The following is a 72,089-nucleotide window of genomic DNA, read 5'->3' as shown; positions in this document are numbered from 1 at the left end:
GAGTTGAAACAATTTTAAGTAATTTTTATGTTGAATCAGAAAATTTATACCATTAAATTTTATTTCTAACTTAATTATATAATAAAAACTTTCAAACATAAATCACTTACTTCAAAATTAATTTCATGTAAAATTAATGGTAGACCTACATTGGTCCGAGGGTATGCACTTACATCCTCTCATCTTTTAAAATTCACTAAATTTATAAATAAAATTTTATATTTTTATATTTTATTTTATTTATATTTATATAATTGACCCTACTGACTTTTTTTTATTTTTTTATAATTTGCACTAACTGATTTAGAGTCTTTGATCGGCCACTATTTAGGAAACCTTGTCATCCGCGCATCAAACCACCGAACCCACTTTCATCCCCCACCAAAGCTAGCCCACCTCGCAGTATCACACTCTCATCCAGACACCCACAATGCAGTTTTGGTCCCCTTTTTTTCTGCTAATTAAGAAACGGTTCCCTGTTGAAGACTATGTAACAATGCTTAATTAGTTCGCCAAACTCTAACCACGAAACTAGATAAGGGACCGTACCTTACGTGAAAAATTACTTTAGTTAAGCAACTCCGGTTAGAGATACTAATTTTACGTAAACAAACAGTGAAGACAGGTATAGTATATTTTTTTCCTTAATTTCTTAAATGCAAACTGATTAGACTAAATATTGATTGCTGTTTTTCTTTGCTGTCGAATTGTAATTGCATTTTTTACCCTCATTATCACGTAGGAGCTTCCACGACAATATATATGGTTTGGTTTAAATATTAGAGAGATGAAGAAGATTGGTCAGAACACATATAGATCATACATAAGTTTCTCCTAAAATTAATAATAGCTAGGGTGCTCTGCAATTAATTAATGACTTAAATATATGCCACAATGTCAAAGGTGACTTAGGTTGTAATAGGTGGTTTTACCTTACGATACGTTGAATTCCCAAACTTAAATATGCCACAATGTCAAAAAGTGACTAAGGTTGTATAGGTGCTTTTACCTTACGATAAGTTGAATTCCCAAATAGTCCAAGTATATATATCGCACCTTAGCTGGCTTGATCCATTTTCGTTGTTATCTTATATTTTTCTTCGAATCTTGTTGGAATTAAATTTACAAAGAAAGAGTCACTTTGCATCCTAGTGCAAGATGATAACTACTAGTACAAATAAAAAAGTGCATAGAACTGATCAAGAGGCGTGTTCTCATGGACAATAAAAGCTACCTAGCTAGGCGTAATATTGATTCTACTTGTGTTGCGATCGACGATGACTTAAATTCGGGCATTTTGTTACATAAGCTGTATATCCATGGTGCTGAGCTTTCTACATTTGCTGCAACTTAGTTGAATCACCTTTGTCCCAGTTCCTACGTAAATTTCATGGCTCATTAATATTATAGTATAACTCGTTTTTACCAGCCATTAATATAACCTTTACCGGCTATATAGATTCGATCCATGGCTCAACTTTCATTATGTTTATTTGAACCATGATTTGAACTAATATACTGCAATTCCATTGTTTATTTGCTTGATTAAATATTAGAAAATTAGCACAAGCTATTTTTATTCATGATAATATTTTTATTATTTGTATTTAATATGTTAATTGTATTGCTTTTAAATATTCCAATTATTTGTGAGTATTCTTGTTGCACGCCTACTTTTAGATATAGGAGGGTCAACTTGTTTAAAATAAAGTTTGTTTTCCAAATATAAATTGTTTTTTCAGATACTAAATTCCATTGATATAATTTATTATGAATATGATTTACATTGGAAAAACTATATTTAACAATATTTAGTTTGGCATGTAAAAAGTTTATTATATTTAATAATATATTAATTCAAATCAAAATATTTTAAGAAATATAAAAAAGTATACTATCAATTAAATAATAATATGTATAATTGTCTCATGCAAATTAATCGTGGTTTATACCTATCTAATTTCATTAAAAATATATATATTCGTTTACCAAATAAATATGTATAACATCTCATGCAAGTCATGGTTTACCTAACTAGCTAGTTAAATTAAATAGTTACTTGTATGTTATTAAGATATTTTGTATTTCCTTGAATTTCAAAGAGGACTTTATTTTATTGCTCGTGCTTTGCTCTAATTTTGGGTCTTCAGCTTCACAAAAAATATCTGTAGTCATGGATATTTGCTAGTAAAACCCATATAAATATTTATTTTATATAACTAAAAAATATAATAAATGAATACTTTTAATATGTTATAACTAAAATTTATGAAAAGATAAATATTCTTTTACTGAGTATAAAAATAAATATTTTTCAATATATAAATTATATTTTAAATTTTCATGAATAACCATAATTGAAATTTGCAAACACAGACAATGATGCCTAGTATTATAATCAGTGAGCTTATAAGATAATTAACGTATTGTGGGATGGACGAAATACAAGAGGTTGTAAAAAATTTGGGACCACGACATCAAAAAGCAAATTGGGGGCATTCCGAGAATTGAACTCGGGACCTCTCGCACCCTAAGCGAGAATCATACCACTAGACCAAATGCCCACATTAAATTGTCTGCATCCAATCAAATTTATAGACACTTATAATGGAAACTTTATTGAAACAAAGAATAACAAACGTTATTTTTATGGATATGAAAAAAAAAATTAATTTATTATTTTTACCTGATTAATTAATTTAAAATTTTAATAATAATAATATTTAGAAACTAAGCTTCTAAATAATGTGTTAATTGACTGATGATATAAAAAATATATTATTTTGTAATAGGTTAAAATTAAACTCGTATAATAAGTCTTTAAGCAACATCACTAAACATAACTAAGGCAAATCTTAAATAGATAATTAAGCTGAATAAAATAAAATTCATTTTGGATAAGTCATAAGTTTGAGTCCTCGTTTATTTTCTTTAAATAAGTTAAAGACCATATAGTGCATCATATAGTGCATGTAATGATAATATAAAGAATGTTTATATTATCATCTAATTATAAATTGACATATATAATTAGTTTATTAAATTTTATAATAATTATTTTAAAAATTATAACAATCATAAAAAAATTTATTGGTTGATAGTCTAAATTTTTCTACGTTTAACAATGTAGAGAAAATAGAAATTAAAATTTGATAAATGTTCTTCAAATTTTTAAAACTTTTCCTATTTTAAAACAAAACATCATCTCTTTACCTAAAATTTCTTCATAAAAGAAAAAATGACGCACATTTGATAGAATATTACAGTTTTTTTATATTTGATTAGTTGATTGATGTTTTCAAAATAATGATCATGTAACTTAATATTAAAGCATTTTTTTTATCTAAATTTAAAAAATGGGGATAAAAATAAATAAAAACTATCGCCAAACATTTGAAAAAATGACTTGTTTAGATTTTGTGTGTGTGTGTATAAATTAAAAAATACAAATAACTAATTTATATTAAAAATATATTAATTTTGTATATACATTCTTTATTATTCTATGATTTATTTATTTGATGCTCTGAATTTCTTTTACCAAATGCTTTGAAATATCTAAAACATATAAAATATTTAAACAATATTCATATTAAATTTCTTTAAATTTTAATAATTATTAAAAAAATATATGGAAAAACATGTGAAATAAATACATATAAGAATATAAGTAAATATAATAATTAATATTCTTTTAAATTTTTAAAACGACAAAAGAATAAAAAAAATCCTAAATCTATAATTAAAATAATAGCAATACTTGAATGCTTAAAAGTCAATGAAAGAATCTGAGAAGTGAAAAGTAGTGATGCTTCTAGTACCACGTTGGAATTTTAAATGTGGTACTACCTCTTCCATTCGTTCATTTGTTTCTACTTTGATGCTGACTATACATATACATACATACACTAGTAAGAGCAAGTTGCAATTCCCCCCCAAAAAAAGGTTAGAACAAGTTGCTTAGGTTAGTTATTCAAATTAAGCAAGTTGATAATACTACGAGCTTTTATGGAGTTTTATAAAAATTGCTTATATAACTATCACTAAAGTTTGTTTAACCGGCCATAAAGAAAATAATTTTTAAGTTAAAATATAGGTTGTTGAGTGAACAGAGAGATGGAATGATATCCACTAAAAAAAGAGTTAAGAATACAAATTAGATTTGTTTTACAATCAAAATAAAATTAATGGGTGTTCTAAAATCTTAAATGAGAACAAGAAACCCACTATATGAAAATTAAGAGCACAAATTGAGTTCAGACTAGCTAGTCATTAAAATATCAAACACAAGTTCAAGAATAAATAGTTTAATAATAATAATAATAATAATAATAATAATAATAATAATAATAATAATAATAATAAAATCATGATTTCATAATTATATAATATTAAAAACCAAAAACAAAATACCATCTATATGCTACAAACATTCAAAATTTAAGTATAAATCAAATATATTATAATACTTATATTTAGGTTCGAATAATACAAACCAATGTTTAATAATAATAATAGATTCACATTGTACAATAAATAAATAAATAAAATAAAATAACAAGTATCTTGGTTGGTTTTTTATTTTTTGAGAAAATATTTAAATACTATAATATTAAGTATTCTTTTTATTGACCCGTTGTGAACTGATTTTTTCCCTGTAATTGGCCTTTTTTTGCCAATTTTTTTATTGTTTTTCCAATTTTAACCAATTTTTCATGCTCAATTCATCAATTTTTTAGACCTAGTACTTTCAATTGCCAAAACTATCATACAAACTAGTTGTACGAAGAAGGCTATGGTCATTTTCAGTTAACTAGTGTCCCATATATCTCACAATGTCAAGGTTTTCTTTGTCATTATTTTAAAATATAGTAAAACAACGATTAAGAATTCTAAAACAAAATAAACCATTAAAAAATATTGATTTCTAAAAAACCGTTTTTAAAAGTATCTACTTTTTAAGACGATTTTTAGAAAAATTGTTTTAGAATATACATTTTTTAAGACGATTTTCTTAAAACTGTTTTAAAATATTTATTTTCTAAGATGATTTTCTTAAAAAATGTCTTTAAATTCTAACATTTTTAATATTATTTAAATAAAAAGTCTAAGATTCTAAGACGATTTTTAAAAAAATTAAGGATAAATAATCATTTTCGTCATTAAATATGTAGAGCGTCAACAAATTCGTTCCAAAAAATGAAAATTTAAATTTTTAGTCCCCGAAAGTGAAAAAAGTGTAACAAATCTATCCATCTGTTAACCTCCTTCCGTTATCGTTAATGAAAGAGTCTACGTGGCACATTCAGAGATGAATTTATCAGTGTTCTATTTAGGGACGAAAATGACTATTTATCCAAAATATAATTTAATCTTCATCTTTTCTCCTTTTTTTTAATCGTTACAAGTGATTATTGTAATGTTATGCATGCAACGATTAAAAAAGGGAGAAAATGAATATTAAATTATATTTTGGATAAATAGTCATTTTTGTACCTGAATGTGTAAAGTACTTACAAATTCGTCCTTGAATGCATTACGTATGCTCTTTCATTTTCATTAACCATAACAGAAGAAAGTTAACGGATGAATGAATGTGGTGTACTTTTTCACTTTCATTGACAAAAATTTGAATTTTTATCTTTTGGGGTTCAATTTGTTAATACTCAACAAATTTAAGAATAAAAATAATTATTTATCCAAAAATTAATATAAAAACTAACATTTTAAGACGGTTTAAAAATCATCATGAAAATTAAATATTTTTCATGATGATTCTTTATTTTTCATGATGACAAATTCAAAGACGATTTAGAACTATTGTGAAAAATACTTAAAAATCATCTTTGAAAAGTGCTCAATTATATATATTAGTGGCAACAGAAGCAATGAAATCAGTCATATTTTCTCGTTTTGCACATTTAAAAAAAAAACTAAATTGACTTTAAAATCGTCCACAAAACTATTATTCTAAGAAATTCAATCTTGAATTAGATTTATTCTTCTCCTATCTTTTCCCTTTGTTTGAGCTCTTCTTATACATTTTGAGTCCAAAATTAATCATCGTTCAGAATATTTGCATTCGTCCTTCCCTCGACGCACATATATTTTTGCAACGCACTCAAAATTTTAGTGGGCTTTTTATAATGCTCGTGTAAATGCAGCCCGAAAATTTTCTAGCATGCACAAGTATGGCTGGGAGCGCTTAATGCAATATAAATACTGTTGTGATTTAAATAAACTATGCATAATTAATTAATTTTGAATGTTCTTAACTCATAAATTTAAAGTTAATTATGAATCTTATAATTTCAAATATAAATTTATTTTACCTAAATTTAAAATTGCTTAAAGAATGTATAAATATTTATTATAACAAAGGGACAAACCCCTATAATAATATCAATTATATAATGTGTTTTTTCTTTTATAGTAATTTTTAGCTAGGAATCGACTAAACTTTGAAATTGGAATGAGTTCAAGGTGAAGTCCATTCTTTAAGTAAAAAATTTAAGATTTGAAACTTTCCCTTATAAATAAAATTTAAGTACAGAATATATAATTGTGTTAAATACTTAAATTAAAAGAAAGGAGAGTTTTGCTTTCATAGTAATTTTATCCCAATTGAAAGAATTGTCTTTACTCTTTAATGAAAGATGTTATAGCCTCTATCAAAAGTTTTGTCTAAAATTATGTAGGATTTAGTTTTTTAATAGCTTCTACATTTTTAAAAGGAAAAGTTATGTCAAATATATTTTTTAAATTTCTAAGAAATTGAAGAACTTGATTTTTATGAAAGAAATAGGTGAAAAGAACTTAACAAAAATAATTCCTCTTATCTAGCGGTTTCTCTCTTTTACCCCTCTCTCTCTCCCTGCTCTCTTTCCATTTTCCCTTTTTCCTATAATAAAGAAAATAAAAATTGACAAATAACTGTTATATCATTTTTAAAAGTCACTTCGATATTTAACTTATAAAATAACTTTTAAATTAAAGTAGATAAAGCACGCCTACCTCTATTGTGATAAACCATTGTTAGTACACAAATCTTAGTTGCAATATATAACTCCCCACTTTTCTCAAAATGTGAGTGATTGTTTTCAGTCTTTATCAGTAAAATAACAATAGACAAGGGGTTATCACATCTTTTGACGCCCTAGAGGGAACTGCTCAAGTTAGGAAGATGGTTATGATATTGTGATATGGAAGATTATACATTATTTAAACAATTTAAAAATAAGGGTAAAATATGTTTGAGATTTTTGTAAAATTTAAAAAGTATTAATTTTGTTCTTATAAAAAATTTGTTATTAATTTGTTCCTTACAAAAATAAAATATTTATATACTGGTCCTTAGTGGTAATTTTGTCAGACGATAATTTGATATGATTAACAAATTTACACATGAAATTTGATTACAAATGAATTAAATAATGTGTGGCAGTTAAAGTTCCTCAAAATGAATTAAACATTTTTTGACAACTAAAACCTCAAATTTGTAATTTTTCGTCACTTTCTGAGCGATTTTCTCGTATTTTCTGATGAGATTAAGAGAAAGATGAAGCAACAATCGATTCTGGTGTCTTTTAACGGTGCTTGAAAAGATAAAAAGAAAAAGTAATTAAATTCGTTAGACACATTAGAACACTATCTAATGAGTTATTATAGAGGACTAACAAAAACATGTTTTATTTTTATAGATATTAAATTAATACAAAAAATTTATGAAAACAAAATTAATACTTTTCAAATTTTATAGGAACTTTAAACATATTTTATCCTAAAAATAATAACATTGCAATTTAATATATTTGGTGCATCACAAGAAAATGTGTAGTATTTTTTATTTTTTATATCAAAATTAACTTAATTGTCTTTTAAATTGTGTATCAATCACCCATAGGATATAACTTAATTGGTTAAACAAAATGTATAAATTATTATGAATCTCCCATATTACTTTTGATTCTTACAAATAAAAAAATTACATAAGTAAATTGTAACTAATTCAATCAGCCTAATATAAGGATTTTGGAGTCTTTAAACTCTTGAAGTTGAAAAGAACCAGATGAGTAGTAGGTCCGGTTTAGATAACCTTATCACGATTTAGTGGTAATGAAAGCTCTTGAAACATATATAAACCTCAATCCAATTAAATCTTTCATCTATAATTATGCTTGCTTAAAACTAGTATAATATCCAAAAGAGAGATAATGACTCTAGGCACCTCTTCTCTCTCTTTGATATTTCGTCCAAACTCAATTTTGGTAAAAGTAACTGTTTATGGGTGTGATACCCCCCAATTGCAGGTCAGTAATCATGGGGATACCCTTTGTCTGCTATGATGGACCCACCAGCTCTTTGCTTTTTGGAACTAAGCTAAGCAAGGGGCAGCTTTACAATTAGTTATACGGAAAAAAGAACTACTTACATAATTAGCCAACTAATTACATGTTAGTTAAAATTTTACAAATGCAAAATAGAGTTAATTAAGAACTATATTTTTTATCCGTATTAAGAGCTATATAAATCCCTTTTTAGTAAAATATTTAGAGGTGTCGATTTTCTCTAAATGTTTAGATTCGAATTTTATAATAATAATTCCAACAATTTAAACTAGACTCTAACTTTTCAGAGACTATTCATTTGTTTATGTTTCGATATGAACATAAATATAAGAGCAATATTATTTTACCTTATAGTATTTTCTCAATGATCCTTCCAAATATTTTGTAAACAAATTGACAAAAATACCTTATTATTTCAAAAACATGCATGTAAAGTATTTAGTTTTTTTTATTTGATACTTAATTAAGAAAATTATTATAAGAGAATTTAGTATATCTTATACATAAATATGAAAATTCTAAAATGAAATATACCCACAGCAACAATACTGGATAGGAGACATGGACATATGATGAAAGGTTCGATGAATGCGGGCGTTAAATAAGACTAAAAACGAAACAGGGGAAAGTTGCTTATTGCCAGACAAAGACAGGATCAATCCACAGGAACAGGACAAAGACACATTGATTAGGTTGAATTGAATGAAGAATTGTGATGATTCATTTGGTATGTAAATTAATTTTGGGTGAAAAGATTGACCCCTTAATTATTTGATAGGATGGAAAGGCATAAATTTGGATGGCTGAGAAATTCATTAGTCACACAGTTTCTCATTTCTCCTTTTTTCGAAAGATCGTGAAGGAAGGAATGATACTGGTCAGAGTTCACATGTTTTCATCCATTTAAATACTGTTTATCACATATTTTTATTCTTTTATCTACCAAATTAATTAAATAAAAAAGAGAAGTCTGTATTTTTATATTAAACAACTTTATTTTGTCCTCCTTTTATTACATCAATTATGTGAATTTTTTGGTATGAAATTATTTTAATTTAATAAAAAAAATTGAATTTCACTAAAAAGATAAATGTGATTTAGACAAAAATAAGAAACAAGAGTGTTGAGGATGGGGTGGTTTTTTATAATTTAATTTTATTGATACTGATTGATAATACTAATTAGTAATTATCGTACATTGATCCACTCGACTCTTATATCTTTATGTGTCTCTATTGTGTTAGGGTGTGTAACTGTTTTTATAACAAAAAACAAACACAAAGACAAAAGCCTCGCCCTCACTTCACTCTCAATCTCACACTTTCTTTCTTTCTCTGAATCTCTCTGCTGCAATGGATTGATATACCCTTATGCTGTGTGGCTTTAATAAAGTCATTATACTACATGTCAATATCTGTGTCACAATGTTATGTTACCTAGCTTTTTATCCAGAAAAAAAAGAGTTTAGAGAAAATCATCACTACTAAAAAAATATTTTTTTATGACGCACATACGACATTGATCTTCTGAAATCATTGTAATATAATACGCGGTGACACTTTCGTAATTACGAAATTTGAAAATGAAGACAGTCATATGAAAAATCATCTTCGAATGATACATATGATAATTTTCACAATGTTTTTGGAAAAATCGCCATGGTTTTTGTATCATTTAGTCGTGTGAACTCATTTAATTAACAGAGTCAATTTCGTGCCCTCAGTCAGTACACTCACCACCTGCGCGCTGCCCTCACTCAGCTCACCCTCTTCGTCACTCACCCTTCCATGCCGGCCCGCCCTGTCATCGAACATATTTGGCCGCCATTCAATTACTACCGTCATCATCCAAGGTCGGTATCTTATTTCCCCTATTTGACTATTTCAGTTAGAATAATGATGCAAGCTAGGTTAGCGTTAGAATGTCTTATTTCGTTTCATTTTAAATTTCATTTTTGGTGGGGAATGAATAGCGCTCGCAACCATAATGGCGAGTTCTTGTGTGGCTTTCAGAACAATATAATAGTTGAGTGAGAAAATGTGCATTTAAAGTTAAATTTGATGGAACCACTATAATATGATCGATCCAGTGTTGAGGGGTTGTGATAGATGCACAAGGACTTAGATTCGATTGTCGTTGCTTCCATTATGAGATTGAATGGATGATTTGAGTGGATGCAAGTATTGTTCTTCATCCCACTAATAATCTCAAGTAGCAGCACACGAAAGTTGTATACCTCTGTATTGACCGAGACAACACCATTCATTGCATATTTTGGAGACATGTAGCCACTTAAGAAATAAAGAAAGTTTACCTATTAGGATAGAATAGAATCATGAAGTTTACTAGGAAAATTGTATCATAGCAACAAGAATTGTATAATTGGGTAAAACTAGACAATGACTGAATCCTCGAGTGTTTATCATGTTACTTGTAAAAGCCATGAGTTCCTTATTTAGTAGATATGATAGATAGATATAATTACAATATTTTCTTGGTGTTCTATCAGATTTGTTGTGTATACTTACTATGTTCCAACAACTCTATTGGTGTTTTCTTCAGATCATTGCAATCCAAATATTCTAGCGAAGCCAAAGTCAGAGATTCTTGGATTCATTTCTTCATCAAGCAATATATTGCTTGCCTTCAAATCCGTATGTATCACCTTTAGTCTTGAATATCTGTGCAAATACACAAGTCGTTGAGCTGTGCCTTCAATGATTTTAATACGCTTATTCCATTCTAGCTCATTATTTCTACTTGCATCTGTTTATAAGTAAGAAACACATTAGTAATTAGAACATGAAGTCACCATATCTTTATGTAGCATTTGACATTAAAAAAAGAATGGTATGAGACTTGTGTTTTTTATTTTCTTTATTCCACCCTTTTTATTAGAACTAAGTGTACCACATTTTCCCTTTTATCATGTATTGCTCTGTTTATATTATGCATCAAACATGAAATAAATATGAGATGTTCTGTTTTGTGTAGTTCTAACTAGTCTAATGTTCTGTTAGACATATCTTTATGCAGTGCTGTTGGGTCACATACCATAATTAATGGCAAAGAAGTTGTCAATTTTTTATGCAGTGCTGCTGGGACAATTGGTAGGACTCAATCTTAAAGTTTGTTTCTGAGGAAATGCTTGTATGCTTATGATAACTTTCCTTTTCCCAGATGTCCACCTTGACTGTGAAGCAAGAATAGCAAAAATTTTAGGAACCCCTGAATCATTTATGTACTCTGATGGACTTTCCACCATGTTCAGTGTAATTCTTGCTTTCTCTAAAAAAGGAGATGTAATTGTGATGTAAGTATGCCTAAGTTTGTCTTTGAATATTTTCTTTGTAATATTTAGTTTTTCATGTGTTTTTTTTTACCTCATGACATTTATTTATGCTTTTAGTGGGCATTGACATCACAAATAAAAGTATTTGGTACTGCAACCTAAGTGACATTTTGTACTGGAGCCTGCAGTGAAATACAAGATTTATCCCACCTTGGCCATAGTGAAATACTGGATTCATCCCACTTTGGCTAGTGTTATTTTTGTTTTATCATTCTTTGGCTATAGTGATTTTATGTGTGGTTTATATGTCTTCTCAACAGAAAATTAACATAAATATAGTACATTCTTGTAACTTGTAATATCATTTTTTTTGTCAAACTATGATTAACAGTTAATGATAGTATCGTGCAGCATGCAACCTTTTTAGGTTCTTGGGCAACAATTCATTTATTAAAAGTATGGTTTATTAAATTTAGAACACTTTGAAGCTAGTTGTAATTGACTAGATTTTCTGTTCACATTATATTCTTTTATAAAATTTTGAATTTCAGAGTGTATTTTAATGTTTGAGCAGATAATGCTTGTAGATCCAGATAGAGTGAGAGTTGTAATCTAAAAATTAGCATTGACAAAGGCCATATCTAGTTAAAATTTTATTTTTCTATTGTTCAAGAAAGTGTTAATTATGGCAATAATTCTGTTGTTCTCTATTATTATTATTATTATTATAAAAGCACAACATTCTTAATGTCTGTCTGCTCTTGCAGAAGATGGGCCTGCCGGTTTAATTTCGTGTAAAAAAAAAAATAACTTTCTAAGATAATTGTCTACCAAAATGGTATTAGAAATAATAATAAAAAAATTAATCCGTTTCTAAGAAGGTTTTTGACTTTGAGGGTCTCAGAAATGTTTTTTTTTAAATATTAATTCAAAGACGATTTTTTAAAAAAAATTGGGTTAAAAATAACAAGATTTCAAAGACGATATTTTTTAAGACTGTCTTAGATACAAGTGTTTTTTTTAAAAAAACTTATTCTAAAATGAAAAAGTGTTCAATTTTCACAACATAATCTACAAAAATGATTAAAAATTATCTTTGAAAGGCTATTAAAACTGACGCTGTATCTATTTTTTTTAGTAGTGCACGGGGTAAACCAAGGGAATTTTACTGCCCCACGCCACGTGCGATCTCAACACGACCGGAAGAAACATCCTTAATTTTCGTGAAGGAAAGAAATGAAAAAAAAATAAGTCGATCGACTTTGTAATTATAATAGCTGTTATATGTTGATGCAGCACTTCAATGCCTAGTTTGTTCCAAAGAATGATGCAATTCAGCTTTTTGTATGGAAAAAATATGCGAATGAATTAATTGTAATCATGAGCCTTTTTTTTGTCTATATTAAGAAAGAATTCTTGAAAGCATGCATGCATCCTTCGAATAATGACTAATTTACTGTTTGAGAAGATAATGCAGGATATCCTAATTATTCGTGTGGTGGTCATGGCTAAACCACAAAGATAAAGGTGCGGATTAATTTCATTATTCATTAATTCGCGTAGTGGGTAAGCATGTATGGGTGGGGTCACAACCCACTCGTTGAGGATTCACCTAATGAGTATGGTGATGAGATTGTCACTATGAGATATAGACTAATCTCTAAGTGACACTCACAAAATAAGATACAAGCGCAAGGCTGTGTAACACGCTACCATTAATTAGAACCTAATTGAACGTCAATATGGTAGGGGTTGCGTACTAAAGTCGGTTAAAAAATATGTAGTTCAAGACAATTAAGTCATTACATTTTTTTCGGGTGGAAGTTCATAAACACTAGGTATAAGGCTCAAACCCGGAAGGTTCATTATACCAAAATACAATATCACATGTTCTTTCTCTCATGTTTCTATACAAATTATCTTTTAGAAAATATATCTTAAAATTTTAAATTATGTGGGGGGAATGTTGGTAAATATTTGTGTTTGTTCGTTGGTGGTTTGTGTCTATATATACATCTCTTTCCTCCTTTGTAAAAAGATGACAGGGCAACGTCTGATTTCTTTCTCCCAAAAAAATTGTCTCTTTCTTTTTCTATAAAAAAACTTATTTTTGTGAGAGCAAGAGCATTGGTGTTCAAAAGGTTCGGGGATCCTTTCGCTGCACACGATCGAAACCAACGGATTGTCGTATCTTGGGAGAGCATTATTGATTTATGTGGTGTTTTCTCTCTAAGGATAGCATTTACGCGCTTCAACCCAGACTATATCTTTCTTTCTCTAATTTATTTTTTCATTGTTCTTATTGTATGATATAGTGCATTATTAATTTATGTGGTGTCAATTAAAATTATTTTTCTACTGTTATTTTGTTATTTAATTAAAGACTGTGCATCTTCTTCTTATTTATTTTTTTCATTTTTATTTTATTTTTCTAACAGTCTTACAGAGAAAAACTTTATACTTTCTTCTTGTATAGTCTTTTCTATGGTAGCATCTTGTTTTAACAAAATGTGTATAATGGATACATTGAGTTTTTATGCTCCATTAAAAATGTTTTTTTATATTATTTCATTTCTTTAAATTTTAAATTAGTGTGAGAATGTTGAAAAATATTTTCTTATAATTTGAAATTTATTATTAAAATATATTTTCTTTATTAATGATGATTTTAAAGATAAAATGTTTTTAGAATTAGTTCATGTGAAAAACTAAAAACATTTCACTACTTTCATTCCTGCCTTAGGAAGTTATCTTTTACTTGGTCAAATAATCTTGTGAACACAAGTTTTTAAAATCAGAACGTTTGTTGTTTGATTTTTTAATTTCTATTGTTTAACGTTATTATTATTACTGCAAGTATTTTGTTGTTACATGTTGATTGATTGTCTCTTTATATATAACCCATTGATAAAAGATAAGCCTGTGAAAATATAACACAAAAACAATAAAGTAAACACTTTGGTGAAGCTTTATATTCTGCATGTCGCATTCTTAATAGAGTATCTTATAAAAAATAAAAAATAAAATCTTTATGAGCTATGGAGAAAAAGAGAATGAAATCTGAAATATCTTAAAGTGTGGGGGTGTGTAAACCAGTTTGGGCCAATTTATCTTATTTTGATATTATTGATCGGTTTTTGCGGATATGCCGAAATTTTTCTCATTTTTACAATGGATCCACACACAAAAAAAAAATTGTATCAAATAAGATATATACTTCGGCTTTCTTGTATAAAAACTTTGGCTCGTAAGCACAAAAGTACTGCGTGCACTTTTTTGAAAAGATTAAGGTCAGAAAAATTATTGGAAGAATTCTTTACAGAAGAAGAATAGACTTTTTCTTTGATTTTTCCAAGAATTTCTTTTACTTTGCAGAGGTTATATAGAGGTCGGATTTGGTATTAATATCCATATTAATAAGAAAAGGAAAATTGAAAAAAATGTTAATTGTATTTTGTTGGATATTTTTTACATAATACTACTTATAGATTCTTAGTTGTTAATTCAGAAGTGACTGAAATTTCTAATGTTATTATTATGCAATCTAGAGATGTCACTTTCTTTGAAAATCTTTTTCCTTAAAAAATAAATCGTTAAATTTTTATATGGTTTGAAACAAGCTCCAAAGCAATGACACAAAAGTTTGAATAAGTTATTCTTTTGTATGATTTTCAAATTAATGATAGTGATAAATGTGTGTATGTGAAACAATTTGATGATAATGGATGTGTCATTTTATGTTTGTATTTGGATGACATATTGATATTTGTTAGTAATATGCATTTCATAAATGATGTGAAGTCCTTATTGTTTAGAAACTTTGACATAAAAGACCTTGGTCAAGTAGATGTGATTTTGGGAATTAAGCTTATAAAGAAAAATGATGGCATGACTTTTACCCAATCTTATTATGTTGAAAAGTTATTGAAGAAGTTTAATTATTTTGATGTGAAACCTGTTTCTACTCCTTATGACTCATCCATCAAGTTAAAGAAAAATTTGAGTAAAGGAATTTCTTCACATAAATATTCTCAAATTATTGGTTCTTTGTTGCATTTGACAAACTTCTCTAGGCCTGACATTGCATATGCAGTTGGTAGATTAGGAAGGTATACTAATAATCCTGATCATTCTCGTTGGATTGCATTAGAAAGAGTTTTTAGATACTTAAAAGGAACCATTAATTATGACATTCATTATACATGTTTTCCTGCTGTAATTGAGGGGTTTAATGATGCAAATTGGATTTCTAATTCTAAGGAAACAAAATCAACAAGTGGTTATGTTTTTACTTTAACTGGTGGTGCAGTATCATGGAAATCTGCTAAACAAACTATTATTTCACGTTCTACTATGGAAACAGAAATTATTGCTTTAGATACTGCTACTAGTGAGACTGAGTTTCTTAAAAATTTGTTATGTGATTTGTCATTGTTGAATAAGTCTATACCTCTAATTCCAACGCATTGTGATAGTCAAGTTGCTATATCTAAAGTTACTAGCAAAAATTTTAATGAAAAAAGAAGACACTTAAGAGTGAGACATAAGTCTATTAGAAATTTGATTTCTCATGGTGTCGTTTCTCTTGACTTTGTCAGGTCAAAAAATAATATTGCGGATTTGCTTACAAAAGGGTTGAAGCGCCAACAAGTACTTGAGTCGTCGAGGGGAATGAGACTAAAACCCATTATTTAGTTACAACAATGGACACCCGTCTCCGTGTGATTGGTGATCCCATGAATGGAATTCAATGGGTAACAACGAAATTATTTGTTGACTAAAGTACACCAAAATGAAATTTGGCGGAGCTGTTCCGTTTCTCATTCCTATGACCAAGTGTATTATAAATTGTGACAATATTAAGGTTGAAGTATTTATATATGTGTATTTTTGGTAAAAAAAAAACAAAATACCTCTTAATGAATCCGATGACAATTATTGTAGGGGTGGAGGTCACATCCCACTCTTTGAGGATTCACCTAGTGAGTGTAGTGGTGGGGCCACCACTGTGAGATATGGACTAATTAAGTGACACTCACGAAACAAGATATAAGCACAAGGTCGTGTAACACGCTACCACTGATTAGAACCTAATTGAACGCCAATATTGTAGGGGTTATGTACTAAAGTCCGGTTAAAGAATATGTAGTTCAAGACAATCAAGTCACTACATTTTTTTCGGGTGGAAGTTGATAAACACTGGGTATAAGGCTCAAATCTGGAAGGTTCCTTATACCGAAATACAATATCACATGCTCTTACTCTCATGTTTCTATACAAATTATCTTTTAGAAAATATATCTTAAAATTTTAAATTATGTGGGGGAATGTTGGTAAATATTTGTGTTTTAATTTAAAATTTATAAATATATATTAATTATATTAATTCTATTTTATAAAATAAAATATTTATTTTAGATTTTCTTAAGATTTTATTTTAATGAGTCAACTAGTTTGTTATGTTTGTTTTGACAACTCTAGGTTAGTTTCCAACGGTCATATTTTGTTTGCACAAGGTGGTTTGTGCCTATATATATATATATATATATATATATCTTTCCTCCTTTCTGAAAAGATGATAGAGCAACAAAAACTTATTTTTGTGAGAGCAAGAGCATTGGTGTTCAGAAAGTGCAGGGATCCTTTTGGTGCACACGATCGGAACCAACGGGTTGTCGTATCTTGGGAAATGAGCGCAATCAAATTTTTCTACCAGTGCAGTGGGGCGTTTTCTCTAAGAATGACGTTTACGCGCTTCAACCCAGGCTATATCTTTCTTCCCCTAATTTATTTTTTTCTTGTTCTTATTGTATGATATAGTGCATTATTGATTTATGTGATATCATTAAAATTATTTTTCTCCTGTTATTTTATTATTTAATTAAAGACTGTGCATCTTCTTTTTATTTATTTTTTTCATTTTTATTTTATTTTTCTAACCGTTTGTTCCAAAGAATGATGCAATTCAACTTTTGTATGGAAAAAATATGCGAACGAATTAATTGTAATCATGAGCCTTTTTTTGTCTATACTAAGAAAGAATTCTTGAAAGCATGCATGCATCCTTCAAATAATGACTAATTTACTGTTTGAGAAGATAATGCAGGATATCCTATCTATTCGTGTGGTGGTGATGACTAAACCACAAAGACAAAGGTGCGGATTAATTTCATTATTCATTGATTCGCGTAGTGGGTAAGCATGTATCTGTAGATGGGATCAGCGCTAGCTAGCTTCTTGAACAAATGGGTAGTTACAAAGTCATGGTCACATACACAACTTTGTTACGTAAATCATGGAATTTGTTTGGGTAAACTTTTCTATAAGAATTTTTACAGGAGAATTTATATTGATTCACGTTTACTGGTTTTTACACAACAGAATTGGAATTTGTCAAAAGCTACTTACTGATAAGATGAGATAGGATTTGTGGATATGGTATAGATAATATAATTATCCTCCGTATTCATTGAGAACAACGTGCTTAGTTAATTAATTTGGCAGATTAATTGGCATAGTTGGGTTGGTTATGTAATGGCTCAAACTGTGTAAGGGTTGGGCACCCCCTGTACCTTTATCCTCAATCTTTATGCATTTGTTTTGCTTATATAAAAATAAATAGTGTTTGAGAAAATATGGTTGGTTCAACCAAGATTAATGAATGACTTGTATATGTTAAGATAACTTCCCATGAGATATAAATATTTGACAAATATTATCTTTTAGACTAAAAACATACATTAACATATTATAGCCATTTATTTATCTCTTTAAACACAAGAACGGCTACCTTAATTTTTTTCTTTACGCTATATTGGTAGCATGCAAACACTTCACTTCTTCCTTGGAAGCTTGGAAGCTTCAAATCCTCTAACTGTCTTCTATTTTTCCTTTCCATCTCATCCATACAAAACTCCAATGAGTAGTCATACCTTCAACAATAAACAAGTAAAAATATGGATTCTCTCCCCTTAATAAGTGTTTCACTCAAATAATGAAATCACTTGTGTTTCACACCATCAAGATGTTTGATGATGATCTCGCTACTCTTGCATTTTATCACTCAACTTCCTCTTAAAGAACAAGATGGATGATTGATACACCAAAGATAAGAACAAAGACACAAGATCAAATTTCACAAAGAGAGTATAAAATCCTTCCAATTCACAAAAGTCTTTGATTTCCTTTTTATCTTTTGTTTTTCCACAAACTGGATTGTGCTATATGTTGTTGATGCACTCTTGAATCCTCCCAGATTTTTTTTACAATTTTTTTCATTCTTTTTTTAATCAGAATAATGGTTCTAGCAACTTTTCTTCTTTTTTCTCTTTTTTTTATGAATTTCTCTCTCTCTTTATTGGACAAAACTCAAAAATCAAAAAGAAATCTAAAACACAATAAAGATCAAAGGGAGTGAAAAGACACAAAACCGGAAGAAGGAAACACAAAATGAAAACAAAACTAAAAGAAATAGAACAAGATGACACAGGAAATAAAAAATATGAACACAAACTAGAAAAAACAAGAACTGGACAAACAAAACTCAAACCTAAACTTTAAGAAGTCGAAACTCTGATGTCAAATGATATGAAAATGAAAACGAGACAGATCATCTTGAATAACTTAGAAAATGATTTTTGGTTTACTATTAGAGAAAGATATTGATGTCACACTCAAGAAATAAGTGAGAAGGTGAATCATAAGTCATAAATTTAATCACCATAAGTTATTTTGATAAGATTAGATACAATTCTTTGTCTAAGAACTAAGAGAAGTTCTCACAAAAGGGAGAAAACTCATATTTTTGTTCAAACTCAATATTCCTCAAAGGTACAAAGTCTCCCCTATTTATATAGACTAGACTTCCCTCTAAACATCCCACTAGGAATTAATTCTCACTTACATTAAATTTTCATTAGAAATAAAGCTCAACTAACAATGTAATAACTTGAGAAGCCTAGCTAAAAAACATAAAACCTAACCCAAAAGATGTCAAGAGGCATTTGAATTTATTACATGAAAATAAAATACAAAACATTAACGAAAAATAGAAAATATAATGGGCATTAATTGGTTATTTAGCTCAAAAACTATCTGATTCATCCAAATAAACTTCAGTCAATAGTTGCATCTTGAATATAAACTCTTATGCTTTTTATGTTCTTCAAATGGTTGTCTTTAAGTTTGTTGAATTTATCTTCAAGTTATAGAAATGAGACAAATCTTGGTTTGGACACTTGCATCATTAAACTTTTAAAAGTTTTTTTGATTCTTTTTATCTTGCTTAAGTCATTAGGTCTTTTCATTCATTGCAAAAGAAACTTGAAATAATTGGACCTTTGCAAAGGGTACCCCTGTATCTTTATCCTCAATATTAATGTATTTGTTTTGCTTATATAAAAATAAATAGTGTTTGAGAAAATAAGGTTACCTCAACCGAGATTAATGAATGACCTATACCTGTTAAAATAATTTCTCATACATGAGGTATAAATACTTGATAAATATTATCTTTATTATCTTTTAGACTAAGAATATACATCAACATATTATAACCATTTATTTATCTAATAAGGTAAACAATCCAAAATATCTCATAATTATGTCTTTAATTATTGTCATAACGACACAGGTTAAATAGATATATCTTTTTATCTCTTATCTAGAATCTTTCTAACTAAATTAGCATAGTTAGACACTTAGACCAAAAATGACACCTTTAAGGTAAAAAATAGAATGAATATTTTTGAAGAAACTAAAACAAAATTCAGAAATTTTAAGAGGGAAGAAAAAAATATTTTCCCGTGCTTTTTTTCTATTTAAGATAAAATATACACAACCGATTTCATATGAAATATACAAATCAAGAATGCAAAAAATTAGGAGTAAAAAATATGTAAAAATGCACAAGAAAACCTAAAAAGATGGATGTAGTTAAAAACGTACAAAATGAATTTAATCATGAAAGACTCTAACTTTTCTTTTATATTTAAAAATAAAAGAATTTAAAATTACCATCACTTTCGGTAAGAAAAGATTCCTTAAATTGCAATACTCATCATTAATTAACAGTGAGTTTAACTTGAAATATAATCAATTCTTCATTGATCCCCTGTTTTTTTACTGAGAAAATTAACAACCTTAGAAAAGGGCATTAGATATTTAACGAATTCTAAAAAAATTACATAGGACGCGTGTACTTAAAAAAGGACAGAATCTCACCAACAAGACTGTTATTGTCAGTATGCTATTTCAAGATGGAAAAGAAAATCCGGAAAGGAAAGCATGCTTTATATATATATATATATATATATATATATATATATGAAAATTATTCTTATTTGGTGGCAGACATATAGACCATAACTAACTTTAGTCATTGTTTAACATGTGGAGCATAGTTGCGACCTTTTTAGGTTTCTACTTTATACCCAAATTTCTGAAACCATTTATTCGCTAGCAATGTAAATAATGTTCCCTAAAATATTAAGTTAGTTACACACACATATAACTACATTAAATATAGGATCATAAAATAGTTCATTATAATAATGATGTTCTTTTAGTTTAATTTTCTTGTATCGTAAGCGTAGAAAATATTATACCCTTAATCAAACAAAAATATCATAGTTATGATTTTTAAAATAATTATTATATAAATTAAATTTATTATTTATGATAATTTGTAATTCGATGATAATACAAGATATCTTTATACTGCAAGTGTATTTTAATTAAAATTTATATTTTTTTAAAAAATAGTTTATTATTAATTTATGCTAACTAATTAATAGTATATATTTTGATTTAATGTAAACAAATAATAAAATACTTCTTGTCGGTGACATATAATAAAGCATAATACAATTGATCTTTTTGATTTCCCTTCATATTCGCATACCAAAAGAGAAATATCAAGCCAACTAAAATTTTTCAGTCAATATAACCCCACTTTTGATGTGGACTAAACCAACTTTTTTTTATGAAACTTGCATGACTTTAGCACGAGGACAGACAAACCTTTAAGTCACGTCCATATCCAATTGTCTACTATCCTATATATATATATATATATATATATATATATATATATATATATATATATATATATATATGTATGTATATTCTGTGGGCATCTTTTAAAACTAAGTTAATGCACTACCCAAGAAGAAAAATAAAAGTCATTAATAATCCAATGGAAATCAAAAGAGCTTGAAAACTAATTAAGAAGATTATATAGGTTAAATCCTGCCGCTGTCAGTGTAAAAAAAATTACAATGCCAACTAATAACAAAATTATTGCTAATATAAAAACTTAATTAATATAAAAGTTAACAAATTTATCCTCTAAAAAAATTTAGTATATAGATGCTATAAGTATATAAATAACTAGGAAAATTTGTAAAATTAGTCCTTCATTTTATCTCCAATTACGATTTTGGTCCCCTATAATTTAATTCACAAATTTATTCCCCCAATTTTATAAATTCCTGTAAAATTGGTTCTGGAAGTCCGATTTGGACATTGACCATTAACCTCATATGTTAACTATCACGTGTCAATGCCACGTGTGACTGTCATATGTTAATGCCATATGTTAATGTGTGAATTAAATTATAAGGGGACCAAAATCAAAATTAGAGTAAAATTAAAGGACCAAAAATATAATTTTACCTACAAAAAATGAAGACTTTACAGGGAGTCACTCAAACGTTGACACATGGCAGTCGCACGTGACAGTCACACGTGGCAGTCACACGTGGCATTGATATGTGGTAGTCAACGTCTGAGATTAACAGTCAACGTCTGAGATTAACGGTCAACGTCTAAATCAAGCTTTCAGGATCAATTTTGCAAGGATTTATAAAACTGGAGAACTAAATTTGTGAATTAAATTATAGGAGAACCAAATCCAAAATTGAAGATAAACTAGGAGAGTAAAAGTGTAATTTTGCCAAATAACTAATAGGAATCACTTTAATTATCATGTTCTTAGAATATTACTAATACGACTGTGATAATAATAAATTCATAATCCATTTGCTAACAAATACGACAAAGTTAGAACTTCGAAAGCATCCTTTGGTGGACACTAGCAGCTTTTAGTCACTAGGAAGAGTGTATAACTCTGCAATGCAAACACATAGTGAACAGAACCCTAGTATACATGCAATGTATCTTTACTATTAAAGAAAGAGCACTAATTTAGATTTTATTCCCTTGCTTTCATTTTTTCATATAATTAAGTATAACAAAACTATGTTAACATCTTAATGTTTAGTAACTTCACACCGCCAACTTTCTAATTCTACATATTCTTTCGTATTCAAATATCTATGATCAAGTTACATTTTTTTTTAACTTCGTCGATAATGACAAATGATTGCGTTAACATCTTTTTATAAATAGTTATTTAAGAAAAGTAAAAGTAAAAAAAGCGGAATTAACCCGTGCATGCCAATATTTTAATTAATATTACTTTATAAAAGGATATTACTCAAAGCATTATTAGGAATCACTTCTTATAGGAGTGTTTTGATCTCTCTAGCAAAGACGCCGACAAAGTGATACAGTTGAAAGGGGGGAAATGTTAATAGTTTTTCAAAACCTCTTGAAAAGTGTTGTCTTATTTTATGTTTATCTAAAAAATTCTTAACTTATAGTCAGGAAAGAAATTGCTGTAGCAACAACTTTAATCAGTTGGTTGCATCAATATCAATGGGTCCTCACGTGTGTGGGAGGATGCATAATTGTAGACACTTTGATGCTCATTTAGCATAGTAACAACGACACTATAGGTAGGTAAAATAAAACGTACATGAAAGGAACAATGTGGCTATTTATATATTAGGAATTTGGTGACGAGTTTAATGGCTTTACGTCGTCATCCTATCATATTTACTAAGATAAACAACTTAAAAAAATATACTTAGAAGATCAATTACATATCACATTAAACATACCCAAATAAACAACATACTATTGATGTATCTATAATTCTAGTTTAAAAAAATAATAAAAAAGAAAGAAAGTAGTCGTAGTGGTGTTACCAACTAAAGTTTTGACACAAGAGTCAAGTTAGTTAGGTAGCTTTGGTCAGCTTCAACAGTTTTGATCCGTGACCCCGCATGTTTTGTTATAAAAACTATTTTCTAATGAACTTGATATATGGAAGTTTTAGTATTCCTTCTTAAAATACTCTCATCTCCATTCTTGAAATTCCAATATCTGGTATCATAGAGCACAGGTTCAAATCATTGTTTTCCGCTGCAAAAGATTCGTGAGTTCGTGGAGGTAGAATCATTAGTTTCGCAATAGCTTCATCAACATAACAAAATCGTGATCATGACAGGCTCAAATGGAAATCTCATGGGCAATCTTCCAATTCTTGATGGAACGAATTGGGGAGAATAGGGGATTCAGATGCAAGTTGTATTTGGATTTCAAGATGTTCTTGAGGTTGTGGAATGTGAAATTGCAGAACTTGAAAAGCAATCAAGTGATTCGCAGAAAGCCGCATGCAAAGATGCCAAGAAACATGATTGCAAGGCTCTATTTTTTATTCATCAAAGTGTGGACAAGGCGAATTTCCAAAAGATTGCTCATGCAAAGACAGCAAATGAGGCATGGCGCATCTTGGAAAAGGCATATTCAGGAGATGCAAAGTTAAAGAAGGTGAAATTGCAGACTCTAAGGAGACAATATGAGATGATTCAAATGGAGCCAACTGAGAAGGTAGCTAATTATTTCACAAGAATTCTCAGCATTACCAATTTGATGAAGGGTTGTGGAGAGAAGCTTGATGATCAGATGGTTGTGGATAAAATCTTGAGGTCACTTTCACCTTGGTTTGATTACATTGTGTGTGCCATAGAAGAATCCAAGAATCTTGAGGATTTGAAGATAGAGGAGCTGCAAGGTTCATTGGAGGCACATGAGCAAAGGCTGAACGATAGAGACACAGAAAGATCCACGAACCAAGCTTTACAAGCTCATTCCTCAAAAGGCAAAGGAAGAGGGAAGTGGAGCACTGATAAAGGAAAGGGAAGTCGCAAAACTCATAGCAAGAATTTTGAAGAAACTCAATCAAAAACTAGAGAATCTTCAGGACAACACAAGAATGGAATGAAGAGTTGGAAGAATGAGGGAAAGAAATTTGATAAAAGAAAGGTAAAGTTTTTCAATTGTAATAAGTATGGAAACTTTGCCTCAAAATTTACTCACAAACAGAAAGAAGGGAGGAACAAGGCTGGTGATGAGGCAAATTTAGCAGAAGGAGCTGATAATGACTCTGAGCAGGTTTTGCTAATGGTGACTGAGAAATCTGACAAAGGAGGATCAGAAGTTTGGTATTTGGACACGAATTGCTCTAACCACATGACTGGAAACAAGCATTGGCTTGTGAATCTTGATACTTCACAAGGCAGCAAAGTAAGGTTTGCTAATAGTTCTTTAATCAACTGTGAAGGTATAAGAAATGTGGTGATCAAGAGAAAGGATGAGAGCAATGATGTAATTGAGAATGTGATGTACTGTCCAACAATGGATAGTAATCTACTGAGTCTAGGACAGCTGCTTGAGAAGGGATATAAGATGAGGATGGAGGACTTGATGTTGAAAGTATATGATAAAAAACAAAGGTTTATCTTGAAAGCCAAGATGTCTAGTAATAGAAAATTCAAGGTAAATTTCAATGTAGCAGATGTTCACTGCATAACTGCTGAAGGAAATGATGTCAATTGGCTTTGGCACTTCAGGTATGGACATCTAAACTTCCAAGGTTTAAGTAGATTAGTTGCTAAGCACATGGTCAGTGGTATGCCTCAAATCAAAGCACCAGCAGAAGTATGTGAAGGTTGTGTTGCAGGAAAACAACCTAGGAATTCCTTCAATGTGTCTTTGCCTCCTAGAGCTAAAGAACCACTAGAAGTAGTTTGTTCTGATGTGTGTGGTCCAATTGAACCTTGTACATATGGTGGAAATTTATATTTTGTAATCTTTGTAGATGAGTTCACAAGAATGTTATGGGTTTATCCAATCAAAAGGAAGAGTGAGGTGTTTGTTGTTTTTCAGAAATTTAAGGCATATGCAGAAAAGCAAAATGGAGCAACCTTGAAGATCTTGAGGACAGATGGGGGAGGAGAATACATCTCTAAGGAATTTGAAGACTTTTGTGAAAGCAAAGGAATAGTACATTAAGTTCCAACACCCTATACTCCTCAACACAATGGTTTGGCTGAGAGAAGGAACAGAACTTTGCTGAACATGGTGTGGAGCATGCTAAAATTGAAGGGGCTGCCAAAGGAACTTTGGTGGGAAATAGTCACCACAACTGCCTATATACTCAATAGATAACCTACAAAGAAGCTAGAAGAGATCACACCAGAAGAAGCATGGACAGGAAAGAAGCCAAGGGTGAGTCACTTCAGAATTTTTGGCTCACCTTATTGGAAACATGTCCCAGATGAGAAAAGAAAGAAATTGGATGACAAGAGCACTCAGATGATCATGGTTATTTATCATCCCACTAGAGCATATAAACTGTGTGATCCAATTGAGAAGAAAGTCACTTATAGTAGGGATGTGATTTTTGATGAAGAAAGCTTGTATGACTAGAATAAAACTGAGAAGGTTCAATCAAAAGGCATGTCAGTGCTTGATGAACTTGGTGAAACCAGTGGAGAAGAAGCAATTGGCAATAGCATAGGTGGGGCATCTCCTATAGTAGCTCAAAGACCTCAAAGAGTATCAAAGCCTTCTACAAGGTTAAGTGATTTCAAGGTGTACACTGATGATGCAATCACAAGTAAAGGAGAGCTAGTTTATTATACTCTTCTAGTTGATGCAGAACCAGTAGGATATGTGGAAGCACTGAAGGAAGAAGTACGGAAGAAGGCTATGCTGGAAGAACTGGCAGCAATTGAAAGAAACAACACTTGGAAACTGGTCAGACTGCCAAAAGGAAAGAAGCCTATCAGTTTGAAATGGGTGTTCAAGGTTAAAAGGAAACCTGATGGAACTATTGCAAAACATAAAGCAAGACTAGTTGTAAGAGGTTTCATGCAGAGGGAAGGTCTTGATTATACTGAAGTGTTTACTCCAATTGCTAGAATTGAAATAATTAGGATTGTAGTGGTCTTGGCTCATTCAAGAGGTTGGAATATGTGGCAGTTGGATGTAAAATCAGCCTTCCTCAATGGATTACTTAAGGACGAAGTCTATGTAACATAACCACCTGGATTTGAGAACAAGGAAGGTGGAGACTTGGTGTTCAAACTAAATAAGGCTTTGTATGGTCTTAAACAGGCACCAAGAGCTTGGAACAAAAGAATTGATGGGTTCCTACTGAAAATTGGTTTTGAGAAATGTAAGGTGGAGTATGGAGTGTATGTTAAGGATGAGAATGGAGACATAATCATATTGTATCTATACGTGGATGAACTTTTAATCACAGACAGTAATGAAGTTGTGATTCAAACTGTCAAGAAGCAATTGCAACAGGAATTTGATATGATAGACCTGGGAGTCATGTCTTATTTCTTAGGAATTAAGTTCATTCACAAGAATGGAGGACTGGTGATGCATCAAAAGAAGTATGCATTGGAAGTTCTTAAAAGATATAAGATGGAAGAATGCAACCTAGCTAAGAGTCCAATTGATTTTGGATTAAAGCTAGGTGCTGGTCTTGATGAAAAGCCAGTGGATGCCACATTGTTCAAGCAAATGGTGGGAAGCTTGAGATATTTGTGCCATAGTAGGCCAGATATTGCTTATGGTGTAGGTCTGGTAAGCAGATATATGAATGATCCAAGGACTTCTCATATGGCTACACCAAAGAGAATTTTGAGATATGTAAAGGGCACACTTGATTATGGCTTGTTATTCTCCAAAGCAAGTCATAATCAAGGACTAAGGTTAATTGGTTTTTCTGATGCAGACTGGAGTGGTGATTTAGAGGACAACAAAAGCACCACTAGATATGTCTTCAAATTACTTGGATCAACAATATGTTGGAGTTCTAAGAAGCAAAAAGATGTTGGACTTTCAACTTGTGAGTCAGAGTACATGGTTGCTGCCTCAGCAGCTTGTCAATCAGCCTGGTTGGAGTCACTATTTGTAGAATTGAAGATTCAGCTTTATTCAGTTGTTCAACTTAACATGGACAACAAGTCTGTTATATGTCTTGCCAACAACCCAATTGCACATGGAAGAACAAAGCATATTGGGACAAAGTACCACTATCTTAGGGATCAAGTGAGGAAAGAAAGAATAAGTTTGGCTTATTGTAAGTCAGAAGAACAAGAAGTTGACATTCTAACCAAAGCGCTTCGTGGAGAGAAGTTTTACAAGTTCAGAGAAAAACTTGGCATAGTGAATTGCTTAAACTAGAATTAGGGAGGAATGTTGATGTATCCATATAGTTCTAGTTTAGAAAAATAAAAAAAAAAATAGAAAAGAAAGAAAGTAGTTGTAGTGGTGTTACCAACTAAAGTTTTGGCACAAAAGTCAAGTTAGTTAGGTAGCTTTGGTTAGCTTCAACAGTTTTGGTCCGTGACCCCGCATGTTTTGTTATAAAAACTATTTTCTAATGAACTTGATATACAGGAGTTTCACTATTCCTTCTTAAAATATTCTCATCTTCATTCTTAAAATTCTAATACATACATGCTTATGTAATATGGTAGTTGTGTAATTTCAGGGATCGAACACCAAATGACTACTAAATTGAGGATCGTGTTTGAAGGAGTCAGTCCAACGTGAAGTTGACATCTGAAGTCATGGTCGATTTTCCAAACTATGTTGCTCGAGTGTGTAACATCATTCCATATTAGAACCTATAGAGGAAAAGAAAAATAAAAACAAACCAGCCTCTTCTTTACAAAAAAAAAACACTTCCACATTCATGCCTGTATGATTGATGCTTGTAGTGTTATGAAATTCGATTTGGTCATTAACTTATTCGAGATAGTGGATTAGTGGTTCAACCGATGAACCAGTAATTGACCAAGTTTGACCCGTTATATATTAAAATTTTAAAATTATATATGTATCTATTATATATAAGTATATAAGTAACATTATTTTATTAAAAAAATTCATTCATACTCTAAAATCTAAAATAAAAATTGATAATAATGAGACATCAAAACAGCGTCGTAGTAGTATTTTTTTTTTTTTTTTGTAAAATCGATCGGATCATATGAATCCAACTAGGATCCAGTGACCTAACCGGTCAGGTTTGGCCGGGTCATCCTAAATCAAATACACGACTAATCCAATAATAAAACTAGTCCGATTAAGCCAACGAGTCTTGATTGAAGCGATTCAGTCAGCTGGACTGAACCGAGTTTAATAATTGATGCTTAATTTTAGTGGTTTTTATATCTATTTGACGTTTTACCTACAATAATGAAAGCTAATAACTCACTGAGGATTGAATTCAAAACTTACAAATTAGTAAAACCTTTCATTATTATTTTACACTAGTTAAGCAACCGTTAGTCAACCAAATCCTAGTTGACCCTTTAATTGCTTGCTAAAAAATAAAGACATGAACGTGCAGCATTTATCTATCATAATTTAGCATCAGAAAAGTAGCATTTAAAGACCCTGTCCTATTCGATTTATTTCAATCTGAAAGTTTTGCAAATTGTTGTGTCAATTCTATAGCTGTCCAATTGTCAATGCTATAGTTATTCATGAAAAATGAAATTCATTGTTAACTCGACCCCATTGGAATTAGATTTTACTTTTTACCCCCGGAGTACATGCTACACGAACTGATGGGGATGAAGGGTCTATTTTGCATAGGAAAAAAACACATAAAAGAAGGACAAGTAATAAAGTTGCAGGCGCGTGGGATGCAGTTGAAAAGATGATGACTAGAAAAATATGAAAAAAGGAAAGAGTGATGAGACGTGAGATATGTAAAGGAGTGAACTGTTGATTCAGAGAGGGCTCCTCTTTCTAAAGTCTGAGCCACTGATTAGGAATGAATCCTAACAACACGCCCACCATACTTGCTGCCAAATCAAACCCAATCCACAGTATCCTATACACACTCTTCACTCTTCTCCTCTCACTCACTCACTTCAATTAAAAAATATTTATTACTTAAAGATACAAGCAAAGTGAAGAGTGTTTTAGGTTTTTTTTTTTAAGTTGTCATTCAATTACCAAGTCATCATACTTTTACAGTAATTACTAAGATTTAAAAGATACTTTACAACTGTAATTTTGACTATAATTTAAGATTTTTTTACTCGTGATCACAATTGGGTCGCATTGACTGACTTGTTCGTAATTTTCTATAATGTGAAGGATTGTAACAAAATCCCTACTGTAACTTTTATGGGTGTGCTTGTGTAGCCGATGAACTGGACGCAATGCAAAAGCAACACTAGTTGTTTTGGAATGTGAATTTTTTTCCTTCAACGTGAATATAATGTGTTTCCAAACACAGCCTACAATCTTGATAACTTTCCTACAACCTTGACAACTGCAATTTAAAATCATGAAAACCAACTTAAAAATATAGTAAGAATGATTTTTGATTGTTTGTGTATGCTAATTAAACTTATTTTTAATTGTAGTTACTTAACATCATTCTTTAATATTAGTAAACTTTAAAGAAGTTAGTTATTCTATTTAATGAACCTTGTGGCTCTAAGTGGGAAATGGATTCTTTGCTGTCACTTATGTGACTGCATGAGATTTCAGCCTTCCAAAATAAATTATCTATTTTAAATAATTAATTCAAAAAAGTTTATACCCTTGAATGATAACGATGACCGCAAGATCCTACATTTGTTTTATGACCGCAGGAAATCAAGGCCCCTCTAAATGTCGGATATCACAAGCCTACAAATCAAATCAGCTGAAAAAAGGTAATATTTTTTTCTACTTATGGTTGACGAATTAACCTACAAACTTTCACTTGAATTCAACCATGGTATTCATTGTCATAATATTTACGTACCTAATAAAATGTGTGGTGGGTTAAGGTGTCAGGTTGGATTTTATCTAAGGGGAGAAGGGAGAAAAATAATTTAACACAAAATATTTAATCAACAAAAATTATTAACACAAGTGATTAAACACTTAAGTCTCTCAATCAAGACCTGCACTTGGATATTCGATTTGAACATGAAATAACAACTAAAAATATCACTTTAGTCTACAAATGAATTGACCCAAAAGAAGAGAGATTACAATTGAATGAATGAAAGGGCTCCTCGGTTCCTTTTTGGTGGTGTTGGTGGAGGGCCTCACCCACAACAACACAAGTGATGGAAATTATTAATAAAGAAAAAAAAAAGATAAAGTTAAGTGCAAAGCAAAGGAGAAGAGGGTGCGGGAGTGTGGGTTCTGTACTGTCTTGGCTTGTCCCCCCCACCCAACACACACAAACTCTCTCTCTCTCTCTCTCTCTAACACTCACAACTCCAAAAGCCACTACTACCGCATTGGCTTTTGTTGCCTTTTGTTTCTGTGCCTCCTATGCAATTGTCTATGTCTGCTGTTTCTGCTCCCTCTTTCAAGTACCTTCAAATGGGTGTGGAATCTTACTTTGAATTTCTTGTTATTATTTGATTGACACTCTTCTCTTCTTCTTCCCACCATGTCCTCTGTTCCACTCCTCCCCTGTTTTTTTTTTCTTCTTTTCTCCCTTGTGGTGTCCCTCCAAACATGAACTCCTTTTCGTGATTTGACCTCATTTCCATTCTGTTACAGTTCTCACTTTCTGCCTTTCCTTTTTTAAAACCCACTTGATTGCACTCTTGGCCTCCTTTATCCTCTCTTTTCTCTGCTTTTTTTTTTCTTTTATCCTCTTTGGTTTCCCATTTGAGTTCCACTTCAGAAGAAGAACCAACAACAACAACCACACTGGGGTGTGTTCATGGAAATTGATCTGAATGATGCAGTGACGAGTGAGGCTGAAAAGAGTGCGTCTTGCAATGGGGAGTGTGAGAAAGGTGCTGCTTTGTCATCTCCAACATGTTCATCTTCTGGCTCCTCCTCCACACGTGTGTCTTCTTCTTATATTGAGCTTTGGCATGCTTGTGCTGGCCCCCTTACTTCCCTCCCGAAGAAAGGGAATGTGGTGGTGTATTTCCCACAAGGGCACTTAGAACAAGCTGCATCCTTCTCTCCCTTTTCACCAATGGAGATGCCAACCTATGATCTTCAGCCACAGATCTTTTGTAGAGTTGTCAATATTCAGCTACTTGTGAGTGCTCGAATTGAGAGTGAACTTGTATTGTACCTGCTTAATTCGTATAAAGTAGTTGCACGTACCCTTGTATTGGTTCTATTTGTTTATTTGGTTTGGTTTGGTTTAATTGTAATTTCTCTATGAATAGGCCAATAAGGAGAATGATGAGGTTTATACACAGGTTACTTTGCTTCCCCAGGCTGAGGTTGGTTTTCATAATTGTTCTGTTTGGGTGCATCTTTGGTTAATTTTTGGTTGTTCCCTAAAAGGATGAGAATTTCTTATTACTTTGAGGCTTGAGCATTGTATGTAGTAGAAGGGCAGTAGTGGCTTGAAATATTGGGTTGTGTTCAGTTGGCAGGGATGTATATGGAGGGAAAAGAGCTTGAGAAATTGGGAGCAGATGAAGAGGGAAATGAAACAACACCTACAAAGTCAACCCCTCACATGTTTTGCAAAACTCTTACCGCCTCAGATACCAGCACTCATGGGGGGTTCTCTGTCCCTCGCAGAGCTGCTGAAGACTGTTTTCCTCCTTTGGTGTGACACCATGTTCTAGTTTTGAATTTCTAACATGAAATTGTTTAGGAGTTTTGAATTCACTGTCTCCCTAGGGGTGATGAATTGCTTTTGCTTTCACTACAGGATTATAAGAAGCAAAGACCTTCTCAAGAGCTTGTTGCCAAAGACTTGCATGGTGTGGAGTGGAAATTTCGACATATTTACAGAGGTAATTGAAAAAAATAAAATTAATTAAAAAACTGTGAGTGGCTGGCTTCATAATCTTATATTGATATAAATGATATAGAAGTCCCTGTGGTAATTTTGTCAGGTCAGCCAAGGCGGCATCTGCTCACTACTGGCTGGAGTATTTTTGTTAGCCAAAAGAATCTTGTTTCTGGAGATGCAGTTCTCTTTCTTAGGTGTGTATATGTGTGTGTTCAAATAGGATTTTGTTTTAAGAATATAATAAACACTGATAGTGTAAAGAATTATTATACTGTCACAGTGTCACTCAATTACAAACCGTCAGCCATGTGTAGTAAGTTTGTTCGATTTTCAAAATAACTACCTTAAAATTCATACCAAGGAATTATTTCTGATTAATTAACAATGTACAAACTTTTACATTAACAGTGCTTACCTTATCTATTAAACTCTTGCTTTAATTGGTATTGATATGTATGTTCTTTCTATATTGTTTTACCAATCAATGTTATGTTGTTCTTTTATTGGAATGAATAGTGTATATTCTTTGTTGATTATTAATATTAAGGGAAATTCCTGTCATAGTGACTGAAAGTACCAATAAGCATTAGAAATCCGTAAGGGGGGAAGAAAAAAGACTTCTCATAGAAAATATCTTTAAACCTCTGATATTTTTTGTTCAATACTATCTAGAATTTATGTCTTACCAAAATCAGGAAGCTTGGGAAATGAGTGATAATGATATCCTTATAGTGGATCCTTATTACTCATTAATTTCTTTGTAGGGGTGAAAATGGAGAATTGAGATTGGGAATCCGGAGAGCTGCTCGACCAAGAAATGGTCTTCCCGAATCAATTGTTGGTAGCCAGAGTTATTATCCCAATTTCCTTTCTTCTGTGGCTAATGCTATATCAGCGAAAAGCATGTTTCATGTTTTCTACAGTCCAAGGTACTACATTAATGAATCATTTTTTTTTTTCGTTTTGCAAAGTTTTGAAGTTCAGACTCTAATTATTACCTTTCATTATCATTATGCTGTTGGCAATTATAGATGAAACATCAATTTGATGCATGTGATGATAACTTATTTGCCAGTTAGTAATCAACTGTTAGTTACAATGAAAGTGAAGTCATAGTATGTTCTAGTTCACATGTTAAGGTACGGAGAAAAGAGTGAGCACCCCCATAAAAGCATTTCTTCTTACTTAGAAGCGCAAAAAAGATGGCTCACATGTTTATTTAATGTTTCCTAGTTGTCTGTTATTCTTCCAATATGATACTGTAACTATAACGGACAACACCGGGTAAGGGCTTTCCATCCTTGTCAAGGAAGGGATTTAATGGTCAGAAATAGACAAGTAGGCTTTATCAGCCAATATATCCTTATCATTTGATTTTTGGTGTTGTCCAAAATACTTCCCAAACCATACATGGAGTGGATAGTCTGCTGTAGATAGAACTACATCAGCTTCTGTTAAACAACAGCAGAACCATATCCTGTGGGAACTGACACACACAAACCTGCCTTATTTCTTCATCTTGTCAATTGGTTGAAGAAATAAGCCATGTTGCCTGTATAAATCTTGTCAGTCAGTTATGAGAGAATTGGGGCCTTTCAATATTAGGGAGTCTATTGAGAGGAAAAATCCCTTATTCTTAGCATATGAATGTGGATGCAAGGATAGTGAAGAGTGAAAGAATTTAATTTGAACAGAAATGAGAATCTGGCTCATGGCCTTTCTAGAAACTTAGATGATAAGATCCGTACAGCTTACTTCTTTTGATCTTTTTGGACCGAGATTGAGTTCCATCTTCTTCCCAGTTTTTGAAGAAATAGAATAGATGTGATATTTCCTGTGAAAAGGAACTGGATAACCACCTTCAGCTGATTTAATTTTCCTCTTGCATTTTGTGTTCCTTTTCCCCCCCTTCTTTATAGTAGGCTTCCCTGATCATCCTGCTACCTACTTTTCCTTCAACAAAATAACCACATCTTTTTATCCTTATTCTGTCATCAGAGGATTGAAATCTGTCCATTTGACCTGTAACTTGTTAGTTTTTTTGTTGTTTTGTTCTGTTGTGTCAAATAGTAAGGAGCCTATGTTGGATTAATGAACTTTATCTTTTTTTGTTTGATAAAGGATTTCAGCGAACTCATGATTGGTATATGAATCTTGCAATAAATTTGTAACGTGCTTAAATTTGGTATAATACAGAGCAAGTCATGCGGATTTTGCTGTGCCCTACCAAAAATATATCAAAAGCATCAAGAATCCAGTGACCATCGGGACAAGATTCAAAATGAAATTTGAAATGGATGAATCTCCCGAAAGAAGGTCAACTGCAACCCAGTTATAATATTTTAACCATTATCTTCCATGAACTAAAAAAAGAAAAATCTATAGGAATATGACATTCTTCCTGTGTTGCAGGTGCACTAGTGGCATAGTGACTGGAATGAGTGATTTGGATCCCTATAAATGGCCTAAGTCAAAATGGAGGTGCTTGATGGTACATTTGCTATTTTTTTTCTTTACAAACTACGCAGTATGTTTTGACCTTATATTGTACATTTAGCATTTGTTCTGGATTTTATCTTCACCGACTTTGCCATTGAAGTATATGCTTTGTCTACCTTTTATCGATGATGCATTTTCATGTGAGGTTTTTTTATTTATATGTTTCTTTTTATCACTTTCTTCTGTAGCTGCAGTTCATTAAGAAATGTTAGGATAAGGAATTAATAAATCTAATTTTTAGTTACCCTCATCAAACTGAAATTTTGTGAAGCCACTTTATTTGGAACAATTCACTGAGAAATCTAATCCTTTCCCCAAAATTTCTATATATGATACATGCTAGCACAGTATACTGTCTTCATGTACTCTGTTTGGCCTGATTTCACTCTGAATTGTTTTGCATGCAATTATCATATCCAGAGAAGAACTTTCATTTAAGCCTGCAATCCTGCTCATCCTACAAAACTAGTGTTTTTTAAATTTTAACACAGTACTGCATCATTTTTTTTTTAACACAGTATATTAATATAGACCAAATGGTGATAACTTGTTACTGTGATATCCAACAGGTCAGATGGGATGAGGATATTGAGATTAATCATCAAGATAGAGTGTCTCCCTGGGAGGTTGATCCTTCTGCATCTCTCCCTCCCCTGAGCATTCAATCCTCCAGAAGGCTGAAGAAACTGAGGCCAGGTCTGCTGGCTGCCGCACCCAATCACCTCACCACTGGTATAAATCCAAAATCCTAATGCCAAGATAGCCAAAGAAAAATAAATCAGTAAACGTAAGAGATCCTAATCATCCTCTATTTATTTTTTGGCTTCTGCGTTTGTGACAGTAGGAAGCAGTGGATTTATGGACTCTGAGGAGTCGGTAAGATCATCCAAGGTCTTGCAAGGTCAAGAAAATACAGGTTTTATGTCACTATATTATGGATGTGACACAGTAACTAAGCAGCCAGAATTTGAGATCAGATCTCCAAGTCATCCTAATCTTGCTTCAACTGGAGTGAGAAAGATTGCTGCTGCTGAGTTTATGAGGGTTCACCCTTCTAGTTATGCAGGCTTCACGGAAACTAACATGTTTCCAAGGGTCTTGCAAGGTCAAGAAATATGTCCGTTTAGATCCCTGGCAGGAAAGGTTGATTTGAACTTCGGTTCTTGGGGCAAACCCAATGTCAGTTACACAAATTACAACCTGCATCAGGCAACCAAACCTAACTTTCACTCTTTTGGACCAGAAGTTGTTCAAACTGCATATTTCCCTTATGGTGATATTCACAAAGCTGGTCAAGGTAGCAGCATGTTGTGCTCTAATCCAACCAATTTCCAACGAGAGGATATCCCATTTAACACTCCTTCCATTCAGTCAGGCATCACAATCCCAAATGAGCAGAAGCTGCAGGACAATATTTCTGGTGCTGCTTCTTTAGGGGCAAACATGAGGATTCCAAATGATGACAATTTCAAGGGGAAGGTAAACGCATGTAAACTATTTGGATTTCCCTTGTCCAGGGAGACTACCGCCCAAAATTTACAGAACTCTTCCAAAAGAAGCTGCACAAAGGTGAGCCATGATGATAGCAACAGAGTTATATTGTGAATGTGCCTTTTTCTCTTCCTTTGACAATTTGCCCACCCATGTAACATAACACTGAATGAAGGTTCACAAGCAAGGTAGCCTAGTTGGAAGAGCCATTGATCTCTCAAGATTGAGCAGCTACAATGACCTGCTGATTGAACTAGAGAGACTATTTAGCATGGAAGGCCTTCTAATAGATCCTAATAAGGGATGGAGAATCCTCTACACTGACAGTGAAAACGACATTATGGTTGTGGGGGATGATCCGTGGCAGTAAGTAGTCATCTTCCTTAGCTTTTTCATGTTTTAGTTATCGTTGGCCATCATCACCTTATTCTACAAAATTAATTGATGGGACCAATAGAACCTCACACCTGTTCCATCCTATGTAACATAACATTTTAGGTGAAATACACTGAAAAAAATTGCAGTTTGCCTTTTGTCTGCAGTGAGTTCTGTGATGTGGTATCCAAGATTCATATACATACACAAGAAGAGGTGGAGAAGATGACAATTGGGATGATGATCAATGATGATAGCCAGAGTTGTTTGGAACAGGCACCAGTGATGGTGGAGGCTTCAAAGTCTTCCTCTGTGGGTCAGCCAGATTCTTCTCCAACAGTGGTTAGAATGTAGTTTCAGAGTTGTCTTAAGTATTGTGTTGTTAACCCTGTTTCTATGCTATATGATCAAATACTATTTTGCACATCTGTTGATACCACAATCCATCATATATTGCCTGGCACTATGTAATGTAATAAACGATTTTCTGGAGTAATAATGGTGGCATCCCATCCAAGATTCCCCTATCATGGTCATGCTCTAATGAAATCAAACATCTTAGGACCAACCTTGTGTGATAGCAACATATGGTTTTAAAGAACACAATCGCTTCATATAATAATTGAGTTGTACGGTCAAACACCAATATTTCACCCACCAAAAGAAAAATAATATATCACGTCTGTGCTACTGCTTTCTAAACCGAAGCATAGTGGATTTGTAGCTTGCCCTCAAATAAATAAATGTGGGCAAAAACACCAAAAAGGGTCACTTTTACATTTTATTTACCAAATAGGGGCTGTTTTGCAATTATTTACCTGGGGGGTCTGTTTTTTTATTACAAAGCGCCCCCCAGGAAGGCGCTTCCATGGAGCACGCGACACGTGGCACAGCGCGGCGCACGAGACAGCAGCAGGGTAGCGCCCCTGACGCGGGCGCGTCTGATAGCGCCCTGCTGCTGGGCGCGACTGGTAGTGCCCAGCGCGTGGGCGCGACTGGTAGTGCCCCTGACGCGGGCACGACCCAGGCGTGTATTTTTTAAATATATTTTAATAAATTAAGCTGATTAACGATTAAATAATTTAAAAAAATATTTGTCATTTAATTAAGTTTTCTAATTTACGACGAAACTCAATTAAATGACAATTTAATTAAGTTTTCTATGGTATAATATGAATTTTATAACTTTATAAAATATGAAATTTTCAAGTTATGATCTTTTGTTTCTTAAAAAAAAATAAAAAAGTTATGATCTTTTGGAACTTTATAGCATATGACAGATGACTCATTGAATTGATAGTAAAACATTGATTCAGTACGTTGGTTTAGTTTAAACGTCTCTTAATATTAAAAAAAAAAAGAAATTAGATTTAGACCCACTAAAAAAATACATTTTCTCCCAGACTCAACGGAACTGGGAAGGGGGGCGTGTATTTTTTTTTAATTTAAATGTTTAATTTTGTTAAAATACAATTTTTGTTCCTCTATTCTCTTATATTTGTACTTTTAGTCCCATTATTTTTTAATGGAGATATTTTATTTTTTACTTTTAAAAAATCAACAATTTTAATTTTTGTGATCAATTTTAAATGTTGACATAAGTATTCTATAAACCTTAAGTGATAACTATTTATTTATTATGTACATATCAAATATTTTATTAAATTATTTAATCGTTAATCAGCTTAATTTATTAAAATATATTTAAAAAATACATAGGCGCCTGGGTTGTGCCCGCGTCAGGGGCACTACCAGTCGCGCCCAGCGGCAGGGCACTACCAGTCGCGCCCAGCGGCAGGGCGCTACCAGACGCGCCCGTGTCAGGGGCGCTACCCTGATGCTGCCTCGTGCGCCGCGCTGTGCCACGTGTCGCGTGCTCCATGGAAGCGCCTTCCTAGGGGCGCTTTGTAATAAAAAAACAGACCCCCTAGGTAAATAATTGCAAAACAGCCCCTATTTGGTAAATAAAATGTAAAAGTGACCCTTTTTGGTGTTTTTGCCGGGGCGCTTTGTAATAAAAAAACAGACCCCCTAGGTAAATAATTGCAAAACAGCCCCTATTTGGTAAATAAAATGTAAAAGTGACCCTTTTTGGTGTTTTTGCCAATAAATGTGGATAATTTTAAAAACCCAAGGCGTCCAATTTCAGGAAAACCCAAATGGAACCAATTAACCATAGAGTAAAGTGTTTGCATCCAGTTGGAAACTGAAGTTTCCTCACCACATAGTAAGTATTTACAAGTGACCGATATCATATCTAATGTGCTTCCTCATGCAACCATCCTTTTAAAACCGAGAGAACATACAAATTTGCAAAAAAAAAAAATGAACATTTATTTAGAATAAAAATAATCATACTTTGCTCTTTAAAGTTTAAACCACTTACTTGAGTACAAAAAAAATCCATTTCATATCAAAAACAATTTTCAAAGTTTTAAACGATTAAATAAAAGCATAATGATTTTACAACGTACACCATGCAATAAAATTTATTTCAAGTGGCCTATATGTGAACGTGTGAAGCTTCTTTTCAATATAAAGTAAGGATCTGACTAGGGTGGGACCTTGACATGTCTCCCACAATTGAAGACTAGTTTAAAATCTTATATTTATATAAATTCAAATCAGTGGTTGAGTTTTTTTTTCAATTTTTTTTATTCTCTCTTTTTCTGATATCCCCGTACTTTCCTTATTGAAGCAACAACCCCTCAACTACATACTCCACATACCGTCGTAACCGCCACGGACCAACATGAACTATTGCTAAAGTCAATTTCTGGAAATGACGTTCATTTTTTTCTTTCTTCCTTTCCTCTCCCTCTTGCACCCCTTAGAACTCCATGAATTCAAACCTCACACCACCACTAACATCAATGTATCGCTAAGAATCAAACACCACCACCTCCCAGCAAACAAACAAAACACTAGAGAAGAAAAAATCAAAGCAACAAACAACGCACAATTTTGCTTTGATTCACGCACAATTCTTAATGCTTCGTTTTGGGAGTGAACATAACGGCAACACCAATGAGAAACTCTACGTGAACGAGAGCGTGTGACAACACCATACCAGCACAAGCGTGACAAAAACGTCTTTTGATCTATGTGGATAGAGGCAGTGGGGTGGAGAGGGGAAAAGTCATGCCGAAAGTGGAGAGGAAGAGAGTCATGGGGGTTTGGAAGGAGGTTGGCAGTTCTAACAGAGAAGGTGAAGCATTAGGATTTCAAGGATAAATTGGAAAATCGATAGGAAAAAATCAAGGTAGCATTATAAACTTTGTTGAAAGAAAACTAACCATAGCCGAATTGGTTTTAAGTAACTTGGCATTTTAATTTTCAACCTTACAAGGTATAATTAAGAATAAACAACGTTACCGTCCTCTTTAGAAGTAAGGTATAATTAGACTAAATAACTTGGCATTTTAATTTTCAACTTTAGAAGCTATAATTATCACGGCACAGTTGAAATGGCGAAAGAAATGAATATAGAAAAAGGTATAATCAAGACTAAATAACGTTACCACCCTCTTTAGACATCTAAAATTTTGAAAAATTAAGTAAACTTGAACATCAATTAAAATAAATCCGGGACTTTACAACATAAAATTCCTGCTTCTTCCCCAGCTCCAAAACAGGCAAATAATCTACCCATACAGTTGCAATTTACTTTTAACATTTGTCTAACAGCATCTATCCAGGGGCACAAATTTTTTTCGGTATATTGAAGGTCATATTTCAACTATTTTACTCCAGCTGTGCATACTAAATACACAGGAAGACGGTAAAAATATTTATACTCACCAGGATTACAATCCAGGAGGCAACCTTAATGCCTAAATATATTACAAATATTGGCAACCATATGTTACAAAATTGGGCGTCTACCTGGGTATGAATAAGATTAAACTATTTTAGCTTTTACTATTAAATCTGATGGCTTAACATTTACAGGTTAGTTACTCTCGGCAGAAACAAAATTTCAGATATAATATTTCTTTACAGCACTATAACCAGTATCATCAGTTCCTCGCTGAAAATGGGAATAATAGCATGCCCCTGACCTGACCTTTCAGTATGTCATATGACTTGAATATCAAGCATAAAGAATTGGGAATCTTTGCTGCCAACACCCTCACCATCAATGGGGAAACAATACCAAGAGGTGCCTCAGACCACATCATCTTCCATTTCCTGAGAACCAAAAATGCTGCTCAACTTTCTTCAGTTTCTAAAATGTGGCGTTAAGAAGGGCATCTAGAGTTAATACTTAATAGAGACACAAGGTCTAATACCTCTACTCGGAATCTGAAGGAAGATTTGGGCGGGGCCTTACTGAACGTTTTTGGCGGGGAAATGAGAAAGGGATATCTGATCTTTGCCTACTTGCCTTTTCAGATCTAACATCATTCATACCAGGAAGCAAAGGAGCTGCATATGTAGGAATGATGAGTCAATAAAGCGAGGAGAAAAAATGCAACATTGCATATAAGAATCACAGGGTTAGAACTTGAACATAGTCAAAACAACCTAGCATATTGTACAAAATGATTTCCCCAGCTAAAAATGTTTTGCTCGAGTGGACAATTAACTTCCTCAGGAAAAAAAAGGAGTTATGAAAGCTTTAGGTTGAGAAAAAGTAACAAACCGGCATCTGTCAAAGAATCTCCAGCATTTTCTCTGGGTGTAATTTGCTGTCTGGAATTCAATCCATTTGCAGTGGAAATGTCACCATTACTGCCACTGGTACTGCCTCCAAGACGAAGAGAGATCCAATCCTCAATGAAGACACCTTTTGACATGTCTGCATGATCTCTCAGTTCATGCTGCATAGATGATTCTGCTGGTTTTGGAGGGAGAAAAATCTGAAGGGATGGATCTTCTCTTGGAAATGCCAGTGGATTGTCAACCAAGCCACCATTTAAATCATCATCAGGTCGACCTGCTGAGGAATCTGGTACCAGAGTGCTAGATCCCAAAGCAGTATCAGGAGCCAACATATAACCATTCAATGATGAGGAACAATTAATATTGCCATGATGCAAATCAATCAATGCATCTGAAACATCCTCCACTTCAGAACTGAATAATTGGAATCCTGAGACTGCCGGAGTTCCAGATTGCAATGGCCAGAGGGGGGGCATCCCAAAATCATCTTCACTGGGATTATTAAAAACTCCCAAGGTCGGATTTCCACCAGGATTGTGATCTTCTGTATATGGATCAATAATTCCAGGCTGTAGCACGGAGTAAACATCAACTGCATCACTAGTTTGATTATTTCTGTACCCAGATATAGGAGTATGAGAAATCAATACATCACTGTCTTCTTCTGAATCACTAAGAATAATAATTTTTGCATCACCCATCGTAGCAGATGCGTTATTAACAGTATATCCATAAGCTGAATCTATATTATTGTTAAACACAGAATTCATTTCAATCCCATTGGTAGTAGAATAACCAATATGCTCACCACCACCCTGATTTATGCTAGGATCATCTTCATCCCGGCCACTTCCAGTGTCACTGCTGCTCATTGGAATAATAACATGTTCATGATTTTCAAAATCCTCATTCAATCTATTATTACCAGAAGAGGTGTTTGTGTTCTCAGGTTTGCTGACTTCCCAAACACCATTACTATTCTTCCTGATGCCAAGTTTTAAGCCAGCAATAGGACTATCTGAAAGACCTTCCTGTTTGAGCTTTAAATTTTCCATGCTCTTGACTTCATCAGTCGAAACAATGAGGGATCCATCAGGATGGTGCCATTGAGCAAGAGTCCCCAACTCCTGGCGTTCACTTTCATTCTTAGCCTTGACACGCCAACAACCATCAGGCTTCACCTCAACCTCTGCAATCTCTTCACCACAATTTTTCATCTGTGCCAGCATATAAGAAATAACTACTGATTTCAACAAACCAGAGTATGAGATTGAAGAGAGAAATAAAGATCAAAGGGGAAAACACACTACCAGAGTAGTGATGCGATTGAAGTAAGGGTCAATAATCATATTCTCCAAAGCATAATTTTTAACGCATATGGGGCACTGCCACTGCAGAAAGAATTAATGCTTCAACATTTTTTTTTTAAAATAAACAAGGTATACGACAAATCATGCTCAAACTTTTTAGAATCATACCTTCCTTGACCGTTCATTCATTTCCACAAAAACTTCAAGATCAAAACAACCAATGTGAACACAAGGTTTGAATCTTCCTGCAATCTTCATTCTTGAACCACTCATCTATAAATTTCACAAGCGTATAAAATTTATGACCTCAGGAACTGATTTATAAAACTCCATGAGTACTAAAATAATCCAATACATGAAAGCCTTACTGGGCAACGGAGATTGATGCTAAAAGTATCTGAAACAACTTCCAAATCACTATCACTATCAGCATTATCATTTGCATTTCCACCCCCAACACAACAACAGACACGTGCAAGAGCATCTTCAAAACGCTCACCATCAGACTCCTCTGGAATCATGCTTAGGACCTAGGTAACAGCAAATCATTAATTTTACAGCATTATTGGACAATAAACATCTGTAATAACATAAAATGAAGATATAGACTTTACAAAATCAACATGCATGTCAAAGACAATTCAACAAAACAGAGATATAAATGTCACAACCTTCATAAATTAAATTTATATTTTAAAGAGACAAGATATGGACTTTAAAATATCAACATGCATCTCTGGTTGTTTCAATAGTGTTGCCGACTCCAACTGTATTAGAAAGCCATAATGGAAATGGAGAAAAGAAAAGAGTGATTTCATTGGTTGACTGGGAAAAAAAAACAAGGAGAAAATGAGATATCTTCCAGGGTTTCCCCTTACAATTATGCTATGACACTGCTCAGTTAACCAAGTGCTGAAAACCTCAATGACATTCCCTTCTACTCCTAATTAAGCCAAAGCTGTCCTTCCAACTTCTCTAACTAATTGTTGATGCTCTACTTTAAGTAACTGTTAACGTTTGGAAATCTCTAATGCAGAGATTTGGTAGCCTTGCTGGTTGCTGCATTTAAGGACCTGTTTCACTTTGGTTGAGGAAAATGTGTTTTGTTTCCATTTTCTATTTCCAGTGATAATTACAAAAAAATGTCATTTTATTTTTGCCATTTCCTGAACAAATCATTGTAAACATGACGCATATTGAAAAAACTGACTTTTTTGTAATTTTTTGTGAAAACAGTCAAAACCCAAAATGGAAACAAAACACATCTTAAACCAAACAGAAACTAATGCCCTTTCCTCTGTTTTCTCCCTTGTATTTCTACCTGTTCTAGATGATACCTTATCCTCACTCCTTGTGCTTTCCTTTGCTTCTATCCACTACAATTTCTTTTTCCATAAAAGAATTATTTTTAATTAGACATTGATGTCTCATTCCCATTAGAATCCATGCACAAAACTTCACATTTAAATGGTTGAGAAGGGCAAACAAAATTTAGATCACTAACTTAAACATATATGAATGATGGATAAAATATTAACAATATAACATTTCTGCTTTGTTTGGAAACACCAAAACTAAATCAAAAACAAATTTGGTATGACTAAAAGGAAGCATGATAAAAACACACATGCCAAATAAAATAGAGAAACGGAGATCAAGATGTTCAAATCTCCATAAGAAGTTAATCCAAAACAAGTGTTAGCAATATTTCTTCACCTTATATGCTAAGCAGAAAACTAGAATTCACATATAAAAAGCAAATCAACAAGATTCATATTTACGTTGGTTAGCAGTTCAGTAGACCCAACCATGCCTTTGTTACATACATGATTATCAAACTCTCAAGTTAACTTGCTAACTCTTACGAGTTTACAAGTCCACTTATCCTTTGTGAGTTAACTAGTGTGTAAACTCTCATTTTAGTAAACTCTGGATAGACTCTATAAACTCTAAGTAAACTCGATAGACTCTCGAGTTTACCACCGAGTCAACGAGTTAACAAGTTAAAAATATTAGACCAAAATGCAAGTCATTTTAGGTTATTTTCTATCTATTTAGTGTTTTACATATCTTCATTTAGTGGGTTGTTCCCGAATCAAAAAATTCTCACATTTAATGACATTAAACCTTTGTTCTCTAATAACATCAAACTCCAATGGGAATGATCTACCACTACTATAACACCTGCAAATTATTATCTTATTATCTGGTAGTGATGCATTATTAGACTTGGTTATTTAAGTATTGTGAAATTTATTATCTACTATTTTGTTGTATTATATTGTTGAAATGTTTAATTAGTATGTTATTTATATGTATTTTGTTATTATTTTTATATGAAGTAGACTCTTATGAGTTTACGAGTTGAGTTTATGAAACTCTCACGAGTCCACATAAACTCTCAAGTTGATAACCATGGTTACATATGTGAAAGGATAATATACATTACAAAAAAATCAAGGCAACAAGCTGATAACTCTAAAGCATGGAACTAAGAAAGCATAAGAAGTCAATGATAAATACAATTCTTATGTCAGCAACAATAACAAGACAGATGCTTTTCACAATTAAAATGAATGCAAAATGCCAAGATCAGCAAGAGCTACAATATCAAGCCATAAGCACTATATAAACAACCCTGTTGCCTCAATACTTTTTTTTTTTTTTGGAAGGCTGAAAATATATATATTATTAATAAGAGAACGAGTACCAGTGGTACCAGAAAAAGAGAATACAAAGCACCAAGGTGCTACCCTCCAAAAAACAGCAAAACAGTCAAAGAACAACCAGATCCAGCCCCACTAAGCAACGAAACTGGATATATTAGAGGACCAATGATTGAAACTAGTACTAAAATCTTTATCCTTAGCCTTTAACCAAGACCAAGCTAGAAAGATAGCATGGTCCATGACTTTACAAGGATCAAAAGGTTTTCCTTGGAAAACCAGCTGATTCCTATGCTTCCATATAGAACTGGTTAAGGCAATCCACCACCCACACCTTGTACTATAGTTCACATTTGTCCCAAATCCATCACAGAATTGATAGAAGTGTTGAATGCCTCAATCAATAATGTCTTAGTTAAAATTGACAAACAATGAGAATCACATCAGCATTCCAAGTTTTGCCAAATTTCAGTTTTTTTTTTCAGAAATCAACCAAAAGAGATCAGCTTCAGAAACTTTGAACTGACATCAACTTAACTATTCCAATAAGCCTGGATTGAAGGAACCAAAAGTCATCCAGAATACTATGCTTAGAAATTAAGCAAGTTTAGAATGTAATCTACCTCTGGCATGCTGAGTCTTTTAACAATACGGACCCCTAAACAGAATATGCGAGCATCACACCCTGTTAAGGAAATCTTGTTAATTCCGTCCTTTGTATATGGCGTGATCTGACAAAGGAGAAATAAAATAAGAAATTGAATAAAACCAATATGAATGAAATTTAATTAACACAGCTGAAAAGATCGGACTAAAACTAGCACTCAAGCATAAATATCTATATTAGAAAAAAACCAAAGAAAATACGATAACAGAAATTTCTGAATTGCTATAATCAATAGAAGACAATAAACTCACAACTGGACCAGTATCACGACCATTAGCCCCAAGCAACTGTGAACCAGGTCTGTTAATTGCACGAACAGGAAGACCTTCATGAATATAGTCAAATCAATGAGGGAAATTCAATTCAACCACAAAATTCATGAATTCTGTGAAGAAATGTTTGATGCTTTACTTACAAAATAGATACTTCTAATTACACATAATAATATGATATGCGGACGTGCAAACTAAAATAAGACCCATAACATGAAACAAAATTCTCAAAAGGAAACTAAAAAAAAAGTGAGGAGATCACAACTTGTAACATACCATTGACCTTTAGATCTGCAAATTGTGGCCATTGCATCCTGAATGAAACCTTGTCATTCAAAAGCATACACCAAACCTAATATGAAACAATTGGCATACATTAATACCTGGATAGAAAGTTATGCATCAAACTACTAGCACTAAACCAAACCAACCTGAACATCATATTCTGATTTTGATACCAGCTCCTTGTTTGCTCTTGTGAGTTGAAACGTTCTTTCCACACTCTGTACCGGATTGGTTCTGAACAATTCAAACAGAAATATGGTTAAATCATTCAAGCAGAAAGTTACATCAAAAGTTGGGTTAAAGCAACAGTAAACGATAAATATGTGATGGATTTGAGAATAAAAAAAACATGAGACAAGAAAAGATAACACTCGAATAAAGAAGGGAGAAATTTAGTTCCAAAAGATTAATATCTTGAGAGAGTTTTCACCTCAAAAAAAAATTTAACACCCAAACAATTTTACTTCACGCAATGTAAATAAGACATAGCACAATACTGGTATCCCTTTCAAATAGCACAATGTAGAGCATATATAGAAAGAAACCAAAAAACTATGCACAATGCATATGAACTTTTATTAAAAGAAAGGAAATCGATATCATGAACCCAGTTACACAATGTCAAACTATGTCTAAACTTCAACAAAACCGCAAATGTACTCTTACCCATCGGTGGGAATATTGGTTGTGGTCAACTTCACTGGAAACAATAGGTGTGTTGCTGAAACATAAAACCTGTAACATAAAGAAGAGCAAAATATACAAATTTGAGTGATAGGTTTAAGAAAACGTAAATAATAAATGAATGAGAAGTTTCTTTCAATTACAAGAGAATATAACAGATAAAAAGAGGAAGAAATCGTCCAAGACAACAAACATAGCATTCATCAGAGAATCATAATCATGCCCTCGAAATGAAAATGTTCTACAAAAATAAAAAGCCTCATGATGATAATTAGAATCTCTATTCGTAACTAGAAGACATAAAAATGTTATCAGAGAAAAATAAAATACATAAATTGACTGCCTCTACAACTATCAACATGCCACGACAAGAAAACATCAACAATGAGGTTACCACAATGCAACATGTTATCATTTCATAAGTTCAGTTAATTCCACCAATACAGAATATCATAGATAACAAATTGGGGGAAAAACAAATAATTTTGACCAACACAACTACACAAGCCCTTGAGAACACAAACAAAAAAAATGGGACTTGAAGTAAGGATAAAAAATATTCAGCACTGAATGTGGAAGAAAAAAGTTCTGAACAATTATTCCACCCCATCTACTAAAATATGAAGGGAACACAACATACGGGTCTGCCCGATCGAGTCGACATATTTCACAGTAGAATTTATCAGGAACGGGTGGGATTCCATCCATAGGTTTCTCTGGAATAATAACACAGTTGATGTGCTGCGACACATGGCATTTTGTATCTTCACACTGCAATTAGACAAGAAAAACAAAATGTCTTTATTAACAAACATAAGTTGTCACAAAATATCATGAGGATAGAAGGTATATAAATTTAATATTACACCTTGACCAATGGCTCTGTATCTAATACATTTCCACAGAGACAGCGAATCTTCGTATCTGATTGAAAGGAATTGTCAATTTCACCTTTAATTTTCCCATTACTGCTATCTGAGGCACCCTGTCCCTTTGATGATAGATCAATGGCCCCAGATACCTGCAACTTTCTGGGCAAAAAGAAAACAGAAGAAGTCATGAAAGAAAAAAAAATAAACCAAGGAGATTATAGCATATACCAGTATAATCAACTTAAAGCAAACACACACAAATCAAATCATGCGTGAACTACGAACTGATTTACAAATTTTCATCCTTTACATTCATCCGAAGCTTACCAAAGCTAGATAAAGAAAATATCACCAAGTGTTGTCTGTGACACTTACCTATACGTCTCATCCACTAATTTGGCCACTTGTTGTTTTCCAACAGCATTCTTCTTGGTCCACAATTTGGAAACTGGGAAAAAGTCACAAGCTGTGAGCTTAGTTTAAAGGAAAAAAGGCGGAGGAACTTTAGAAAGGCAACTTCACACATTAAAATCACAAAAATAAATTATATGCATAATTAATAAAAAAAATCCAAAATTCATATTTAATGAACTATGCCTTAATAGAAGTTGCCACCACTCCAAAGTTCAAACCAGTGCTTTAAAACTTGGTTTAGACCAGCCAGTTCAAGCCTCGAATCAGATCCAAAAAATGTAATTAAACCAGAAAAAACTTATTTGACTTGGCTGGTTTGCAGCACGCCCAGAGGACTGGTAAGTTTTCTAAACCAACCACCCCTTACACTCAGTAAGGGGGTGAGCCATCACCCAACCCTTGCCAGTGGCTAGCTTGTTGCCTTGTGTGCATCAATGTGCAAGGCAGAGACAATGTAAAGCAAGACAAAAGATAGAGACAAATAGAGAAATTAGAAATGAGAAATTGATACAAATTAAAAATGAAACTGAACAGTTTCATTAAACAGCTAAAATAGGAGAATTAGTCCTCCTCCAAGGTTTCACCCTTACAAGAGTTCCCCCTTTTCTTACCAAAATATCTCTCTGAATGCCTTCTCTCCTTATTCCCCCTAATTATCCCATTGGTACCCTCTAACTAACTTCTTTTAACGTCCCTAACTAACTTTTTCTTCCCTTCTATCCTAATAATGTCACTCCAATAAAAGTCAACCATCCTCGAGTTGAAATTCTGGAAACTAGGAACAGATTATATATAGACCATCCTTAAGTAACCCCCTTCAGTGGCTAGATAACCACTTGGTATGTGAGCCTAATCAATGTGGTCCACTGATGAGCAATTGAATAAAATCCCAGCACATTGCTGGTTGAGATAGTGGAGGATCAGCTTCTGAATTGAGCTTGACAACAACCCATCTTTCTTCGTGAATCCTGTAATTAAAACCAATTTGGGTCTGGCCTATTAGGTAAAAAATTATGGCCAGTTTGCAGAACTCCAGTTCTGCCCCTTCCTATTTCTACCTCTTGCTGACTGTGTCCATCCCCCTAAAACAGACCTAAATGGCATTGTTTCAGGGCTAAAATAGTTTTTTTGCAACCCACACCAATAGTGCCCACTCCAGCGACAATTTTCAATTTAGTAGATATCGCAGCCATGACAACTGCTACTTCAAACTGCCCTGCTATTCAACTTCTGTGGCATTCTCCAGCCACTCCCCAAAGCAATTCCACAATAGAGCCACTATTTGGCACTGTTGACAACTATGGTTGACCAGTGTAACCCTGTGAGCTAGAAGTTCAACTGAGTTGATGACTGATCGGAATTTTAAAAATGTGCTCTAAACACGCATTGTATGACAAGCCATAAAAGGAAATTTTCCGTACAAACACTAACCCGAGTGAAAAGAAACAGCCCAACCACATCAGATTAATAAGGAAAGTTTATTATAAAGTGAAATAAAAAATCACTGCATTTTCCAAGGATTTCCATCTAACTTGAGTTGAAGAAAAGTAATACATTAAAACATATACAACAATTAACAGCTGCAATGATATATTGACAGACAAATACAACATTTGAGGCATCTGTATGTTCAAGAGTTTGGTTAATAACAGTATTATTCAAATATATTAAGCTTTGTCACAACCCAAACAGAAACATAACAAAATACGGTGGAATTACAACTAAAGGTTGAGTCTCTGTGTCTGTTTGCATGGTTGTTAGTATCAGATTCACATTACGATGCAATTCCAGACGCTATCGATACGAATCGAATGGTGTCTCGTTTTCGTTCCTGATACGCAACTTGAATTTCTGTATCGGACATGAAACATGGTTGGATCGCGATTTGCAGATGAATTGCACGATTCTTCACACGTGATTGGCCAAGCTGGTCTCGCTCCAAAATGGATCAGGTCATGCGCCGCCCAATTCGGGAAAACCCTAAAAACAAAAACAAAAAAGACAAAGGGAGCGGGAATGAGCCGATTGTTTCCCTCCCAATTGAACCCTCAATGACCCATACCCTAAGTTCCATCCTTCTCAGCAGCTCACTCTTCATTCACGTTCTTCTTTCCTCTATTCCCCCCAAACATTTCTCTTTGTTCCTTGGTCTTCTAAACACATGATGGCGATGGAGAGGTGGTTCCCATTCTTTATTTTATTGAGCTGCTGGTTGCCTGGTCTCCCTTTTTTCTACACGTTTTCGGCTGTTGGTTGCCCTGTTTGGCTGCTCATGTGGCTGCACATTTGGCGAGCTGCAGGTTTTCTTTTTCTATTGTTTAATTGCCCTTTATTAGTTATTTGACATCAAATATGTATGTATGTTTTCATTTCTCATATATTTCTTTATGTTAAAATGCTCCTAGAGTGTTAATATATGTCTTAAATATATACATACATACATACATACATACATATATATTCTCTGTTTTTTTAATGATCGTGAATCTTACAATTCACAATATGATTCGATTCACGATTCGGAAAATAGACATTTCGATACATGGTTTGTATCCCAATTCAACCACCTTGTGTGTATGTCATGGAGAAAGAAAGTACAATCTTACCTTGGTCCTCTGAGAGAATAGCTAAAATCCTATCAACAAGATCCTACAGAAAATGAAGCATTCATTATTCATATTATTATATTGTCCTAAAACTCAAAAAAGATAGAATGGAGTTAAGCATTAAAAAATAATTATTATTGCACAAGTTACAACAATCATGAAAGTTGAAAGTATATGCCACTCATAATATCCATCTTTTCCAAGCATTTCAGTCTCATATTCTTGATTACTAGGAGACATATAGGTCTAAGCCATGCAACCTAAATACAGCAATTCAAATTGCATGTAATCTAGTGGGAATCATATAAAAAATAACAAGTAATCAGCCAACGAACACCATTCAATGATGCCAATTACAGTTGCATTAAGGTTCCAAAGAAAAATCATAAAATTGAAGATAAATAGTCAGCAATTGTTTTCTCTCCTCACCTGCTTCTTTCCCTGTTTTGAAAGTCCCAAATGAGTGAGCACATCTTTGAGCTCTTTTAAACGGAAATATTGCAATTTTTCCTATAAGAAAAGTCACTAGATAAGTAAAGTAGAACAGCATAGCCCATGGTTAATATTACACAGCATAAACTCAGACAAAAAATGAGTAAAACCTCTCCCGGCACCACTGGACCCCTGGTTAACAATGATCATGATAAATAAACCAAACTAAACAAAAACTGTCAAGTCCAGTCAATGAATAAAGCACAAACTAAGCTTGCCAGAGAAATTTATAATACCTATGCATGTAAATCAAATTTAGAAATTTTACAGTAATAAATTTCCTTGCCCCCTCCTAGTCACCATTCTAAACTTTATACTGCCAATTACAACGAAAATCAAAACTGTATTCTGCATTAACAATTTAACGACAAACCAAACTAACACAAATTACAAAAAAAAAAAAAGGAAAATGTAAACAAGCAATCCAATGAGTAAGGCACCACTAAACCAAAAAAAAATTTAAAAAACATGAATATACCTTGCAACTGGCTACCCAATCCATTTTGCACAGAATCTTCAGCAAAAACGAAGAGAAATCCGCAAGCAAGGCCCCGGAAGCTAGCGCATGCCACCTCCAGCAGCGATCAATCTACTCAAATTAAGTAAAACAAGCAAAACAAAAGCAACTGGTACAATTTAGATGATGAATTGAAAAAATTAGGAGTAAAACTCATAACTATGGGCGAGGAGGGAAAATTAAGCACAAATTAAAATGCTAATCATGGAAACAAATCGAAATCGTGGCACAAAACAAGCAAAAAAAGGAAAAGTCAGTGACGATTAGGGTTTTGGGAGCTTACTTGCGTGTTGGTGTGCGTTTCTGTTTGAGCAAAAACGAAACCTACACTTTAAGCTTCGGACCTGTCGCCGATATTCAATCCGATTTTCTTAACGGGAACACGTCCGGGCTAGGTTTCAGTACGCTCGCGTCTAAGTTCAATGGACACAAATCGTTTCCTTGTTTCTGCAAGTTCCTCTTCTTTGCCACAATTTATTAAGGGTTTCACCATGGTGACATTGAACTCCTTTAATTACCCACATTTAAAAAAAATTAAGAGTAATTGTACCCAAAATGGTAATTTCAATTTTTTTTTTATATTTTATTTATTGGGTGTCTCCATACTTTGTATTTGTTACCTAGATTGTGAATTACTATTATTAAAAAATAAAAATGTTTTTCAATATTTTTTATGAAATTTTAGAAATGTAATTATAAAAATTACAATAAATTTTCACATTAATATGGGAACAAGTATTTTTGGGTTGAGTTTCTCAAATTAGCTTATAAGATAATAGAATGTCTTTTCAAACACGTTTTAATGCCAATACCTATATATATATATATGAATTTAGGTACAATTTTTAAAATATATATATAGATATGGAAACAAGTATTATCCTCCAACAAATGACTAATAAATATTCAAATCATTGTTCTCACATTTAGGGTTTAATAATGTCTATTGTCTTTGAAGGAAAATATTTGTGGGAACCAAAAAACATGTTATCTTACTTAGGTTACATTTATTGTGGTTCCTAACAATAAAGTATACCAAAATAAAAGTGACTATAATTACTTATTCAAACAATGACATAACAATAGAAAATAAGTGAAACACAAAACCATATGTATTATTTTTCCTTCAAATAAACATGTGTATTTATTTTTTAAAGACAAAACATGATGTTAAAAAATCAAAGATAAAATATGTTATTATCTGTTGTATCTCAAAATTCGATTTTAATTCCTTTATAAATATAATACATTTTTACTCCTTGTGTTTTAATAATAAAAAAAACATGTTTTTCATTTCTATAAAGGGACTAAAATTATGTCACTTTTGGTAAATATAATAACTAAAAATGTATTAAATTTTATAAGGACTATAATCGTTTTTTTTTTTATATTTGAGAGACATAAATATGAAAAATACTTCTGCCCCCTTTCAAAAGGATTGGAATGGGAAAAAATAATTTGAAAAAAAAATCATCTTTTAGGTGAATTATGGATATTTCTAACCAATAGTCAATGAAAAATCTATCAATATATTGTGATTTATTCCAAAGACTGACATGTTCCAACAAATACTCTTATATACATATAGACTTGGGTTGCGGTAACTTGTGTATGTGAATCTCTAAAACATTATTCCTAAAAAATGAAAGTGCTATATTATTGTGATAATAATTTTTGCTTTTTCTTAAATCAAGTATGTTCGTTAACATTCGCCTAAAGGTCAATTTTCTTCTCTACATTAGATTGACCTTAGATACTTTCACCTTTAGGCTCTATTTTTTTACCTTTTTCTATTCGTGAGGCTTTATTTGATAAAATGGGAAGAAATAAGTAAGAAATGGGTAAAAGAGAAATAAAGTGAATGAAACTATAATCAAAATAAAAATGTTTGGTTTAAAAGAAATAGGAAAGAGAGAAATAGAAGAAAAAAAGGTTATATAAAAAAATGTTAAATTTAAATTTTATATTTAACAATAAGATAAATCCATTTAAAACAAGATTCTTAAAAGCATTAATATGATACAAAATAAAGATATGACATGAACACAAAAATATGATGAATTTTTAAAATTATAAGACATGATATGAGTCTAGTGTAATGCATAAATTAATACTTAAAAATTCTTATAAATGATTTATAAATAAAATAAAATATTATAATATTTAGTTATTGTGATATTTCTATTTATATTGGTATAATTGTTTAAAATATATTTTGTTATAAAACATAAATAAAAATTAAAAATATTTGCAAAATATATTTATAGAATTATATATATGAAAAAAAATAGGATACAATATGATTGTTGTTTTAAAATGTTCGTACTCCCCTCACAAGATTTAACTCCTTTTCAATTTTGAATAAGAAATTGTTAAATATGTTATTAAAATATATAAAAGATATTTTTTTGTCATTACTACTTGGTGACTCGAAAATAAGTCACACTAATATAACATATATACTAATTAATCATGTAATGCCATGTGGTGTACACTATCACGTCAAATAAATTAGTTTAATTTTTAGTTTTTTCAATTAAATTCTAAGGATCTTTTTGCAAATTTATTATTTTATTTTATTTTTAAATTTTTTTTATTAAAATACATTTTTATCCCTAGATAATTCTTATTCTCCCTAATTCTAAACCTAGTCTTCCCTTCATTGTGTATCATTCTTTCCCACCCCATCGATCGGAAGAACACTCACTCCACCATCGTCAAGCAAAAGAGCATTTTCTTTGCGCTGCTTCCTACGCCATGTCTCCTACCTGGTCACTGGTCGTTATCAAGCAGAAGAGTCCTTGTCAAACAAAAGTCTCAAGTTTTTTTGAAAGATAGAAGAAATAAGAATCTTCGTCATTCTCAAATTCAATCCTACAACTTCTCGTCATTCTTGAATCGAATTCCTAACAAGGTATTTTTAATTTTTTTTTTGTTCGTCTATTTCAAATCCTTAATCCCTAATGTTGATCTCGGGCTAGACATATAATGGGTAACTAGTTTTTATTTCTTTGCCTAGGGGGGGTACCTTTATCATTCGATATTTTTTGTTAGAAGCTATCATTTGATACAACTTCACATGATTGGTGTAATTATGTTGGTACATGTCTGCGCTAATGGGTACAATACTCTTAAATTGTTCACATTTAAGTACACTCCATTATCATATATGTCTTCATTTTGTCATGTTATGTGAACAATTTTGTCATTATCATATAGTTCATGACATGTCTCCTAACTACCTTATTCTAGATTTTCACATACTTACAAAAGAGTAGGCCAGATAAAAAACATATATAGGCAATATTCATGAATTAGGAATAGTTCCCAGAATGAAGAGTTCAGTGGGATTTTCCAATCTGAATTGGCAATAGGTATCTAGTTCAACCTTAAATTCCAATCATGCATTTAGGATTCTTGTTTTATTGATTTTTCTTCTTCTTAGAAGAGCCTAAAATTTAAGAATAGGCTAGAGATAGTGGTATCTTAGTAAAATAAGATAATCCAAAAACCTTACTTGGTAAGAGTGTAATTAATTCACATTGCACTAGCCTTTGGTTATAGGCCACAAATGTAGTTTCATGAGTATAAATCATTTGAACATTCTTCCTTGAGTTGAATTCATTTCATAATTCATTGGACTCTGTAATCGGTTATTTAACCTCCAATAAAGGATTTTCGCATAGAGGTAATCAAAATTAATATGTAATATATTTAAAAAATGTTTTAAAAGCCAAACTAGGCCAACCAGTTAGGTAGAAGTGGTGAAACCATGAACCTACTATGTCTCTTATCTTAACATTATCCAATTCAACCATGCATTTATGATTATCCAATACAATAAATATATATCTAATGAACTTTAATTTCATTAGAAGAAAACATACACACTCTATTTAAAAATAAGGATATAAATCATCAAATGCATAATTTTCTTTATAAAATCCTCTTAATGATGAGCTTTATCTATATCCACTATTCAATGTGTTTATAACAATACATATCACTATCACTAATGGTAGTACAAAGAAAGATACATACTTTTAAATCTTAGATAAGAGGTGTATAGTTGTTACTTAGATAAAAGGACTTATATATCCTTGATTGTTATGCTCACTCTTGTTTGGATGTGTAAGGGTTGCAGTTACCCCTAGTACTTTTTTTCCTCTTATATAATGATACTAGTTTACCTCTGTTAGGAATTTTAGTTGGCTTCAGATACTTACACCTTACTGTCAATTGTTACTGTAGCTATTATGATAAAGGTCAGTTCTAATTAGATAGTTTGTTACTATAGCAACTCTGCTAGATGTCAGTCCTAGACTTCTAGTTAGTTACTATGTATTTTCAGTTGTAATGGCTAAAGTGAAGTGCAAGTACAACTTCAGTTTGAAGCTTTGGGTGTTCTTTATCCTTGAGTTTGGGTTATGCCTAACTAAACCCTACAATCTAGCTCATGAGGCAAGTGAGGATTTCCCAAACTTTTATAAGCTCTACTTTGGTCATATCTATAGTTGATGTGAGATGCTAACACACACACACACATATACCCTATTCTACATTAGAGACTTCACTTATGTAACATTCACATCCTACTGAATAGAATTTCTTTTAGATTCTCAAGATGCTCATTCATTTTATCCTGATATACCTCGTTTTCTTAGGACATTAATCTTCAATAAAATGGAATTTAATACAACATGCATAATAAGTAATTTATCATTCAACTTCATAATAAAGCAAAACCACAACCAATCAACTGTGCATAACTAATAACCAAATCTTGTGAGTCTTGAAACCAACAAATAGGACAAACAATAATTTTTCAAAATAAGCCTTTGCTTACATTGAGTTTGGATAGATTATTTTGGTATGTCGGAAATACAATGATTACTATAGCTAATTTTAAAACACCATTATCATGAATAAAGTGGTATGTTAGTTTGATGTTAATTTGTAATTCATTTTTTCTTCTCTTTTTCCATTTAAGGATGTCTCGTCTCTTTCTTTATTTACATGCTGTTTATTTTTTAGCTCCACTTAGTCACCTCCATACTTTTTTGCTATACAAATAATGAATTGAATGTTATTTTGACCTTTTGCTTTATCGTTTTTGCTTAATAAGATAGAAATGTGTACCATCAAGGATCAATTGCTTTCCTTAAGAGCTATTTAGTAAAAAGCTTTGTGCTCTGTGAAGTGCCAACATTATTGCTCCTAAGAATGTTGGCAAGAAATAATTGTGTTCTTGTGAAAATGTTGACAAACTTTCTTGTCTTGTTGGAAACATAGGTACAAAATATTTGTCTATTTTTTAAAAATTCATTAGGTCGATCCCAAAAATATCAAAGAGAAGCTGCAACTGTTGCATTATCAAAATTTGTTCGATATAGGTGCGTATAGAATGATACTTTGAATAATTTGTCTCTCATTGATGCTGCAATATTTTAATAATAGCTCATTTGCTTGATCTTTTTTAGTGCTTTTTTCAGAAATTAAAAATTATATGCTTAAAGGTTTAGATTCGACTTATTCAAGATGAAAAAAATATTGAAATAAGAAAGTTTTACACCAAATAAAATGTTAGATTATTTCATAAATATAACTCATTTTATTCTAACTCCTTTGTAGTCTATTTCTTCATAACCCTATAGCAAATGTTTATTATTTATTTTATACATGAAATCTATTTATTTTTTTCTATTTGAAATGCAGATGGATAACTTTGACAAGGATTCATTTGTTAATTTAGAAGATGACAATGACCCTAGTTTTAGTGACATAGAGAGTAAGGATGGAAGCAAAAGTGAATCTAATTAAGATGCTTTAGATGAAGATGTGACAAAAGATGAATACAAAACTCTTATTGATTTAACAGTTGAACACATAGAGTGATTGACTTTTTTTATGAACGAGATGCTTATGAGTGTTATAATTTCTATGCAAAAGTTCATGGTTTTGAAATTAGCAAAGGCTATGCAACAAAGAGGGATTGAGGGACAAAAAGCACTTGATCAGGGATGATAGAAAAAAGAGCACAAATGGATAGTTGTGTCATTTATGGAGACCCATAAGTATGATGTTTGTCATTCGCATTTTGTGTCATTTATTTGTTCACATCTTGGATTGACCGATGCGAACAAGGCTTAGGTGGATTGCTTGTATGCACATGTAAATCTTGGCTTTAACAAGAAAGATTTGTATAATCATATTAAGCGGCATAAGCATTCTCAAATAAAAGATGGGGATGCACTAGTTGCATTAAATTATGTAGATGGAACAACAAATAACGATCTTATGTTTTTTCTAAGATACTTACTTGGTTGTAGGCAACAGTAAACTAAGTTACATATTTTGGGTTTATAATACAGGAGGTCTAATTTTCAATGTTTTGGAGATCTAACAGTAATTACAAGAAGAACAAGTACAATAGGTCATTAGTAGTCTTCTTAAGTAAAAATCATCATTTCACAAACTGTGATATTTGGTTGTGCTCTTGTATCAAATGAAACTATTGATACATATAAGTGGGTCTTACAAAAAAATTTGAAAGTAATGTGCAACAAGCATCCAAAATCAGTTGTGCTAGATGGTTATGGACTGTGTGCTTGGCACCTATGCAAGAATACTTGTTAGAATGGGAAGGTTTCACATTTTGAATGGATTTTGAAAAAGCAATGTATGCTAATGTTACACTAAAAAAATTTGAAACATTTTGGGAACACATGATTGTGAAACACCAGCTTGGAGGAAATAATTGGGTTTTCCAAACATATGAGAAGAGGTTTATGTGGGCAACAACTTATCTTCGTGATAATTTTTTTATCGGTATGATGAATACTTCTTTGTCTAAAAGCGTTAAATCTTGTCTAAAAAGGTATATTATGAGGACGAGTACAATTGAGGGCTTGTTGTCTAAGTTTGAGCACATTCTTAGAGATTGCAAGTATAATTAGTTAAGTTCATATTTGAGATCATTTTATACAGAACCTATATTAACTATTTGTCTCAAGAAGATCAAACAACATGCCTCAAAGATTTTTATCAGATATATTTTTAAAATGGTGAGTTCACATATTGAAAATGTCGGTGCATTGAATGTGACTAACAGATGTGAAATTGTGGACAAGGTTAAATTTAAGATAGAGAAATTTGATCAGCGTCATAAGCAGCATGAAGTTGTATATGACTTAGAGGAATCTAAATTTGCATGAGATTGTATGTTGTATGAATCTAAAGGCATTCCACGTTGCCATATAATATGTGTTATGCGGCTTCAACATGTGGATTCATTTCCTGTGAGCTTGATTTGCAATAGGTGGTTGAAGGATGTTAAAAGCTCAGCTATTTCAGGCTATAAGCTTGAGAACATGAACAATGACATGATGATTACAACTCGGTTTGGGGCCTTAGTTGCTTTTTATAATAAATTTTGTCACATTGCTACCAGGAAGCATGAGGTTTTTAATTTTGTTAGAGATGAAATTCTGAATCTGATTGATAAATTAAAAAAGCAGGGAGATAGCATATTAGTGAATGTGTTCTTGAAAACAATTAGTGTGATCCAAATTTGGTAAAGGTAAATACAAAAGGTGCTCCACGGAAGAAAAATTACAAGAAAAATAATAAATGTTCTAAATGTAAATAACGTGGTCACCAAAAACTTACATGTCCTGATTTTGTTCCTGTGACACCCTCTACCCTCACAAATAACGAATAAAAGGAAATAAAATCATGCAAAATTTTTTGTAAACACATTGACTTTAAATTAATTCCAAAAAAATAAAGAGTTCACATTGAATTAGTGAAAACATAGTAGAAATTGTTTGAATAAAAAAAAAGTTATCCCGACTTAAAACAAGGCAGCCTATTCTGAATAAAAAAAAAAACTAAAATAGAAAATATAACGCAATCATATCATTCACGGAAATTATAACATGCGAAGTACAATCCAATGCCCCAATGTCACACTTATCATAATATATCCCTATCACGGACTAAGTCTCTCCATCTCTAGCATGGAACTCATCATGTGATGACTCACCTGAACAAAATGACCATCAATCCAAACATAAACACACACCAGGAATGAGTTATCACATTCATATATAGTAAAATATTAGAGCATGTAAAACATATAATACTTAAAGCTGAATTTATATAAATAACATCACTTCACAAAATCACACATATTATTCACATCCATTCAAGTTCACACACTCCAGAATAATAATATCAAACTACAATTGTTAACTCAATGAAAGTCAAACACATGTGTTATGCAACAAATACTCTAGACTCAAGCCTACACGCAATGTGGTACCATTTTATAGTGAAAAACCTCGTCAGGCACTTAGGAGTATATGACAAGACACACCACACAACGGGTATGTCAAGTCACTCTCACTAAGTAAAATCATAGGGAGACCAGTGAAAGTCATACTATTTTGCGAGAATGCTCCAACCTTGTGGGATCGGCACAGGCTTAAAGGAGCACTCAAACCGGGTGACCCCCAAGGCCTACACTCTGAAGAGTCTGTCATGGCCTCTCCCTCCTAATTCAAGTCCAACCCATAATCATTTAAACACACAGACTCTACCTATGAATTATGCAATGCACACAACTACTCAGTTGTTTTCAAAATCTCAATTATTTTTCAAAAATTATTTTAACTCATCGCGCCTCAAGTGATTAAACCCGTCGGGTTCCGACGATGGATCCCATCACAACTCATCATGCATTAGCTCATTGTCCTTAAAGGGTCTTACAGTTGTGTGATTACATAATTCATAGCTCACAACTCAATACATACAACATCTCAACAATAATATAATTCACAATCCATTACGTACCAAATGATTATCATTTACACACAATCCCAATCACAATTTCATAACACCAATAAGATAATTTATCATATCTAATGCATCCTACACATATCATTTAGTAGTAATATTTGTAAACCACAATCCAGTACATACACATCAACTCAAATAATTTTCAACATCATATCAAAATAACACTATAACATCTTCAATGTCAATTAATTAATAATAAGAATTCTAGGTAGTATATACGCACTAACCAAATCAAAACATTAAGGATAAAATACTGATATGTATCTCTAAGTCTCGATTAATTACTAATAAGAATTTAACTAATAGTTATTTGGATCTATAATTATTTGGATCTAAGTCAAAGTGATATAACATGCATGATTTGATTACAAACAAATGGAAATATAATTATTTGGATCTAATTTTTTATTCCAATGATAACAATTCACTGACACATAAAAAAATCGTAAATCACAAGCACAAAACAAAGAAAATCATATGCGGTAATATAGAAATAAAAATTAAGTAATAACAATTGACAATTAAAAAAATCTGATATACACTAAAAAAAATATCATGTCAGTATACGTTGAACAGGATCATAAAATTTCATGATAATAGATATTACATTCAATTTAGCGTATGAAATATTCAATTTGAAAGGGTTCATGAATTAAAATTTTATAAAAACAACCGAAAATATCCCAAAATTGATCCTCTAGAGATCCCTATACATGTTTATTCTAATTCCCAAGTGTGAGTAACTCATCCCTTACCTTGATGTAATCGCTCAAATGTTCTCCGTTAGCAATTGTGTCATTTTTGGTGCTCTCTAGAGCTCCTCCTCCAGTTGCTCTGTTAGGATTCTTGTGCGTCAGAAGAAGAAGAAAGGAACAAAAGATGTTTTGTAAAAGCTATTGTGGGTTAAAAGTAGTTTTATATAGTGGGGAAATTATAACCTAACTGATTTTATTTATTTATTTATTTATTTATTTATAGGAACTTAAAAGGCACGGTTCTTACAATTCCATCCCCCTTAAAAGAAGTTTCGCCCCCAAAACTTACCGGTATCGAATAAGGTAGGATATGCATCACGCATCTGACCCTCTAGTTCCCAGGTAGCATCCTCGCCCGAAGCACTTCCCCATACTACGTTGACCAAGGAAATCTCCTTCCCCCTTAGCTGCTTAACCATACGATCGTCGATCCTCAGTGGTTGTGTTTCATATGTCAAGTTCGCTTTCACTTGGACGTTGTCCAACTCGATCACGTGCGACGGATCATGAACATATTTTCTGAGCTGAGAGACATGGAAGACACTATGGAGATTTGAGAGAGATGGTGGCAAGGCCACCTGATATGCAACTGGGCCGACACGTTTTAGGATTTCACATGGACCAATGAATCTAGGTCTGAGCTTACGAGACTTTAACACCCTGCCAACCCCAGTTCACAGAGTGACTCTCGGGAATACATGATCACCTATAACAAATTCAAGATCCTTTTTTCTCTTATCATAGTAGCTCTTATGCCTACTTTGGGTTGCTCTCATCCTTTCTTGGATCAACTTGACCTTTTCAGTGGTCTGTTGAACCACCTCAGGTCCTAAGGCAATGCTTTCACTGGGATCTACCCAACATAGAGGTGTCCTACATCTCCTACAATACAATGCGTCGTAAGGCGCCATACTTATACTGGAGTGAAAACTATTGTTGTATGTAAATTCTATCAAGGGTAAGAAACTATCCCAACCACCCCTCTGCTCTAATACACAGGCTCTCAAGAGGTCCTCTAAGGATTGGATGGTGCGCTCGGTCTAACCATCAGTTTATGGGTGGTAAGCAGAACTCAACTTAAGTTTGGTCCCCAAGGCTTTATGAAGACTCTCCTAAAATCTAGAGGTAAATCTGGAATTTCTATCAGAGACTATGCTAGAAGGAACACCGTGCAGTCTAACTATCTCATTGATGTATAAGCTAGTCAAACTCTCTAAGGAATATCTGATGTTAATTGGGATGAAGTGAGCAGATTTCGTCAACCTGACTACAATGACCCAATTGGAATCTAAACCTTTGGGGGTCATAGGTAACCCCACCACAAAATCCATGGAGATGATATCCCACTTTCACCTAGGTATCTTTTAAAGGTTGTAACTTTCATGGAGATGATATAGTTATACATTCTTTTTATGTGCAGGTCTTTGGATAAATACTAAAATGATAGACCAAAGTAGTAGTTGATTTTGACATTGTTAGTCACTTACCATATTTTTCTACTTCTTTTTCATAATTTAATACAATTATCCAATTTCAAAAAATTTTAAAAAAAATTATTCAACAATTTTTAAAATCTTTAGAAATTTTCTGTAAAATACTTTTAAATCACATTAATGAATTCTTTTGTTTTTAAAAATACAATACATATTATTTACATGATGTAATTTTTTTTATTATGTATTTTGTCCAATCAAGATCAAATTTTATTTTATATAATTAATATGTACTTAATTAGATAACTAAACATTAAACTAAATGAATGTGAACACAATCACTATTATTTTAATATATGTTAATAAATATAATTGTTTATGTAGAACTTAGTACTAGAGATGACTTTTTGGTAGATTCTTTCATAAATTGCTATTAAAAATATCATTGTTCAAATCTTAAGTGGTTTAAAAAAAAGAAATTAAAAACTAAAAACTCATAGTAAGTCAATCGAATCCGTCATCTAGATTATCTAATGCTTAGTAAATACAATTTTAGTATTTCTTAAGTGTTGACAACTATCAATTGCTAGGATATTTTTTCTTGAAATATTGAATATAATAATATGCTCAATACTATATAGTTTTTAAATTATTATATTAATTTAATTATATATTTATATATAATTATATTAAAACTAATTAACTTATTTTAATTTTGAAATCATATAAAATTGTTTTCAGTTAAAAATCATAAATAAATATTTTATTGATTACTATTTTATTAAAGGTTTAAAATTTATACAAAAAAATTCACATCTAAATAATTAATATATTTATTATAAATTTCTGTGTTTAAAATTAATTTATTAAATATATTTTTTAATTTTTGATAGTAGAGATTACAAATATCATCGAGAGAAGAAGATAATAATCATACTATAGATTGTTATGTACGACAAAACAAGACTCTTTTTGGAAGTATTTCACACAAGTATATACCAAAGCTTTAATAATGTCATGAATTAAAATAATTTTAACCATAAAAGATATCACAAATATTTTCAAATGAGACAATCTCGTTCAAGGCAATTATGGATGCCAATTTTTTTACTGTGGGTAGTTAATATGAATGCATATAAAAAATTTATTAATATTTATTTTTAGTTTGAATTCATATAAAATTATTATTAAAAAATAATTTTAAATAAATTTATCGATAATATCATAAATTAAATTAATTCTAATTTTTTATAGTAGATATCATAAATATCATTCTCAAAAGATAATCATGCTAGAGACCATTATATGCAACAAAAAATATAATTTCCTTCTAAATTAAAATAACTTTAGTTTTTGGTGGACTCACGGACTATCCATTCAACCCTCTTAAGTCCAATGTGCAAGTATTATTAATTGATTATGTTAAAATTTTGATCTTTAATTTAAGTTGATATTGTTATTTTGTTATGTTTAAAATGTTGGTATAATTTATTATAATAGATTTTAACTTAAAAAATGAAGTTTATTTTTTTTATTTAATTTATACATTTTTCACTTTTTTAAAAAAATTATATTCAAATTAATATTTGGGTTTGTAGTCCGGTCCATTTATTGGTGAGCTTTTGTGGGATGGATATAGACCTTGAAAAAATTCTATTTATTTTGCGAGCCGAACTTATCTGGTCTGTCTAAAATATGAACTTCACAGGTAGGACCTTAAACGGGCCGGACCGGTCCGGTCTGTAGACCCACTCCTACTCAATCATATTTTAGCCATAATTTATTAAATATATTTTATCACAAAAATATTACATATGAAATAATATCATTAATTAAATTAATTGTAATAGTGTTAAATTTTATTAAATAAATACATTTGAATAAATTGCATAAGAATTGCTTCTCATACTTGTTTCCTTTTATTATAATAAAAAAATTAATATTTGTAATTAGCTTGATTAAAACATACACATTCATGATAATAATTAATTTATTCAAATTTTAAATATGAATATACATGGGTTATAATTACCTCCATTATATTCAAATGATTTTTATGAACTATAAAATAGGATAAAAAATTAAAAAAATTTCTATCAAATGCATAATATTTTTCTCTCTAACTTTTTTCTATAAAGAAAATAAGCATAAAGATAAAAAAATATATTTTAATTTTTATTATATATACTTATTCTATTCTAATCTTGGACAAAAGATATACTTGTTTTATATTGGATTAAAAAAATTATTAAATCAATTTATTAGACATAATTACAGCATTTTATTTGATTAGATAAATTTAAAATTTATTATATAATATTTAATTACAATTGATTAATTAAAAAAAGATTAGATAATATATTTTATTACATTTGATTAGATGAATACAAAACTAATTAGATAATATCTTATCTAATGAGATAAAATAATTTGAAGATGATGAATTTTTAATATAATTTTTTATTACATAATATCATATTAAATTAGTCTGGATTTGTTTAATTATCAATTCATTTTATTTAAGCTACAAATTCCTTCAAACTTTAGACTTGTTGAACACAAACTTTAGAGATAGGACCATAAAGTAATCCGTTCGTCCACGTGACTCTTACTTCGTTGTTTGACACTCTACTATTTTGTTAACCTATATTTCAACCTATAATTTATTTATTTTATAAAATAGAATTTGTATTGTAATTTTTTTTAATTATGCTTTTACCGAGTATGATTGTTCATCCTAATCTTTCATTCATTGTTTACTTTTTTATCATTCTTTTGTTTGGTTCATAATTCAATTACAATTAAGTTTTAATCCTAATAGGCTCTTAATGATTTGATACTTAATATTTTATTTGATTAAATTACAACGACAATTGTGAAAACATTCATAAAATGGATGTTGACGATGACTATGGTGGTTTGTGTAAATCACGAAAAACATTTAAAGGTCATAAACAACACCAAGTATATTTGATTAACAACATTATCATTACAAAACCTTATTATTTAAAATAACAAATTCAATTGTGACAGAACGATATACAAACACAACTAACAAAGTTATTGTCAACTGTGAATGAACTTGCAAAAGGAATGGATGATTTGAAGATAATTGTCTAGTCATCTTTGTTGACTCCCACGAACATGAATTCTTTGTTGTCTTCTTTAAAAATTTAAAGTCAAAGATTGAAGAAAAACCCAATAATGACTACAACGTGTACAAAGATAAGAAAAAAAAGTTTCACAATGTGGGGAGAAAAACAATTATTCTCACAAACCATAGTAGGAAAGAACTATGACAAGTTTGTCAACACAAATCAACTTCAGAATGACACATTTGATGGCATGAAAACAAGTGTTGAAATTGTAACATCCTTCTACCCCAAGACACATACACTTGTAATGTTTTCTAGATATGTCCGCAGTGAAATTTAATTAAAAGGATGTATAGACTGTTAATAAAAAAAAGCTTGTTTTGCAGTAAGAGTATTACATGTCAAATATTTGTAAACTTAAATAAAATAAATCGATAAAAAAACATAACTCCATGTTAAACAAATGTTGGTGCTCCAAAGTCCATGCAAGTGATATTAAATAAAATATGCTAAAAAACTACTCATAATTTAATCATTAGATAAATGAATGAAACCTATGTCCCAATGTTACATTGTTTCTAAGCATACATAACCATAAAATTAATAGTAATATAAAGGGGAGACCTAAGTTTCTCATCTAGCATCATGATCATAACCTAACAAAGACTCCCCTACAGAGGTGGTATTCAACGCAAACACAAACAAGACAAACAAACGAGAAGTAAAATACATCTCACAATAAATTGAAAACTTTAAGGAAGTCATAAAGATACATTTATAAAAAATCATGTTCCACAACACAAGCATGTCTCATCCAAATCAAACATTTCATACACAAAGTCACACATGAAATACAATACAAATTAGACCAATAAACTCGTATGCATGTGGTGCCATTTTGGAAAACATTGTGAATGTAGCCTGAGAGTCTATGTAGTCGACAATTGCCACATAATGGGCAACCCGACACTATCACCCTCATCGTGCATTATGGTGTTTCAGCCTTGCAAGGATACTCCAACGCATGTGATCAACATGAGCTTAAAGAAAATTCCAACATGAACTCCTCGATTAGGTTCATAAACTTCCTTCGCTTCAAAATACATATGTACAACATGATGCATGGTTCATAGACATTATGCATACGGTTTATTTTCAAATTCCCTTCGAGATTTCTATTCCACAGGGATTAGGTTCTCCTAACATTTTTTGCAACACATACACATATCATGATATATTACTTTCACATATACTCATGGATATCATACATTTAGTCATAATATCAGTCATGGGCACATTCACCCCATTTACATAATAATATCATCACATCACTTCATTCTTCAAAACATGATGCATCATACTACCACTCATTATGATATCAATATTACACACTTATTTTTCTCTTACGTTACTATGACCTTCATAGAGTATAATAATCATATCTAGAGTTGAACTAATCCTATTAAGTTGGTTCTTATCTCGTTAGAAAGGTAAGATAGTTATTTACAACTTTTATGTTGACCTCAAAATTCATTCAATTGTTAAGAAACCTGAAATTAGGAAATATACAAATTGACTGCATAATTCTTACAACTTAACCTTTACTCACTAAAATTGCAATATCTGGAGTTATATAAATCTTTTTTGAGTGAAATCAAATCCCTTAGCTAGATAACATCCTGATATACAACTCTTATGAATAACACAAAGTGTAATTATATCATTTAAGTACCCCTTTTGGTTTTTCTAACGTTTTCCTTAAAAAAAACGTTGGTGGCGACTCCACGCGTTTTCTCCCTTGGAGACAAACGCTTTGACTTATCTATTTTGCCTTCGCCCTCCTGTCGTAGGGTAGGTTGTGACAGATGGTAACTCCATTGGGGACTTGTTAGAGAGTTAGGCCATTCGATTAGTGTGCAATGTTTTATCGTGACTTCTTCTTTATTTATGTTTCTTTTTTCCTTTTATCTTTTGTTTTGTCCATATTTGTATATAACCCTTGCTGTGTTATTGTGTTTTTTTTTTTGTGTATCTATCTATCTATTACATTCATAGTTAGGAATGTTTGTTTGTTCTATGCACGCATGACACCTACACCTTTGCACACACATTGAGGTATTAGGCCCTATACCCGGGTCTGTGTGAGACATAGGAAGTGGAGGTCGATATGTGGTAATGCTGGGTCTCCGACTTGCTTGATAACAGTGAAGTCTCATCTAGAGTTTTCCTCTTTTGATGATGCGTTGTCGCTGGTAGTCCCTACCGCTACAATGTTGTTATCAAAGAGGATGATATCTCTAGAAACCTTGAAAGTTACATACAACTACCCTTGGAGGTTATCACCAGATAGCGAACTTTTGATCCCTTCCATTAGGATCCTAAACTAGAGACACAGAACAAACTCACTATGTCTTGTTTCCTTGATCTAGTCATGCATATCTTTATACGTCATAATAGTATACATTATTCTTGTGTTTACCATTTTTATTATGTTCACACGTATTTTTATTATGTTCACACTTGACATTTCACATTAAGTCATTATGTTATCATGCTCATTCGTCTAGCATGTTTCTTTGTGCTACCAACCACATACCTTTTGTTGTCATTAGTCATTATGTTCATTCATGAATACTCCCCCATGTCGTTACCCATGCCTTGCATTCTTTTTTGTCATCAAAGTCACAAAGAAGAGTGAAAGTCTGCACCGCTTTCTTAATTGCATGCATTAGATACATGGTAATAACTGCAAACAAACCATGATGTCCAATGCATGGTGGATAAGAAAAGATGGTCTTTCGAGCGTCTTCTGTCGGTTGATAAATACGTTTGTCATGCATAGCATAACCACGCCCTGATGCTTTCATCATATCTTTTCTATGATAGGGTGTTGAAGTATTGGTTGTCAAAATTTTCATTCTCGCAAACATGGGGTCGGACCAAGCGCTTTCCTTTAAAAAGAGGTTCTATCATCTCAAAGTCAAGAATCTAGAGCTAGCCAGCTTGCGAGAACTAGGGCAGCAGATGGATCAAGTTTGACGTCAAGCCTTAGCAAGGCATATGAGAAGATCTGGGATCTGATAATGATAAAAGTTTCCATTGAAGCCATCGCATCCCTCACTCAATACTACGACTAATCACTCAAATGCTTTACTTTTGGGGACTTTCAGTTGGCACCAACCATAGAAGAGTTTGAAGGGATCTTAGGATGCCCATTAGGGGGAAGGAAGCCATACCTCTTTTTCGAATTCTATCATTCTTTGACAAGAATAGTAAGAGTGGTCAAGATCTTGGAACAAGAGCTAGATCGAGTGAAGCAAAATAGGAATGGAGTGGTAGGGATACCAAGGAAGCGCTTGGAGGAGAAGGCAGAAGCTTGGGCAAATCAAGGGGAGTGGACCTCGTTCATTGACATATTAGCACTTTTGGTGTTTGGGACTATACTATTTCTGAATGTAGACGGGCTAGTGGATCTAACAGCGATCGATGCCTTTCTTGCTTATCACCACATAAGGAAAACCCTGTCATTGTTGTTTTGGCGGATGCATATGATACATTCGACTTGAGGTGCGAGAAGAGCATTGCGAGAATTATCTGTTGTACGCCTGCTCTTTATGCATGGTTGGTATCCCACATTTTTTTATCATGAAGGTAGATCTATTTGTCCCCTACAAAGTCATCGCATGTGCTCCGAAAAGGGTAAAGCAAATTAGGAAGAACTCTTGGCTGGCATGACGGGAGCGTCAGTTAGTTGGCTCCCACGGTGAAAGAAGGAGGGGCAGGAGTGTTATGCTCATGTGAAGGATTCCCAAATGTCCCCTTGATAGGGACGAGGGGTTGTATTAATTATAATCTCGTGCTGGCCATAAGACAGTTTGGCTACCCTATGAGAGGTGCACCGTCGGAGGAAGTCATCATGCCTTTCATCGCGCGAGGCTTCAATGAAGCTAATGCGAGGATACTTCAGAAAATCCGTAAAGCATGGAATAGAGTGGGAAGAAAAGATAAGGAGCTTAGAGGAAGTAACAATGGCGTCATCGGCGGCTCTCACAAGTGGTTGAAATCTAGAACGCAAGGGATAACGTGGCTCCCAAAGCTAAAAAGTCTAAGTGGGAAAGAAGCTGAAATTCCTGAGAAAAGTGAAGAATTGAAAACTTTGAAAGCAGAGCTCGAAAAGACAAGAGTGGTGAAAGAGAAGCTAAAAACGATAGTCACTAAAGGAAAAAGTGTGATGAGCTGAAAGATATCAACCTGACCACGGTTGAAGCGTTAGAGCGGGAAACAAAAAGGGTCCAAAAGGAAGAATGGAGCAAGAACAAGTTTCAATGAATAGACAAAGGTATCAGCTCTGCAGATTGAAAGGGAAGCGAAAGAGAGGGTGATAGAGTTGTTGCATGGGGAAGCTATGAAATGGATGAATAGATTCGCTCTCACTCTGAATGAGAGTCAAGAGCTTCCAAGGTTGTTAACCAGAGCCAAGGCAGTGGCTGACACGTACTCGGCTCCCAACGAAGTTTATGGTTTTTTCGATTACTGCTAACACATGGTCGACCTAATGACCCACATAATTAGGAGTCGTTGAGGCGTTTGTGTTGTATTTATGTTTTGACTCTGACAAGATGTGATGAACCATGTTATTTTAATGAAAATAAGATTTGATTCGACCCTATGTTCTATGGAATGTTCTGTGTAAGTTCAATACTTCAATGACTTATCATTGTCATGCATTCACATTTATCCAGTTGTTTCATTACTCATTGCATTATATGTTTAGCAGTCATTGTCATCATCAAAAAGTAGCCATAGTAACCAAAAAGAATGAACGCGCTTTACGATACCCTTACCGAACCCGTGCCAAGGCTAAAATCATGAGTGAGATAGAGGAAGTTCAAGAACAGATAAAGGCTGACATGGAGGCCATGAAAGACCAAATGAGCACCATGATGGAGGCCATAATGAGCATGAGGAAAACAATGGAGGTCAACATGACTATAGTTGCCACTACAAGTGCGTCACTAAGGTAGATCCGACTCACCCATCTGGTGTAAATCAAGTAAGTCGTCCAGTTTCGGATATGGTAGGTTAGGGAGGGGAAGGATTGGGAAGTACAGGCGGTCTCCATTTTGCGCAAGTCCTGAGCAAGCATCCTTTCCCGCCGTATGACTTGCCTCCCAACTATACACCACCCAATGCTATACAGTTGTCTGTTAGGTCGGCTTTGGATTCATTTTATTGGGGTGGTTCCGTCAACATTGCCCAAGAAATTGAAGTTTCTGGTGGAAGGACAGCTGGTTATAGTGTCAGGGGAAGAAGATATACTAGTGAGTTGTCCATCCTCTACGCCCTATGTGGAAGATGCGGAGGAATCATTGGAAACATCTTTTCAAACGCTAAAAATTGTGAACAATGCTTATGTTGAGGTTGTTGTAGAAGCAAAGCTTCATGATGAATCAAGATTGATTCAAAGATGTATTGATGATAACAAAGACGATGACAAAGGTGATGACAAAAGCTCAAGGTCAATCAAAGAATGAGTTCAGATTTTTTT

General features: G+C 32.3%; 4 protein-coding genes and 2 non-coding genes across 16 annotated transcripts; 2 read left to right on the top strand and 4 right to left on the bottom strand.

Annotated features, from left to right (window-relative positions):
• Nucleotides 1-2,492: 2,492 nt before the first annotated feature.
• On the bottom strand, nt 2,493-2,564 carry TRNAP-AGG (transfer RNA proline (anticodon AGG)). Its single transcript has one exon. It is a non-coding gene; the product is annotated as a tRNA-Pro (tRNA).
• Nucleotides 2,565-5,357: 2,793 nt separating this feature from the next.
• MIR5039 (microRNA MIR5039) lies at nt 5,358-5,508 on the bottom strand. Its single transcript, NR_126609.1, has one exon. It is a non-coding gene; the product is annotated as a microRNA MIR5039 (primary transcript).
• A 4,111-nt stretch (nt 5,509-9,619) lies between these two features.
• LOC102661945 (long chain base biosynthesis protein 1-like) lies at nt 9,620-12,045 on the top strand. 3 transcript variants are annotated; one of them, XM_041007169.1, is made up of 5 exons: nt 9,620-10,200; nt 10,911-11,002; nt 11,369-11,458; nt 11,529-11,661; nt 11,758-12,045. In XM_041007169.1, the coding sequence occupies exons 1-5, from the start codon at nt 10,136-10,138 to the stop codon at nt 11,765-11,767; spliced, it is 390 nt and encodes a 129-aa protein (XP_040863103.1). In that variant the 5' UTR covers nt 9,620-10,135; the 3' UTR covers nt 11,768-12,045. The 3 variants fall into 3 exon arrangements, 1 of the variants encoding a protein (XP_040863103.1); XR_003263685.2 differs by having other exon boundaries at nt 11,385-11,458; nt 11,529-12,045; XR_005887419.1 differs by having other exon boundaries at nt 11,442-12,045.
• Nucleotides 12,046-30,958: 18,913 nt separating this feature from the next.
• LOC100812909 (auxin response factor 4) lies at nt 30,959-37,445 on the top strand. 8 transcript variants are annotated; one of them, XM_041007165.1, is made up of 12 exons: nt 30,959-31,870; nt 32,004-32,060; nt 32,210-32,395; nt 32,501-32,585; nt 32,688-32,778; nt 33,349-33,513; nt 34,781-34,915; nt 34,997-35,075; nt 35,653-35,815; nt 35,925-36,652; nt 36,750-36,940; nt 37,099-37,445. In XM_041007165.1, exons 1-12 carry the CDS (start codon nt 31,541-31,543, stop codon nt 37,301-37,303), a joined length of 2,415 nt encoding a protein of 804 aa, XP_040863099.1. In that variant the 5' UTR covers nt 30,959-31,540; the 3' UTR covers nt 37,304-37,445. The 8 variants fall into 8 exon arrangements, with proteins under 8 accessions (XP_040863099.1, XP_040863100.1, XP_040863101.1 ...); XM_041007166.1 differs by having other exon boundaries at nt 30,960-31,870; nt 35,928-36,652; XM_041007167.1 differs by having other exon boundaries at nt 30,960-31,870; nt 37,117-37,445.
• A 3,323-nt stretch (nt 37,446-40,768) lies between these two features.
• Nucleotides 40,769-52,893, bottom strand: LOC100811996 (E3 SUMO-protein ligase SIZ1). 2 transcript variants are annotated; one of them, XM_003540116.5, is made up of 18 exons: nt 52,683-52,893; nt 52,361-52,471; nt 51,820-51,900; nt 51,391-51,433; nt 48,746-48,818; nt 48,367-48,529; nt 48,139-48,269; nt 47,481-47,549; nt 46,961-47,048; nt 46,806-46,881; nt 46,509-46,582; nt 46,214-46,321; nt 43,293-43,454; nt 43,093-43,197; nt 42,925-43,005; nt 41,595-42,831; nt 41,242-41,377; nt 40,769-41,156 (listed from the first exon to the last, which is right to left on the bottom strand). In XM_003540116.5, the coding sequence occupies exons 2-17, from the start codon at nt 52,382-52,384 to the stop codon at nt 41,244-41,246; spliced, it is 2,649 nt and encodes an 882-aa protein (XP_003540164.1). In that variant the 5' UTR covers nt 52,385-52,471; nt 52,683-52,893; the 3' UTR covers nt 40,769-41,156; nt 41,242-41,243. The 2 variants fall into 2 exon arrangements, with proteins under 2 accessions (XP_003540164.1, XP_006592676.1); XM_006592613.3 differs by having other exon boundaries at nt 40,769-41,140.
• A 9,380-nt stretch (nt 52,894-62,273) lies between these two features.
• LOC102668113 (uncharacterized) lies at nt 62,274-62,924 on the bottom strand. The gene is made up of 2 exons (XM_006593187.1): nt 62,806-62,924; nt 62,274-62,673 (listed from the first exon to the last, which is right to left on the bottom strand). The coding sequence occupies exons 1-2, from the start codon at nt 62,922-62,924 to the stop codon at nt 62,274-62,276; spliced, it is 519 nt and encodes a 172-aa protein (XP_006593250.1).
• Between the last annotated feature and the right edge of the window lie 9,165 nt (nt 62,925-72,089).

The sequence above is a fragment of the Glycine max genome, chromosome 12 (genome assembly GCF_000004515.6).
Source record: "Glycine max cultivar Williams 82 chromosome 12, Glycine_max_v4.0, whole genome shotgun sequence".
In the NCBI taxonomy this organism is placed as follows: domain Eukaryota; kingdom Viridiplantae; phylum Streptophyta; class Magnoliopsida; order Fabales; family Fabaceae; genus Glycine; species Glycine max.
This window is presented reverse-complemented; position numbering and strand designations above follow the sequence as displayed.

Bases quoted from the DNA above. Each gene is read 5' to 3' on its own strand.
- LOC102661945 (XM_041007169.1), top strand. From the start codon at position 10,136: ATGCCGGCCCGCCCTGTCATCGAACATATTTGGCCGCCATTCAATTAC. The intron at 10,201-10,910 runs GTCGGTATCTTA...TGTTTTCTTCAG, and splicing joins TACTACCGTCATCATCCAAG to ATCATTGCAATCCAAATATT. The intron at 11,003-11,368 runs GTATGTATCACC...ATGTTCTGTTAG, and splicing joins TATTGCTTGCCTTCAAATCC to ACATATCTTTATGCAGTGCT.
- LOC100812909 (XM_041007165.1), top strand. From the start codon at position 31,541: ATGGAAATTGATCTGAATGATGCAGTGACGAGTGAGGCTGAAAAGAGT. The intron at 31,871-32,003 runs GTGAGTGCTCGA...CTCTATGAATAG, and splicing joins TTGTCAATATTCAGCTACTT to GCCAATAAGGAGAATGATGA. The intron at 34,916-34,996 runs GTTATAATATTT...CCTGTGTTGCAG, and splicing joins AGAAGGTCAACTGCAACCCA to GTGCACTAGTGGCATAGTGA.
- LOC100811996 (XM_003540116.5), bottom strand. From the start codon at position 52,384: ATGGATTGGGTAGCCAGTTGCAAG. The intron at 47,049-47,480 runs GTAAGAGTACAT...TGAATTGTTCAG, and splicing joins ACCAATATTCCCACCGATGG to AACCAATCCGGTACAGAGTG. The intron at 41,378-41,594 runs GTTTGTTACTTT...CTACATATGCAG, and splicing joins AGATTCTTTGACAGATGCCG to CTCCTTTGCTTCCTGGTATG.
- LOC102668113 (XM_006593187.1), bottom strand. From the start codon at position 62,924: ATGGCGCCTTACGACGCATTGTATTGTAGGAGATGTAGGACACCTCTA. The intron at 62,674-62,805 runs GTTGATCCAAGA...TGGGGTTGGCAG, and splicing joins CAGACCACTGAAAAGGTCAA to GGTGTTAAAGTCTCGTAAGC.